At 43.3% G+C, this 61,082-nt stretch overlaps 1 protein-coding gene across 2 annotated transcripts; it reads left to right on the plus strand.

Moving 5' to 3' along the window:
- The first annotated feature begins 5,206 nt into the window (after positions 1-5,206).
- Positions 5,207-44,060, plus strand: LOC113404988 (E3 ubiquitin-protein ligase RNF170-like). 2 transcript variants are annotated; one of them, XM_024210925.3, is made up of 7 exons: positions 5,207-5,260; positions 17,417-17,560; positions 25,892-25,967; positions 27,318-27,426; positions 36,317-36,390; positions 41,491-41,595; positions 43,534-44,060. In XM_024210925.3, the coding sequence occupies exons 2-7, from the start codon at positions 17,424-17,426 to the stop codon at positions 43,801-43,803; spliced, it is 771 nt and encodes a 256-aa protein (XP_024066693.1). In that variant the 5' UTR covers positions 5,207-5,260; positions 17,417-17,423; the 3' UTR covers positions 43,804-44,060. The 2 variants fall into 2 exon arrangements, with proteins under 2 accessions (XP_024066693.1, XP_026519150.1); XM_026663365.2 differs by lacking the exon at positions 17,417-17,560.
- Positions 44,061-61,082: the final 17,022 nt, after the last annotated feature.

Genomic DNA, 61,082 nt, shown 5'->3' on the forward strand with positions numbered 1-61,082 from the left:
CCTCCCCCACCAAACACACACACACACACCCTCCCGGGGCGCCTGGCAAGCCCGGCCACCCCTCCCCCACCAAACATACCCCCTCATTGAGCGCCCGGCGAGCCCGGCCACCTCTCCCCCACCAAACACACACACACCCCTGGGTCGCCTGGCGAGCCCGGCCACCCCTCCCCCACCAAAAACACCCCCTCATCGAGCGCCTGGCTCCTCCACTAAACACACTCCCTACAGGCCCCTAGCCCCGGGACGAGCCCAGCCACCCCTCCCCCACCAAACACCCCCCCACTTGTCTGGTCCCCGGGGTGAGCTCCACCCCACATACCCCCCTCGGGCGCCTGGCCCCCGGGATGAGCTCGGCTATCCCTCCCCCACAAGACACACATTCCTTGGGCGCCTGGCCTCCGGTGCAGCCCCGCCACCTTTCCCCCACCAAACACACCCACCTCGGGTGCCTGGCCCTGGGGTGCCCCTGCCCCACACACACACCTCTATGGCCCTCGTGGGCCCCTGCATTCTAGTGCGAACCCAGGCACTCCCCACCCGCTTTGGGCCCCCAGGTCCTGGTATGAGCCTGGCCTTTATCACCAATGCATTTACTTGGCGACCCTGCCACCTATTCTGCTCATTTCTCTCCCCCACATACCCTGTATTGTTCTGCTCCCTTCTTGCCTCTTTTCCCTGTTTATGAATGACATTTGGATCTAAACACACAAGTGGTTGGTTTGTTTTTTTGAAAAAGGAAAATGTGGTCTGTGGGGTTATTGGTTTTGATCTCTCAGTCCAGTCAATAAACATTAATTAGAGAGGTTTCAGAGTAGCAGCCGTGTTAGTCTGTATACGCAAAAAGAAAAGGAGTACTTGTGGCACCTTAGAGACTAACAAATTTATTAGAGCATAAGCTTTCGTGGGCTACAACCCACTTCTTCGGATGCATATAGAGTGAAACATGTATTGAGGAGATATATATACACACATACAGAGAGCATGAACAGGTGGGAGTTGTCTTATCAACTCTGAGAGGCCAATTAAGTAAGAGAAAAAAAACTTTTGAAGTGATAATCAAGATAGCTCAGTACAGACAGTTTGATAAGAAGCAAGTGTGAAAATACTTACAAGGGGAGATAGATTCAATGTTTGTAATGGCTCAGCCATTCCCAGTCTTTATTTAATCCTGAGTTGATTGTGTCTAGTTTGCATATCAATTCCAGCTCAGCAGTCTCTCGTTGGAGTCTGTTTTTGAAGTTTTTCTGTTTTAAGATAGCCACCCGCAGGTCTGTCATAGAATGGCCAGACAGGTTAAAGTGTTCTCCCACTGGTTTTTGAGTATTATGATTCCTGATGTCAGATTTGTGTCCATTAATTCTTTTGCGTAGAGACTGTCCGGTTTGGCCAATGTACATGGCAGAGGGGCATTGCTGGCACATGATAGCATATATCACATTGGTAGATGTGCAGGTGAACGAGCCCCTGATGGTATGGCTGATGTGATTAGGCCCTATGATGATGTCACTTGAATAGATATGTTCTCTAACACCACATTCTACAGGCCATTATCCTCTGATCCCACTGAGGATTACCTAAAGAAACTACACCATCTGCTAAAAAAACTCCCTGACAAAGCACAGGAACAAATCTGTACAGACACATGCCTAGAACCCCGACCAGGGCCATTCTATTTGCTACCCAAGATCCATAAACCTGGAAATCCTGGACGCCCCATCATCTCAGGCATTGGCACCCTAACATCAGGCTTGTCTGGTTATGTGGACTCTCTCCTCAGACCCTACGCTACCAGCACTCCTAGCTATTTTCGAGACACCACTGACTTCCTGAGGAAACTACAATCCATTGGTGACCTTCCAGAAAACACCATCCTGGCCACTATGGACGTAGAAGCCTTCTACACCAGTATTCCACACAAAGATGGACTACAAGCTATCAGGAACAGTATCCCCGATAATGTCACAGCTAACCTGGTGGCTGAACTCTGTGAATTTGTCCTCACCCACAACTATTTCACATTTGGAGACAATATATACCTTCAAGTCAGCGGCACTGCTATGGGTACCCGCATGGCCCTACAGTATGCCAACATTTTTATGGCTGACTTAGAACAACGCTTCCTTAGCTCTCGTTCCCTAATGCCCCTACTCTACTTGCGCTACATTGATGACATTTTCATCATCTGGACCCATGGAAAAGAAGCCCTTGAGGAATTCCACCATGATTTCAATAATTTCCATCCCACCATCAACCTCAGCCTAGATCAATCCACACAAGCGGTCCATTTCCTGGACACTACTGTGCTAATAAGCGATGGTCACATAAATACCACCCTATACCGGAAACCTACTGACCGCTACACTTACCTACATGCCTCCAGCTTCCATCCAGGACACACCACACGATCCATTGTCTACAGCCAAGCTCTAAGATATAACCGCATTTGCTCCAATCCCTCAGATAGAGACAAGCACCTACAAGATCTCTATCAAGCATTCTTAAAACTACAATACCCACCTGCTGAAGTGAAAAAACAGATTGACAGAGCCAGACGTGTACCCAGAAGTCACCTCCTACAAGACAGGCCCAACAAAGAAAATAACAGAACACCACTAGCTGTCACCTTCAGCCCCCAACTAAAACCTCTCCAGCGCATCATCAGAGATCTACAACCTATCCTGAAAGATGATCCTTTACTCTCACAGATCTTGGGAGACAGACCTGTCCTCGCTTACAGACAACCCCCCAACCTAAAGCAAATACTCACCAGCAACCACACATCACTGAACAAAAACACTGACCCAGGAACCTATCCTTGTAACAAAGCCCGATGCCAACTCTGTCCACATATCTATTCAAGTGACATCATCATAGGGCCTAATCACATCAGCCATACCATCAGGGGCTCGTTCACCTGCACATCTACCAATGTGATATATGCCATCATGTGCCAGCAATGCCCCTCTGCCATGTACATTGGCCAAACCGGACAGTCTCTACGCAAAAGAATTAATGGACATAAATCTGACATCAGGAATCATAATACTCAAAAACCAGTGGGAGAACACTTTAACCTGTCTGGCCATTCTATGACAGACCTGCGGGTGGCTATCCTAAAACAGAAAAACTTCAAAAACAGACTCCAACGAGAGACTGCTGAGCTGGAATTGATATGCAAACTAGACACAATCAACTCAGGATTAAATAAGGACTGGGAATGGCTGAGCCATTACAAACATTGAATCTATCTCCCCTTGTAAGTATTTTCACACTTGCTTCTTATCAAACTGTCTGTACTGAGCTATCTTGATTATCACTTCAAAAGTTTTTTTTCTCTTACTTAATTGGCCTCTCAGAGTTGGTAAGACAACTCCCACCTGTTCATGCTCTCTGTATGTGTGTATATATATCTCCTCACTCTATATGCATCCGAAGAAGTGGGTTGTAGCCCACGAAAGCTTATGCTCTAATAAATTTGTTAGTCTCTAAGGTGCCACAAGTACTCCTGTTCTTTTTGCGTATTAATTAGAGAATGCTGATGCCTAAAATGGTACAGCTCAGAACTCCAGCTTGGATGATTTTGTATGTCAGCTGTTCTGAGAAACTAGGTTCCCAGCCAGTGGAGCTCAAACCAGGGTCCTTGCTCACACTCAACTTTTGACTTTGACAGAGCATGCCCCTTATAACCACTACTGGCTCTTGGCCTTATTAGCCTGTGTATTTCTATTGAGTTCCGTAGAACTACCGTTAATAGTAGTGCTGAACCCTATATTGGTAGTGTTTGCAGGGTTTGACCCATAGCTTGTCAAATCAAAGAGATGCTTGACATTTATATAGTCTTTGTATTGCTCATTTCAATAAAGAAATGTTTTCAAAAATGTGGAAGAAATATTTTTACATAAATAGTGGAAATGACCAGTTAAGATAATTTAAGTGCTGAGGGTAGATACTTGTTTCAGGGAGGCTGAGTTATTGTTCTGTGATAAATGAAGGGGGGGGGAGTAGCTCCCTTTTATGGACATCCAGCCAACCACTTAGCTATAAAATCCCTCTTAGTAGTTGTTCTCTACTTGCTTTACCTGTAAAGGGTTAAAAAGTCACCCTGCATAGGTAAAAGGAAGGGAGTGGGCACCTGACCAAAAGAGCCAATGGGAAGGCTAGACTTTTTAAAATTGGGAAAAAACTTCCCCTTTGTCTGTCTATTGTTCTCGGGGAGAAGCAGAGACAGGGCTGGAACTATGCTGTAAGAAGCTTGGGGCCAGGTATGAAAAATCATCTGAATCATACCTAGAAACTACTCACTTGAAACCCCCAGATATGTAAGTAAATCAGGAAATGTCTATGAAGACGCGATTAGGGTTATTTCTTTTTATTTCTTTATGGCTTGTGGACTCCTATGTGCTAATCCCAAATGCTTTTGTTTTGCTTGTAACCTTTAAACTGGACCTCAAGAAGGTTATTCTTGATGCTTCATTTTTGTAAGTGGGTTTTTTTAAATCTAGCAATAGCCTGAGTTTTCAAATATATTTTCTTCCTTTTTGTTTTTAATAAAATTTACCTTTTTTAAGAACAGGATTGGATTTTGTATCCTAAGAGGTTTGTGCACATGCTTTTTAAAGGAGGAATTTGTCAGATATTTTTCTCATTCTTAAAATTGCTTTATATCTTCTTGATAAAGTCTTGTTTATCCACATTGAATTCCTGTTTACCCACAGAATAGGTAATATACAGGCAGTGACTGAGTTCTTCCCCACCCTGTCTACCCAACATACTTCAACTCTGCACTGGGTGGGGCATGGGGGCAGTATGTAGAGGGGTGAGTGGGAAGTTCAGTCTCAGTAACCAGTTGAATCCTTGGCCTGTCTGCTGAGGTAGCCAACAAGGATGTCAGTTACGATGGCTTATGCGATGTGGATGCCCTGTTAGCTAGGAATTGGACTGAAACTGGTTTTGTCTGTCTGCTGCAAGCTATCTGCGGAGTTTCACCCATACAATGAGAGAGGTGTCTTTCTGTTCTAACAAAATGTTTTAGTTCTATAGTATCTTCCCTCAGAGATTCAGTTTGAATCCCTGAGAGGTAAGTGCCTTTGAAACTCTTCTTGGAGAGGAAGGGGTGTTTGTACCCTGCAACATTTTCACCCTCTGAAGTATCTCTCCCCCAGCAGGAGAGTAATACCTACTTTCTTCTTTCTCCTTTAGGAAAAGATGTTTTCCAGAGACTACTGACCTCAGACTTCCCAAAGACCTGCTTCAGCAGGTAAGTATATGGAATTGTCAGTCCTAAGAGTTTTTACATGGAAGCAAAGGACACTTTCCCAGTAAAACTGCTCTTGCAGAGCTGAAGAACCTCAGCTTTTGGGGAAAATTTCCACTTTACTGGAAAAGCTACCGAGACTGTAAAGGTCTCTTTCACAAGTACACTGAGTTCAGGGGTCAGTGGGGATCTGAGACTGGTAGAGGCTCTAAGAACAGTTGCTCATCCCTTGAGTGAGTGTTTCACATGGATCATGGTGACAGCATGGCTGTCAGTGACACCAAAAGTGCTGGGTATAGATTTGATTGCACCAGCTGAGATGACTTATTTAATACTGTAATGTCAGAAGTATTGTAGCTGTACCTCTAAAATAATTACCCAGTAATGTTGAGCCTATTAATACTCACTGCTTGATCACTTAACAACACACCGTCCGAATAAACAGTATTCTTTTGTTTTATTCTTCCCACAGAATTTATCTTGGCAATTAATAAAGTACTTTTATTTTAAAAATTGCTCTCCTTGCTTGTCTGTTTCAGATGTTGTCCTTCCTCCTTTTAGTTTGACTATCTGCAGTTTTTATTAAGTATAATAAAAATTAACAAAATAGTCTTTAATATTTAAGCTTATTTATATTATTTTTACTTAAATATGTAAACACGTGCCTTGTATGCAAACATCTCATCATGTTTACATAATCAAAATCAACAAATCCTACTGCCTATGATATAGACAGCATCGGTTGACAACCCTCCATTCTCTAAAGATGCCATTTGCCAGAATTCTTGCTCATAGCTTTTAGCTCCTAGACTCGATAGCAGCAGCAGTTCCTCAGCTCTTAAAGAATGTTCGCCATGAAGGAAGTGGCAAAGTGTGAGCCAGGGATATTAGGCAGTTTATTGACATATCATGAACTATTGGAAGATAGACCAGTGTCTCTGCAGCCCCTTGGCATCAGATTCATGCAAGGTTTGATACTTTTAAAACTTCCTATTAAAAAGCCCCCTATGTCATGCAGTCTTAATGTAGTTTTGACAAGCTGATGAAAGTTCCTTTTAAATAATTTATTTCTGTAAATTTTAATCTCTAACATGGAAATTCCTTTGGTAGTAGTGATACCAGCTTGTCAAGTAAGTTTCAGGTCCTAATGATTGATCTGTCTAACACCAGATTATACAAGCAATAGGTATGCTAGAGTCTCCTCTGAGATTCCTCTGCAAGGTAGTGCTGGAGTTCTGTCCTGCTAGTGTTTCTCCTATGCCCACGTGCTCATCTATGCATTAATTGTTGAAAGGTCCCTGGAATTCTGCATGAAGCGGACAAAGGGAGCATAGAAATTGTCTGACTGGATCAGACCAATGATCTGTCTAGTATCCTACTTTTGACAGTGACCAGTGCTTCACAGGAAGAAACCTTGCAGTAGGAAGATGTGGGATAATCTGGCACCAAGTAAAGTTTCCACCTGTCCCCCAATATTTAAAGGGTAGTTTATACCCCCAAAGTTTGAGGGCTTGTCTACATAGTAAAAGGAACCAAAATAACTACATCAGTTGTAGGTCACATCTTTAATTATATCAGTGCAAGTCCATATGTGCATATTCTTATTTTGGAAAAAGTGCCCTACTGTCCATAAAAAATGACTTAAATTATGTATAAATAGAAAATAAAAGTATCCATGCACACACTTGCACTGATAAGTAATTATAGTTGTGACTTGAACCTTATTTTCGTTCCATTTACCGTTTAGATAAACCCTGTAGGATTATATTCCTTCCAAAACTCTTGTTTATTTTTTAATCCTATTATGAGGACAACAAGAGTTAATGTCCAGTTCTTTTTTGGATTAGTCAATCTTTCCATTATCCTGGTACATTTTTCTTTGGGATGTATTTTTTAGTCATGATAAATCATTTTGCTTTGGCTTATCCTGGGAGCTTCATCTCCTTTGAAACCAAAGACACTGACTGCACTTTTAGAGGACAGCATTTATACCAGCAGGAGTTGGCATGCAACAGCCAGTAGGGGCCTGGGCTTGTGCTATGCCCTGCTACTGCTGCCCTCACTTACGTAAATTGTTTAAGAGCCAAGGGTATTCCACCAGTCTCACACTAAGAAGCAAAAGCCAAGGAGCAAGAATCCTGTCAGAATATTGTCTTCTGAGAAACAGAATTTCAGGTGAATAATTTCCCCTTATTCACCCTCAACAAATCCTTAAAAGGACACTCTCAATTCAAATCCATCTTTAAGTAAGGGATTTGAGCAAACTGATGAGCCTTGTACTATGCCCTGAAAGTCCACAGATGTATGTGACCTCCTAATTTCTTGGTTACTCGTTTTTCATGCCATCTCAATTTGTCATTTCTAGACCACCTAGAGCCATAATAAGGTCCTTAATTTTTCCTATACCTATGTGACCCTTGTGTCTAAGATCTTTGTAATCTCTCTTGTGAGTATAATAGCAGATAAGACATCCCCAGCAGATAAGTAAGAGGCATTCAAATATATGGAAAATGTAGAAAATCATGAATATTCTGGTCTGGCTAGCCAGCAAGAATTATTTCATATACTATGGCAAGCACTGGTTCATTTTTAGTGTCCTTCTAAATGATGATATGTGGGATTGTTCTAACTGTGCCACATGAAACAGAATCTTGATAGTATTTGTGTTGTTAGCTGGCAGTTCAGAAGCATGATGAGGTAATACATCTGCATTAACATGCCCCTTTGTGCCCTTAAATTTCAATGTCCTCTGTGTGTGCGCTTCCAAGAATAAAAGCCACTGTTGTAATTTAAGATGCTGTTATTTGTGATATTCCTTTATTGGGAAAGAAGCAATAGAGATTAAGTAGATAACTTGTGACCAATGTGAATTTTTAGCCTGACAGTAATTAAATCAGCCTTGAAAAATTCTACTTGCCTACGGCAAATAATTCTTTGTTGACAAGAGAGTAAATTATCATTAGTTTTACTATCATCAATCTGAGTCACCATGATAAAGAGCAGGCAAGAATTTGTGCCTGAGATGGTAACTTGAAATGACAATTTTGCCCAGGTAAATTACATTTCTTTATACCTTCTACCACCCCCAGTCCCTACCAATCTGTCTGTGTATAGTTCCATTCCATAGTCATTGAGACTCCAGATGCAAATGCATCTGGTATCTGCTTCTCTGCTATTTAACCAAGTCCTGATAAAACCAGTTGTGACATAGTTGGGTCACAGTGCAAAAGATAAGGTAATTCTTTCTTTTTTTCACCCTGAAGAGCCCTGATATTTTGTATTAGAAACACCAGGAGATTAAAGAGGACTGGCAATTAAAAATCTGGTTAGTGTCCTTTTTGCTTCTTTTTTGATGTTTAAAGAGGGACTGACATTTTTTGCTATTTTAAAAAAACAATTGCTCGTTTTTTTTTTTTTTTTTTTTTTTTTTTTTTAAAAATTTTTTTTGTTTTTTTTTTTTTGTTTTTTTTTTGTCTTTTGTAAGTTGATTTTGCTGGAGGATTGTGAGTTTTCTCATTTCTTAACTGAAAGGCAGTGTGGGAATGCATCTTTGTTAAAGAGAGAGTTTCCCAACTGATTATTCAGTTGGATGGATGTCAAGAAAAAACAAGTTCTTAAAAGTCTGAGTAAAAGTTACCCCTCCTCTGAATTAATATTTCACTTTCTTATAAATAAATTTTACCAGTCATCCATAGTCTTCCATGAAAACTAGCATAAAGAAGAACTGAATTTACGGTATAAAAGAGAAGGAACAAATTAAAAAACTCTTTCTATCCTCCTTTATACATCATAAAGAAACAATGAGCTCAAATTTTTAACACAGAGAAGAAAGAATGTCTTTTAAATGGATTATTTGTCATCTGAAAAACACATGATCTTGCAGTTAGGTTGATTCAACTAAAAATGTTAAGCTGAAAAGGTTAGGTAAATATAATTAAAAAAAAATAATAATTTGCATAAATAATGGAGCACGGCAAGAATTTCATAAAGTAGTTGAATACAAACCTTATTTACTTATGTCAACTCATTGCTGATTCTCTAGGAGAGTCCTGAGACACTTCAGTAAAAATAAATAAGTAGGGAGACAGAAATCCAAATTTAATTCAGTCTCCTACATACCCCTAATCCTTACCCACATCTATCTCCCATAAGATACATACCTCACCTCCAAACAACATGTCAGTTTTAACTTGGACCATGTGGAGTTTAGGAATGGATGTTTCTCAGTTCCCTTTGTGTCAGCAAGTCTTCACAATGGGCAAACCCCTTCTGTATGGCAACTGGAGGCAACCAAGATCTTTGCTCTGAGCTTGGCTTTAGGGATGCCCCTCCGGAAGATCTCCCCAGTATTTTTTGCCCTCCAAGCAGTACATACAGCAGAATTCAAGTCTCCCTTTGCAGCAGAGCTTTCACAAGATTGTTGAAGTGTTCTTAACTAAACATCACTGTTTCTTCAGTGGCTTCAAGACTTTGAGGCTCAAAACTGTTGAACTTAGAAAACCTTTTGGCTTTCAGAAAAGGGTCTGAAGGACGTAATCTCTCCTCCCCTCTGAGAAATGGCAGATGGACAGCAGGCCACAGAAACCAAGCTCCACAGCAAGACAGTTGAGCACGCCTCAGTGAAGCTTCCTTCCCTGACACCTGCCAGAATCAGTGGCATGGAACTAGGGGTTAAGATTTTCAAAGCCTCCCTGCTGCTTCCCCTGAATCCCACAGCTTGTAGAGCAAGCCGGAAAGTTTCACTGGAGTCTCCTGAATCTTGGGAGAAGGAATGATTTCCCCTGTAGCAACCAGGACGAAGAAAAGCCTGCTCCCGGCCAACATGTAGGCAAGGTCCATGCTGAAGTTGTTGAGAAGGCTGTAAAACAAGCCCATCCCACAAGCTGTTTTACCTGCAAGGCCACAGCTACCGTGAAAGATGCCAGCTACTGCCACCTTTTTGATGCCATGTAGCTACTAGTGGCTGCAGCTAAACCCTCATTCTGTGCAATTGGTCCCTGCTCAGCCCAGACACAGCAGCAGGGAGCATGGAGTGAAATAATTCAGATCCTTTTCCTTGTGAGATGGACTTACCTCCTCTCTTCTTCCAGCTTCTCGGGGTCCCACAGCAGGTCACAGAATGGCTACTGTTTTCTTAAGGACATATGCAGGATACAAGGATACATGTCTGCAGACTGTCCTTTTCGCTTGGGTCCTTTCACACACACCCTAATTTTTCTCTCTGGGTTTTCGCCCAGGGACTGGTGTTAGAGATAGCAGAAAGTTTTAAAGCTTCTCATGAGTGACTCTCCTCTCTAGATTCTTAAAAGAGAAGGAGAAATATCTAAAGCTGGGCCTTTGAGCCAGATACCTCATGTTCTCAACTAAGGTTCCAAGAATTATGCACAAATAGGGGCTCTAATTTCTCAGGTGCTTATGTTTCCAGAAAATTAACAACCAAAACCTTGCAAAATTGAACAGCTGTGTAATTCTTCTCACCTGGTTTATGAAGGTGTGATTAAGATAGAGTGGGGATTCCCCATTAAGAGTCACTTGTATATAAAGACTAAAAGATCTTCATTACTCTGCCTAAGGTTAAGCTTGCTGTAGCCTCCTTAGTAAAGGGCATAGTCATACCATCTGAGAGAGTGTTCCTGACAAACCCATAGACAAAAGAATAAGTTAATTGCTCAGACTAAACTTGGATACAGCCACCTTAGCCCTGTGAGTACTGGCTGCAGTCTTATTGGGAGCAGATCTGTGCTCGACTGAAAGGCCATTGCGAGCATACAGACATACACAAAAAAGGCAAAGTAAATCCTACATAAAACTACTTTAAACTTGATTTCCTTAGCAACATTTTCAGGGCTGCTGTTCCACCTGACTCTGATTTCCTGTATGTTCAAAACTTCCAAAGACATGGCCCAAAGCACCTATGACACCACTTGAAGAAATTGGAATGGCAGGTTAACATCTGATATCCTTCCAAATATCTTGCTGATAAGCTCTTTGGGAAGCATAGAGACAAAGCAGTCATTGAGGCTTTACACAAGGGGAATAAGTTTCTCCCTTCTTCCAATGAAGCGTCTCTATTCAAACCATCTTATTTTAGCAGGTGTTCCCTTTGTAGTCACTGCTCTTCCAGCTTCCAGCATAGATATTACACATTAGGCAGAGGCCGTTGCTGCCTTTCCTCAGAGTTGGAAGATCAAGGCTGGGATTCTCTGGGAAATCATCCAACCCACAAAATTTCCCTTGATTTTTGGTTTCCCAAGTCTGGACATATCCCAGCCCTTCTACCGGAGTGGAGGGGGCCTCATCCAGGAGTGAGTCATCTCAAAAAATGGGTGCTTGAGAAAATCAGGGGTGGACATATAATAGAACTCACTCATTATCACAGGGATAAGTTTATCCTTTCCCCAAAGTAAATTAAAATAAACCAGTGCTATCCACAAGACCCTCCGTCACATCAGAAGATGAAATATGAATTAGCCCATCTCTTACGTATTAGAACAATAGAACCAGTTCCATGGAGGGGAAGAGAGAGAGATTTGAAAAGGTCACAAGAATCTTTGTGGTACAAAGAAACAATAGCATACACCCTATTTCAGATCTTGTGTCTCTTATTAACTCCATAAGGAAATCAATATTACAGGGAGAAATACTGAAATCCTTCATTACAGAGTTATCTTCCCAAAGCTTAGAATACGAAAATAAAATTCCTGAAGGTCTACTGAAGATGTGTTTGGGGAGAATTATCCAGATATACTTCAGCTTCTGCTCTAAGAAGCAGCATTTTATATAGAGTACTCCTTTTTGGACTCATAACTTGTTCATGAGTGTTCACAACTGACTCCTTTCAAGTATCATCCCTTCTTTCAAGTGAAAGGGATACATGTCTGCCCTGTCAGGTTTACTTCATCATGTTACACTGGGCCCACAAGCCATTTCTAAAAGCCTTCAGAAACATGGCTTGAGCAAACAAGTGAACAGACCAATTACAACCGACACAAAACTTCAGCATCTTAAGTTATCATCAAAGAGAATCTTTATTTCAGAAGAGAGATGGAAAAAGGTAGTGTCAGACATTCCAAACATTAGCACACCCCGTCCAAAGATAAAATCTCTGACTTGGCTTCTTGGGTAGTTGGTCTCATTTGAGGAATTTAAGGAGCGTCTAGCAAAAGACTCAAAAACTAACAGCAACAAATTTAAGTACGTCAGAAGCAGGAAGCCTGCCAAACAACTAGTGGAGCCACTGGACTAAAGGAGCACTCAAGGAAGACAAGGGCATTGTGGAGAATCTAAATTCGTTCTTTGCATTGGTCTTCATTGCAGAGGATGTGAGGGACATTCCCACACTTGAACCATTTTTAGGTGACAAATCTGAGGATCTGTCCCAGCCTAGAATGTCAGTAGAGGAGGTTCTGGAACAAACTGATAAACTAAACAGTAGTAAGTCAGCAGGACCAGATGGTATTCCCCCAAGAGTTCTCAAGAAACTTAAACATGAAGTTGCAGAACTACTAAGTGCGGTGTGTAACCTATCACTTAAATCAACATCTGTACCAGATGACTGGAGGATGGCTAATGTGACACCAGTTTTAAGAGGCTCCAGAGGTGATTCTGGTAGTTACAGTCTGGTAAGACTAACTTATAGTAAAGAACAGAATTATCAGACACATAGATTATCATGATTTGTTGGAAAAGAGTCAACACAGCTTTTATAAAGGGAAATTATGCCTCCCTAATCTATTAGAATTCTTTGAGGGGGTCAACAAACGTGTGGACAAGGGTGATCCGATAAAAAGACAGGAAACAAAGGGTAGGAATAAATAGTTAATTTTCAGAAGGGAGAGGTAAATAGCAGGGTCCCCCAGAGATCTATACTGGGACCAGTGCTGTTCAACATATTCATAAATGATCTGGAAAAGGGGGTAAACAGTGAGGTCGAAAAGTTTGCAGAGGATACAAAATTATTCAAGATAGTTAAGTCCAAAGCAGATTGCCAAGAGTTACAAAGGGATCTCACAAAACTGGGTGACTGGGCAGCAAAATGGCAGATGAAATTCAAAGTTGATAAATGCAAAGTAATGCACATTGGAAAACATAATTCCAACTATACTATGCTTCAAATGATTCATTCCCTTTGAAGCATCTAGCATTGACCAGTGTAGGAAGACAGGATATTGGGCTAAATGGATCATTGGTCTGGCCCATTATGGCCATTTTTATGATACCAAGTATAATTCTTGCTTCACTTCCAGTCAGCAATTGCAACAAATCAGTATAGAAAGATCTTGGTCCAGATCCAGTACTAGAATCTCCTGGTGAATTTGTTCTTAATATTATTTAACTGCTACATGGTATCCCATCCAGAGAAGCTGATCATCAGTACAAGTACCATATTCTGTGTAGGGAGAACACATCTGAACTCCTTTATGATTTGGGGAGAGGAAGGGAAATGTGACCCAAGGAGGAGACATTGAGTATAACCTGTCCCATGCTATGGACCATCAAGTTCACCCCTCCATTTCCAGCAGATGATTTTTCAGAAACACAGTGTGTGTATAACTGCTAAGAAGACAGACAGCAGAGAGGGGAGCCCAGTCCCTCAGCCCCAAGGCATTGGTGCTTGAAAGACTTTCTTAGCACTGCAGCCTCAGGGTTTGTCTACACAGGAAGTTATACAGATAAAATTACACCAGTATTGTTATATCACTGTACTTTATTCTGGTATAACTCCCCATGTGGACATTCTTATTTTGGTGTAAGAGTGCCTTTTTCTGATTTAGCTTATGTTGCTTTAAAAGAGTTAAGTTAAACTGAAAAAAGGCACTCATACTGGAATAAGAGTGTCCACACAGGGCATTATACTGCTATAACTATAGAGTTTTAAATTCACACCCTACCTTATACTAGTATAACTTCCCACATATTCCCTTGACCAGTACTGTCCCTCTTTATCATTCCTGTCCTAAAATCATTATCAAATGGTGGTTGGGTCTGCAAGAGAATTAAGCCTAAGGCACCATAGTCTGCTGAAAGTATTAAAGTGGGGTAGGACACAGGACCTGGACCTGTCCATAAAGAAAGACCTGAGGTTTTTTTATATATTAATATATGTGAAGTCTATTGTGTGAATTCTAACTTTACTTTAGTTGTGATTCTCAGGAGTCCTGGTTTGGTACCATTGGAAAAGATGTTCTGTAAAAATTTAAACAGACTGTGGCACAGTTGTTTGGGAAAAACTATGATGAGTGCAAATTATAGAATCATAGAAATATAGGGGTAGAAGGACTTCAAAGGGTCATCTTATCCATTCCCCCTGCACTGAGGCAGGATCAAGTATATTTAGACCATCCCTGACAGGTGTTTGTCTAACCTGTTCTTAAAAACCTCCAATGATAGCGATTCCACAACCTGCTTTGGAAGCCTAGTCCAGTGCTTACCTGTACTACTTATTAGAAAGTTTTTCCTAATATTTCACCTAAATTTCTGTCAGTGCAGAGACTGCAACTCTTGTCCTATCTTCTTGCAACTTCTTGTCCGATCTTCAGTGAACATGGAGAACAATTGATCACCATTCTCTTTACAGCAGCCCATAACATATTTGAAGACTCTTATCAGGTCCCCTTAGTCTTCTTTTCTCAAGACTAAGCATGCCCAGTTTTTTTAACCTTTCCTCATAGGTCTGATTTTCTAAATCTTTTATCATGTTTGTTGCTCTCCTCTGGAGTCTTTCCAGTTTGTCCACAACTTTCTTGAAGTGTGCTGTTCAGAACTGGTTACGCTCCTCCAGCTGAGGCCTCACCAGTGCCAAGCAGAGCTGGGGGACTGTTACAACCATAGTTACAGAAGTAATGGTCTCTGTTCAGGTTGAGGCATATTTTTGGACTACTGAGAGCTTGTTTTCACTAAGGGGAGATCGGCATTGCTGAAGACCCACTAAATCAATGGCAGAGCGCTCTCCAGTTGACTCTGGTACTCCAGCTCTCCGAGAAGAGTAAGGGAAGTCGACTGGAGAGTGTCTTCCATCAACGCAGCACGGTGAAGACACTGTAGTAAGTTGACCTAAGCTACGTTGACTCCAGCTACGTTATTCACGTAGCTGGAGTAGCATAACTTAGGTCGACTTACCCCGGTCATTTCACTTACTTCATGTATGCTTTGTTCCATTTGGTTTTTCACTGTGGAAGGCCAGTATATAGGAACATTGAAAGGAATCGACCCTTTGTTCTGGGTAAGTTTTTCCCCATTCTTACAGTCCTTAAAAATATCATCACTCATCCACTTACTGGGATGGCAGAATGCATTGGCTTCTCTTTCTTCACTGCTGCGCAGAAACTGAAGTAGGTAGCTCCCACAAATATAATGGAGACTAACGTGTAAATTCCCCACACTGATGGAAGACCAGACCTTCATGGTCCACGTTGAGTTTTGGTGAAAAGATGTTTTTTGAGACTATCAATAGTAGACTGGTGGAAATTTTGCCAGAATAATGGGTATGCTTTCCTCTAAGTGAAATCATATCATTACTGGTGTACGCTAATCTCCATGACTTTGGTGTTCTTTCTTTCCATTTAATGTGTAGTTAGGGCTAATTAATAACTTCCTCGCTGGCATTTTTCAAACATTAAGGGCCAAATTCTGAAATGATTTATTGTATAAGAAGATATCAGGGAGTCCTAAAATGGTGGTGTGTGTACTGAGAGGGGGTGGAGAGAGAGGTAGAAGATTATATAAATTATACAAATTTAGATTAGTCTCAGATTTTGTCTCCAAGAGTCCATATTTATCATTAAGGAAAAAATATTTTTAAAACTTTAATTGTGATGGAACACAGCTCCAGCATGATATTTTGAAAACATGTCACTCCTTTCCCAAAGCCAGCTTCATTTTCTCTGGTTGGTTTCATAATGTTCACAGCTGTGGTTCAGAGCCCTTCTTGATTGCCACAGGAGCGGTTTAACAGCTGGTTGCAGCCAATTTTATTTCGTTTACCTCTCCCGCTGTAGTTTAGCCAACATTATCTCTAGAAGACAAGTCACTCTGATCTTTGCCAATATGAAGTTAACAAAAAAACAAATGTTAAGGGTTAGAACAGGGGTAGGCAGCCTATGGCATGCGTGCTGATTTTCAGTGGCACTCACACTGCCCGGGGCCTGGCCATTGGTCCGGGGGGCTCTGCATTTTAATTTAATTTTAAATGAAGCTTCTTAAACATTTTAAAAACCTTATTTACTTTACATACAACAATAGTTTAGTTGTTAGAAAGAGACCTTCTAAAAACATTTAAATGTATGACTGGCACGCAAAACCTTAAATCAGAGTGAATAAATGAGGACTCCGCACAGCACTTCTGAAAAGTTGCCGACCCCTGGGTTAGAACAAGAAGTAATCTGAAAATGACCTCTTCCTTCAAGGCTTAGCCCAGAGACTTCCAAACTGCTCTGAGGAGCACTTGCTGTTTGTCTGAGGAAAGGGGCTGGGTATGCTATGCTAAATCTCCACGTTTCTAGCAGATGGAAATAGAACATGTAGGAAGGGCAGATACAGTGAAGAGCAAGAGTAGGAGGCATGATTATCTCCTCCCCCATCCCCCGTTAATACTTCTTAAATATTCTTTTGTGTAAGGAAATGCTATAGGGTGGCTTTCTCCAAAACTCCCATTGACTTCAATAGTAGCAACATTAGGCTAACATTTATCGCTTAGGAAAATCCCACCTGTAGTTGCCATAGATAGGGGATGGTCCAAAAGACTGTTACAATGTGGTCTACACTATGAAAAAGTTTGAGAACCCCTGGCACTCCAGACCGTGGATGCATACTCGATGTAGATAGGCTGTATTTGGAACGTGTGTCAAATCAAGCAGTCTTTCCTATCGAGGATCCCCAGGTAGTATATCTGGCAGATTCAAAAAAAAATCTTGTTTCATTTTAACACTTCAGGCAGCAGCCAATCATTTAAAACTTTTGCTGGTATTATAATGGTATTAGTTCAAACCCCTACAACAAGCTGTGTATATATGGTCAAATTCAACTTCTTTTTCCCACTTCGCTTTTTTTGGTATATATTCCAAGCAATAAATTATATATAGCTTCAAGAATTGTGTGTGTGTGTGTGTGTGTATATATGTGCATACATATATTTATATATATGTTCTTTTTACGTTTTAGACCTGGAATGGCCAGTCAACAAGCAGAAGTTCAGAGTTTGAAACTAGATAATGATTCGGTTATAGAAGGAATAAGTGACCAGGTATTGGTGGCTGTTGTGCTCAGTTTCACTTTCATTGCTGCTCTGGTGTATATGCTTTTAAGGTGAGACAATGTTGATAGGAATTGATCAATACATGCATTCCAACATTACTGTGAAGTTTTAACTTTTTCTATTAAATTGAGTAGTTGCATTAAGGTGCAAAGTAATTATGGTTCCATGCTGTTGAAATAAATTGTTGACATCCCAGTCTAGATATCTTGTTGTTTAATTGAAGATTGCTTGACACACTTTGATGTTTAGTCCATAACCATAATGAAATGACAAGTTTTCCAGGGATGATGCCAAACTCTTTTCCGGATCTTCAGCTGGTCAAACTGAATATGGTCCAACATTCCCTGAGAATAGAAATTACTAAATTCATGGCCTGCATAGCTAATATCACAATCACTTGCTATTATGGAGATGTTAATAGTGACTCTGTAGTTAAGGTTGCAGTTACACTTCTGTTATAAATCCTAGTTTTAATTCCCTTAAACTTTTGAATGGATTGACTGATTTGTTTGTAAGTAGTTGGTTTATAAATATGTTTCAAATACTATAGGATAGGAGGAGATTTTTTTGAAAAAAAGTATCTATAGGTTTAGGATTAAAGAATTTTATGTGCCGGGTAATCAAAATGTATCTGGATTTTCAAAATTGCTCTATTCAAAGTAATGAAGTTGTTATTGATTCTTCAGCAAATTAATTGTCTACGCTTCAGATTGCATGCCATTATGCAGGTTTGTAGACATTTGAACATAGCAGATATTTCACAGCCAGGGAAATGTAGGAGAAGAATTTTAAATAAACTTCATCGTGCACTGGATTTCCATCATTGAATTCTGCATGAAAATATGTGCATGCTGGCAAGGGAAGCTGTCCGAGGGGCCGAGCTAGAGGTAGGAACACCTATGGAGCATGCCTTAGAGGAACCTGGAAGAACTAAGGGAGTAGACTAGAGGGTGGGGCTTAGAAGCAGTTCTGCAGTTCAGAAGTAGCACATGGGGCAGAACAGGCACTCTACAGTCTCCTGTATCAAAGGAATTCTAGAAGATGGGTGCATTTTAGCTCTGTGTCCCTCCTGCAAAGATTAGCTCTTGCTCCTCAGACCCCTGAAAGACACTCTCTTGTCTTCATCCTATGTCTCCTCAGTTTCCTTTTTCCCAGTCCCTCTGGCCTCTTCTGTGACTTGCCCTATTTAAGTTTTTAGTTTTATAAATTAAATGTATAAACCTATAAATACGGCTTCTGTTTGGGGAATTTTTTTAATTTCATTTTTCAGGGTTTATTTTTAGCAATTTTTGAGTTTTATGTAGATGTCCCAAATTGGGGGGGAGGCGGGTTTTCTGGGATTTGTCTTTATGTATACTGTAATGAGTAATGTATATTGCAGTATATACATTACTCATTGCAGTAGTATATACTGTAATTAGTATTATTTTTGTAATATTCCTTAGTGCGCTTTCACATAGTACTGTTTCAAACAGCACTAGATTAAAGCGCACTAGGGAATATTTAGTGTGCACCAGCAGGGTCTACATGGACCAATTCATGTGCGGCTCATTAGTGTGATTTAAAAGTCTCACCCCCGTGGTCCTCATTACTGCTTCATTGGGGATAAGCCCTTAGAGACAAGTATCTATTTCCTGTATTTACTGGATAAACACCATTTTTATTTATTTTTTGTGTGCTTACTGGGTGTTTTTTCAGTGTTTATTGGTTAAAACCTAAAATCAGAAGTCCTACATATAAACAAATATTTAAATGTTTAACACCTAAAAGGTTTATATTTAATAAATTAAACATTTTGATAAGTTTAATTTGGAAATGTTTTTAACTTTAAAAAGGAAGGTAATAGAAGTATGGAGGAGGAAAGAAGAACGAAAGCATAAGGAGGCATGCATAGAATAAGGGGTTTTGATGAGCAATATTGGAGCAGGCAGAGTTTGCTTGGAGTTGGAGCTTCAGGGATACATGGCTACGATGAGGGTTGCTGATGGCCTGGGTAAGGGAGCTAGTCAGCTTGATACCTTGTACAGAGCAAAGGGCTACGTACAGAACGCACACACTGGATCTGCCTTCATGTCCTAAATGGTTATTTGCTGGAGAAGCAAACTGGATTGAAACATAGAGCTTCTGTGCTTAAGGTTGTCTTTAAGACAGCATAACTCTTTAAAGGGTGAATCATAGAACTGGAAGGGACTCCTGGCAAGACTAAGTATTATCTGGACCATCCCAGACAGGTGTTTATCCAACCTGCTCTTCAAAATCTCCAATGATCGAGATTCCACAACCTCCCTAGGCAATTTATTCCAGTGCTTAACCACCCCGACAGTTAGGAAGCTTTTCCTAATGTCCAGCCTAAACCTTCCTTCCTGCAATTTAAGCCCATTGTTTCTTGTCCTATCCTCAGAGGTTACATAAGAAAAACAATTTTTCTCCCTCCTCCTTGTAACAACCTTTTATGTATTTGAAAACTGTTATGTCCCCTCTCAGTCTTCTCTTTTCCAGACTAAACAAACCCAATTTTTTCAATCTTCCCTCATAGGTCATGTTTTCTAGACCTTTAATAATTTTTGTTGCTCTTCTCTGGACTTTCTCCAATTTGTCTACATCTTTTCTGAAATGTGGCACCCAGAACTGGACACAATACTCCAGTTGAGGCCTAATCAGCGTGGAGTAGAGTGGAAGAATTACTTCTCATGTCTTGCTTACAACACTCCTGCTAATACATCCCAGAATGATGGTGGTTTTTTTTTTTGCAACAGCATTACACTGTTGACTCATATTTAGCTTGTAGTCCACTCTGACCCCCAGATCCCTTTCTGCAGTACTCCTTCCTAGGCAGTCTTTTCCCATTTTGTATATGTGCAACTGGTTGTTCCTTCCTAAGTGGAGTACTTTGCATTTGTCCTTATTGAATTTCCTCCTATTTACTTCAAACCATTTCTCCAGTTTGTCCAGATCATTTTGAATTTTAATCCTATCCTCCAAAGCACTTGCAACCCCTCCCAGCTTGGTATTGTCCGCAAACTTTGTAAGTGTACTCTCTATACCATTATCTAAATCATTGATGAAGATATTGAACAGAACTGGACCCAGAACTGATCCCTGCGGGATCCCACTCATTGTGCCATTCCAGTATGACTGTGAACCTCTGGGAACGGTTTTCCAACCAGTTATGCACCCACCTCATAGTAGCTCCATCTAGGTTGCATTGCCTTAGTTTGTTTATGAGAAGGTCATGTGAGACAGTATCAAAAGCCTTACTAAAGTTAAGTTATACCATGTCTGCCGCTTCCCCCCATCCACAAGGCTTGTTACCCTGTCAAAGAAAGCTACAAGGTTGATTTGACACGATTTGTTCTTCACAAATCCATGCTGATTATTACTTATCTTATTATTTTCTAGATGTTTGCTTCATTATTTGCTCCATTATCTTTCCGGGTACAGAAGTTAAGCTTATTTCCTTATTGTCCTTATTTCCTTTTTTATAGATAGGCACTAAATTTCCCCTTTTCTGGTTTTCTGGAATCTCTCCTGTCTTCCATGACTTTTCAAAGATAATTGCTAATGGCTCAAATATCTCCTCAGTCAGCTCCTTGAGTATTCTAGGATGCATTTCATTAAGCAGCATCCTTGGCTGATTCAGGTCCTGAGCTTGAAGGAAAGTAGGCACCCTGACTCCCTTACCCAGACTCCAGCATTGTCTCCACCTAAATCTGTAAACCTCTTGGGTACCACTCTCCTTATCCACCAAACACTGGAGGGGAGAGGGAGCATGAGCCTCATATTCTTTCACGTGTGTCTCAACACCATACCCCTCCATGTTGCCATACCCTGCATCTATTCCCCTCCCCACAGTCTCCTTCTCATCCATACCTCTGTCTCATGCACCTGTCCAGTTTTAGAGATTTTATTTTAAAATATTTAAAACTGGGTACGGGCATGTGGCAAGTATAGAATGGGAAAGAGGAGACTTGGAAGCGTGGAGTGGGGTTCATGACTGTTAAAAAGGGGTGCCAGGGAAGAACAGCAGACACTAGGAAGCGGTACAGGATGGGGAGCAACAGTGTGTTTGAGTGGGGCCTTGAGAGCAGAAATGGAATGTGAAGTGGAATGTGAAGGGGAGGGTCTATTGAACTTGAGGGACGTGGTGATTTTCCCCTTTTTATTAAAGAAAAACAAATCACAGTTCAGAATCAATGCATGAATTCAAAGTCTGAGCTGTTGAAGAAGAAGCTATTAACAGTAAAAGATAAAAAAATTAAAATCTTCCAAGAGTTGCAGCTATTTAATTCCATCATTATAATGACACTTTTGTTAAGTCAGTTTGCCTTTATAAGTAACTAAATCTTGACAAATTATTCAGCTTGCAGCCATCCTCTCTAAAAGCTGAGAGTTAGTTGTCACAATAGACAGAGCTGAGATGGTGAAATCTTAGCTCATTTAACAAGTTAAAAGGAGCCGAACAATCTAGAATATTATATCAGAAACTACCTAATTGTCCCTCATGGCTTATCTAACCTGCTTTCCAGTATCTTCGTTATCTAGTCATTGCGTACATCAGTGTTTCCAAAAGAGGTGAAACCTACAAGGAGACTTACTTTTTAACAGGGGAGATTACAGTGTTACCATATAGGTAAATTAGATTCCGTATGAGCATTGTCTCATTTTCATTGGAGGAAGTGCATGTTGAATGAAGCAGGAGCTCTTACCTCATTTAGACCACACTTCATTTTGTGAGTCATGACATTTGGTGGTGGCTACTGAATCATTCCAGGTTATGGGGATTTTTTTTAAACAAATAAAATAAGGTTAAAGCTGTTGTGTGGTGAAGCACTCAAAATTCAAGAAATTTCAAAGTAAAGATTGCACATCTAATCTTCACTCTGCTTCCTTGTATGCATACATTATAACAGGCTTTAATTACATAGTCACATATAATTTCTTGTCTATTCCAATATAATAGACATGATTTTTCCTGTCCTCTTATAAGGCATGCTGTGAACAAAGCAGGCTCCTCAGGAGCTCTTGATGTATTTTCTGTGGACATTGCACAGTGAATGTCCTTTTTCTCATTCACTGAGAACCTTGTGTAAAAGGGACAATAGGCTATATATGTATATCTAATGTTGTAAAACAGTACATTATTGTGTATCGCCAAGCATGCAAGTACTCTGCAAGCCATTTTCATTTATTTCTGAAAGAATACATAAGCTGTTAAATGCTAAAAACTACACTAATAAGATGCTAAAATTGCAAAGTCAGGTATGCAAAACTGCAAAAGTTCATAGAGCCATTGGGGAAATGTCCACTTTAAAGAAATATAAATAAAAATTAGAGTTCCAGAATGAGTATTTCCTGGAAAAAAAATTTGGGTGTATAATTATGTTGTAAACAATTCATAGATTTCAAGCCCAGAAGACACCATTGTGATCGTCTAGTCTGATCTCCTGTGAACACAGGCCATAGAACTTCCTCAAAATAATTCCTATCGCATATATTTAGGAAAAACAGCCAATCTTGATTTAAAAATGGTCAATGATGGAGAATCCACCACAACCCTTAATAAATTGATTTAATGGTTAATTACCCTCGCTGTTAAAAATGTATGCCTTATTTCCAGTCTGAATTTGTCTAGCTTCAACTTCCAGCTATTGGTTCTCTGCTGGATTGAAGAGTCCATTATTAAATATTTGTTCCCCATGTAGATATTTATAGATTGTAATCATGTCACCCTCAACCTTCTCTTTGTTAACCTAATAAGACCGCGCTCTTTGAGTCTATCACGATAGGCAGGTTCTCTAATCCTTTAATCATTCTCTTGGCTCTTCTGTGAATCTTCTCCAATTTATCAACATCCTTCTTGAATTGTTGGCATCAGAACTGGACACAGTATTACAGCAGCAGTCACACCAGTAACAAATATAGAGGTAAAGTAATCTCTACTCCCACTTAAGGTTGCCCTGTTTATATGTCCCAGAACATGTTAGCACTTTTGTCAAGAGTCACACTGGGAGCTCCTATTTAGCTACATAATCATGCCAGATTCAATTATTTTGATAATTTATTTCAAAATACCTGTCAGCAAGTATGTCTGTAACAATACAGAGACACACACAAATTCCCCCAGGAGTAGAGAGTTAAAGAAACCTCTCTAACAACCCAGTTCCTGTTTCTCTTTCCCTTCCCCCCTGCCCCCTCCAGAGCCCAGCCAGGGAGCCAGATACCCAGAAAACCTCTTTCCCAGAGCCCAACCGCAGGGGCTCCCCGGCCCAGATACCTGCATCCCATCCTCCCCCAGAGCCCAGCCGGGGGGCCAGACACCCACAACCCCTCCTCCCCAGAGCCCAGCTGTGGGACACCCCTTTGCCCAGACACTTGCTCCCTCCCTGCCAGAGCCCAGGGATCCAGAGGGAGAAACAGCCTGATGCTCGGTCCCAGGCTTGCAGGAAGTTTCCTGCGCCGCCCTCTCCTTCCCTCAAGGTACGCTGGGAACTGCAGCTGCCGGGAACCCTCCAGCTCCCCCTCCTGTCACGGACAGTGTCTTCTACGTGCAAGTTAGGTTCTGCTGAGTCCAGTGGCCCCTAGTGGCGGCTAGCAGCTAACCCCATTTCTGTGGGGGAAAGGTAATTCTGCACACACAATATTAATTTCTGCAAGATTCTGCATTGCGCAGTGGTGCAGAATTCCCCAGGAGTATCCTAGGACAACAGTCCTGTCCCTTCCAGCCCATTGTGCGGGGAGAACAGCAGTTCTGCCAGGCACCTCGGCAGGGTGACGGTGCACTAAGGTGTCAGAGATGGAGTAGCTCTTTGTTAGGCTCAGCTAAAAATCTTAGCAGATTTCCATGTAGCATGCTCACTAGCAATATTTCAGTTGCTTAGATTTTAGTTTGCTTTAATTTTTCATCTTTTTCCAAAACCAAGCAAAGGTACTACTAAAATGAGAAATGTGTGTTGTTTTTCAACATGGCCAAACTTTAAAAAAAACAAACACACACACACACAGAATTTTGCTCAAACTTTCAAAAAAAAATTCACCTTTGAGTAAACACCAAACACTGCAGTTTCATCCCAAAAGGTAAATGTTTTAGAAAATACAGAGCAAATGAAAACGGACTCATAATGGAACTTCTTTGCAACTTCAACAATACTCAATATAATTCTGAAAATTCTGTTATCTCTTGTAGAAGATTTTTAGCTGAGCTTAATGACACCACATTGATACAGAAAGATTTCCATGTGGCCTGCTCAAGTCTGGGAAAAAGTGATGAATGTTTATCTCCTCCCATTTCTCATCAGTCCTCAGTGCAGCCCTTTCTTCTGATTCTCCTTTTAAGTACTGTATATACTCAAGCATAAGCTGGTTCGTTTTTAAGCCGACCCCTCCAAGATGGATAAGTAAAAATGGAAAATTTGTATAACCCGTTCATAAGCCGACCCTATAATTCAGAGGTCAGCAAACTTTGGCTCCCGGGCCATCAGTATAAGCCGCCGGTGGGCCGAGATGGTTTGTTTACCTCGAGCGTCCGCAGGCACAGAGGTAAACCTAAGTAAACAAAGTGTCCCGGTGCGCCAGCTGCTTACCCTGACAGGCCGGGACAGCAACTGGTGGGGAAATTTTTTGTGGGGAAGAAGCTGGGAGTCAGGGGAGTAACCCCTGTGACCACCCCCCACATGACCCCACCCCTAGCCCGGGACCCCCACATTCTCCCCATCCCATCCCTTCCCACCTTATCTGGGGAGGGGCAGGAGAGGATGTCTCTGGCCTGGCTGGAGCTGCTCCGGCAGGATGGGCAGCGCCGCCTCAGCCTGCTCCGACAGGCTGACCGAGTGGCGTGGCCACAGCATGTTCCAGCAGGCCAGGCGGCACGGCCGCAGCGTGCTCCGGCGGGCCGGGCAGTGCAGCCACAGCCTGCTCTGGGGGACGGGGCCAAGCGAAGGAAAAAACAATTGTCATAATTGTTTCCAGCAACAAAGGACTTACCAATGGAAAGAAAAAAATATTATAACTCTTATTTCTGAGTTAACTAACATATATTTACAAGTAACTTGATTTTTTACACAATAATGATTTTGTTTTCATTTATTAAAACTGATAATTTTCAGCCAAAGCTGTTCTTGATGATTGGTCATAAGAAGGGTGTTTTCCTTTGATGAAACGTCACAGTGCCACATGGCTTAGAATATCAGTGAAACCTTTTGAAACATATCGATCATGCAGTTTCCTTAATTACGCTGGAATTTTCTTAAAAATCCATTACACTGAGAGTGAATGGTTTTTTCCCCCTCAGTTTCAAGTTTTATTTTTTAAATCACTTTGTTTTTAAAACTTTGTTTTTCTGTGTTCTGACAGTCATTGTTCTTTCACTTTTTTCCCCCTCACAGAAATGAGCACCAGAACATTCATCCAGACAACCAAGAGCTAGTGAGGGCACTTCGGCAGCAGCTTCAAACAGACCAGGTACCATACTAGATGTTGGAAATGTCCATCTGTGTAATAATGTGTGGTGTAGATCTGTTGCTCCTTTACTGCTAAAGTTTAAAAAAATTCTGAAACAGGTCATTCTAGAAAAAGAAAATGTGTTCATGTCCATTGCATAAACTCCATTCGCTGCAGATAGACTTATCAAAACTAACTTTAGCTATTGATGAAGTGACAAATTTCTTGTATGGATATCATGATAACCCCTTACAATTTTAGGTCATAGATAAATTTGAAAGGGCCTGTCAGATCTATCCCCCTGTTTCTCAAACTGGAATCCATAATCTCTTTCAGAAGAGCCTTAAAGAAGCACAGGCGGGACCGGCTCTAGGCACCAGCAAAGCAAGCACGTGCTTAGGGCGGCACAATTCCAGGGGCAGTTTTCTGGCCATTCTTTTTTTGCTTGCTTGCTTGGGCAGTTACGCTCTCGGAGCTTGGGGCGACAAAAAACCTAGAGCTGGCCCTGAGAACAGGACAGTTCCAAGTTTCCCCACAAGGGAACGTAAGTTAGATTACAGTGCATGCTCCCTGCACAGTAACATAGAGCCTGGCAGTAGGGGGTCAGGAAGTCAAATGTGGAGTCCAATTTGCAGCTATGGAGCAGGGACCAGAAGCATTTAGACTAACAAGCTAAGCTTCCTAGAAAATAGCACAGCAGCCAAGGCCCAGTGAGCTGGGGTGATGAGCCACTCAAGCCAGCTAAAGGCATTGGCCCCTTCCCTGGCACATATGGGAACAGGAGAGTCTAGACTGGGATGCCTGTGACAGAACCATGGAAGGAATCCAAGGATTAGCCAATTCCAACATGCTGGAATTGTTAAACTTCAAAGTTAACTATCCACCGTCTGAGCTTGTCATGAAGAGGTACATAGGCTGCTTCTACAATAGGGCCCGGGCCAAAATTTCTTCTTATAGCTAACGCTGATGCATTGCCTCTTGCCTAGTATAGACAGGCTTTTGTGAGTAGTGAATTGGAAGCTAGTTTTTTTGAGCATCACTCACACTTCAGTGCACCTAAACTAAAGGGTTCTGTTTGTTAAATATAGGATCACAAGGTTTTATTTTCATTGTCCTTAATTAGATTGAAGTGTATGCTATATAGAACAGATGGAAGAAAATAATGTGCTTGTTACACAAGCACCTGCTTACTGAATTAATTTTTCTATTTAAATATTATTCTATTCCTGCTCTTATTTAGTTTTAAGTTTGAGTCATCTGTGTCTGACTTCTAGCAAGTAGAGAATATACTCTGGGTTTTTTAAAACTCAAGTGGTCTTCTAAATTGAAGTTAATTCCTGAACAATTTGTCTCTCTTTTTTGTCCCAACAGGATGCATCTGCTGGTGATAGACATCGTTTCTATACTGACATGTCCTGTCCAGTCTGTTTACAGCAGGCTACGTTTCCCATTGAAACAAACTGTGGACATCTTTTCTGTGGTAAGTAGAAATGATCAGCAGAGAAAATTAAAAATTCTGACATTTAAACTATCATCACCACTAGTTTGTTGAGTTAACATCCCATTGAGATGATCAGGGCAGATCACACCTCTCTGAGGACAGAACCTCCCCTTCCTTCCTCATTTCAAAGCTCCTGACCCAGAGGTGCTGCCCCTGCAGTTCCTGTTGGCCACGGTTCCCAGCCAGTGGGAGCTGCGGAGCCGGTGCGCAGGGAGGGGGAGAGTGCGGCGCCCCCGTGGCTGCCCCTGCACCTAGGAGCTGGAGGAACATGTTGCAGCTTCCCTGGAGCTGGGTAGGGAGCCTGCCAACTGGACTTTTAACGGGACTGACCGGAGCCACCAGGGGCCCTTTTCAATTGGGTGTTCAGGTCAAAAACTGGACATCTGGCAACCCTATGTGAACTTTTTCACAGCCCTGAGCAACGTATCAAGGTCAACCTAAGTTTTAAGTGTAGACCAGCCCTTAGTCCACAGCAAGCTGGTGAGTTAATTTACCCCTCATTAGTGTGTCACATACTGTCCGTCTGGTCACTACTGCCATGCCCTAACAGTTCCCTAGTCTAATGCACACTGATCGACCCCTGTTTCAAAGCAGGGTAGATCAGAAACGCTAGGCAATTGTTAGTGCGCAGCTGCAGCGGCCAGACAGGTACTTAGTGTGCAGCACACTAGTACAGGGTAGATTTACACTTCAGCTTGCTGCAGACTTAGTGTCCATGTAGACAAGCCCTAAGGCTTGGTTTTGAGTAGAAGTAGTCGAGTTTAAGTACATTATTCCAGCTGTGCTCTTATCAGAGCCACGTAGGGCTTGGCTACACCTAAAACGTAGGTCGATCTAGCTACCTTGTTCATGGCTGTGAAAAATGTCATGCTCTGTGCAATGTAGTGAGGTCGCAACCTGGCTGTCAACCTAGCTACCGCCTCTCGAAGAGATGGATTCATTACAGTGACAGCCCCTTCCGTTGCTGTAGTGTCTATGCTACTGCAGCACAGCTTGTAGACATACCCATAGAGAGGGGCTACTGCCATCCTCCTGTGTACCTTGAGGCCTTTGCATACATATACGTATATAGCACAGACATATTACACTTTTCCTCCTTAGCACGTTGCAAACTCGTGCCTGATTTGTCAGGGATCTTGTTTAGTTATGGAGAGGCAGAAGGAAAGAGGCAGTGGGGAAGGGTAACCCAAATGAATATACTCATACGTGGTGCTCCAAAAGTTAATGAAAATTACTCTCCCGATGACTCATTTCTGAAGAATATTTGTAAACTGAGGTTCTTGGGTAACAGTGTAGTGCATGAAGTTGTCTTGTTTACCTTAGTTTATTAAAAACCTTCTAGAAAGAGATTGTGATTGAGATTTTATTTGACATGCTTTAGAAGTAAAAGTTTATTGTCACTCACCATCTCTTCTAAATAGCCTCAGAACCTATGGATTCTTCTTCAAGTAGCGTCCCTATGGGTGCTCTGCCGTAGGTGTGCTAGCGCCCCCCTGAGCCTTTGATCAGAGATTTCTCATAGCTGTGTCTATTCGGCCTGTGCATGCGTGCTAGTCACCTTGTGCCTTGTTATATAGCACTGCACAGGTGAACTGCCCTCAGTTCCTTCTCAACCGCCTCAGCCTGAGACGGAGCTCTGGCAGTTGTCCCCGTTGAGGTTCCTCAACTTTGTCTTCATTTCTTATTCTAGTAGCTATTTGTAGTAGTTCTTAGCGATAGTGTAATTAGTTAGTAAGTACTAGTAGCTTTAGCTTCCTAGTCAAAAAAATATATTCTTATATATATTTAGATAGATATTGGTTAGTAGATAAGGTAGTTCTTGTGCACTGGGAGCTTATGCCTGGTTCTCCCGGTTTCACACATGGTCTGTTGTGCCGGGAGGCAATCCCAGTAAGCGACGGGCACTACTGCTGCATCTGTTTCCTAGTGGTATTACTCATCACCCAGAAGTGGAAGTTCTGTCTGGCACTGAAATTCAGAGCCAGAAAAAACAAAGAGAGAAAACTTCGTCTCCTCATAACGGAGAGCTCTCTATGCCCAACTTCTGACCCAGGCCCAGGGGACCCCCAGTCCGCCAGTCTCCCAGCAATTCTATTGCCTCCTCTCTGTCTGAGCCACACTCCTCCAGGGCATCTAAGAGGAAGACGTAAGACCCATCTCCTAAGTCCTCCAAGGACCATGCCTGAGGCTCACCAGGTAAAAAGCTGAGGTCGTTGGTGTCTTCAGCCACTTCACCACCATCTGCTCTCCAGTCATGTACCCACGAGGCTTCTGGTTCCTCAGGGCACCACTAGACCAAAAGACAGAAAAGCCTTGGGCCCGGAGAAATCATTGGTACAATTAGCATACCGAGGTGGCAAGAAGAGCTCTTCCTCTGCTTCATTGGAACCGAAGAAGCCCATTCGGGCTCCAACCACACTTCTCTCGGAGTGCCTGAGACCCAAGGTACTGTCAGCAGCCTCAGCCACCATCACCTCAGTGCAGATTACAGGCTTGGTACCGACAGCATGCTTGGTGCTGCAGGACTTCCATTTTCCCCAAAACCTGGCTGCATCTGAGATGCCCGATTCTCCGTTGCTCGGCTCCTATGTTCTTTTGGTACCGAGGACATCGAGATTGCCTGAAGTTTGCCCGATACTGACCGTTTCACCTCAAATTTCTTCAGGCACTCCACCATTCCAGAGTGGGCTTGAGGATGAGGATTCTGATAAAGACCTTGCCTTGGTGTCCCAAATATCAGTTCAGGGCTCTCTCCAGAGGTCTCTGATGAGCCTATAACCACTTGTGGCACAAGATTGCAAGCACCATCTTTCTGGTATGAGCACCCATGGGTGCCTTCTGTGCCTTATGCACCACCTCCTTGGCCACATTGGGACCCTTGGGCAGCCTATCGTCAACAATATTCCAAGACATCAAGCACCACCCGTTGCAGAGAGGCAGCCTGCATTGCCTGCTCCCGCTAGGAGACCTGATCCTCAAGAAGAAGCCTTCGAGGAGCAGGAAGCTAGAGCCGATGATGAAGTCTCTCCTATGGCCAACATCTCCTCTTCATGTCCAGATGAAGCGCTCATTCGTCGTCCTCCTTCCTTGGCGGATAATTTTAAGCAGTTCCAGGATCTGGTCAAGAGAATTGCTGACTCCTTGCAATTAACTCGAGGAAGTTAAAGAACCTCATCATACGCTGCTTGTTATCCTTCGTTCGCCCTCATCTGCCCACATAGCTTTGCCTGTCAGCGAAGCCCTTCTGTATCAGGTGCTCCTTTTCGGCCTGTCATCTGCCCTGACTTCTGAGGTTATAGATCTCTTCAAGTTGGGCCTGCAATTGAACGTTCAAAAATCCATTTTGACCACTGTGCAAAACTTAGAATTCATAGGAGCTTATCTTGATTCAGTAGCAGCAAGAGCCTACATTCCTCTGGATAGGTTTGTGGCCCTTTCCAAAAAAGCCAGTACAATTCAACTAAGCACCCATACTGATCAAGCCCCCTGATCAGGAACTGTTTTCAGTTGTTAGGGCACATGGCAGCCAGTACAGTAACTCCCCATTTAATGTCCTCTCGCTTAACGTTGTTTCAATCTTGCGTCCCTGCTCAGTTACAGAACATGCTCCATTTAAAGTTGTGCAATGCTTCGCTATAACATCGTTTGGCTGCCAGCTTTGTCCACAGCCAGCAGCCCCCCATCAGCTCCCCTATGCGTCCCCGTCCCCCCCAGCGCCTCCCGCCCACCGGCAGACCCCGCGGATCAGCGTCCTCCCCCCGCCTCCTGCCCGCAGCAATCAGCTGGCTTGCGGCGTTCAGGAGGCAGGGGAGAGAGGGGGCACCTGCGCCCCGTGTCCTCGCTCCTCCCCCCTCCCTCCTGAACGCTGCAAGCCAGCTGATTGCCATGGGCAGGAGGCAGGGGAGGATGCGGTGTGCGGAGTAAAGGGTGAAGAGGGGGGAAGAAGAGGCGGTTAAGGGTGGGGGCTTGGGGGAAGGGGTGGCGTGGGCGGGCCGAGGGTTGAGCCCCCCACCCCTGGTGCTTCCAGAGTAGGGGAAGCTGCTGCTGCTGCTGCGCAACGTGCTTCTCCTAGCCTACAGCACCTTCAGCCTCCTTGCCTGCCTCATTGTCTGCAGTGCCAGTGGGCTGTGCCTGTGTGGGGTAAGGCGGGGACACCTCCCAGCTATAGTACTATACTGTATGGCAAAAAAAAAAATTCCCTGGAACCTAACCCCCCCATTTACATTCATTCTTATGGGGAAATTGGATTCACTTAACATCGTTTCACTTAAAGTCGCATTTTTCAGGAACATAACTACAACGTTAAGTCAGGAGTTACTGTACCTTTGTCAGAGACCACGCAAGATTCCGAATGCATTACCATCGGGTGGCTGAGGACTGTTTATTCACCAAACCGACACAGTTTAAACCTGCATCTTTCCATGCCCACCTGCATAAAACAATCCCTCAACTTTGGTGGAAAGACCATCACAACATGTGCGCAGAAGTCCAATTTGCACATTCTCCCCCCAGCGGTTGTCAAAGAAACCTCTTTGCTGTGGTGGGGAGCACATCTAGATCCAGGTCAAGTAGATGTCGCAAGTCAACACGTCAACATCCTGGAACTCAGAGCGGTTAGATACTCCTGTCTCCAGGTTTTGCCACTAATCAGGCAATCACATAATCACCGCAAGGATGCAGGATTTGTTTGCATAAAATCATGCATATTTTATATCAGCAAGGAGGCACAAGATCCCACTGCATCAAGGCAGTCAAGCTTTGGAATTGGTGCATACACAACCAGGTCTTCATCACAGACCAAGGATTCAGCATGTGACCCTGGATGTATTCAGCAGGCACTTCTTCCAAGACAACAAGTGGGAAATAGGCTACAACATATTATACCACATATTCTGTCAGCGGGGCACCTCTCAGATAGACTTTTTTCGCCACAGTTTTGTGCTCAGTTTTGCTCAAGAGGCAAACTGGGTCACAGATCTCTGGAGGTATTTTTCACCTTCATTGATGGTTGAATCTCTTATACGCATTCTCACCAATTCCGCTAGTTCTCCTCAAAGTAAAAAAAAAAGACAAAACCAGAGTACCCTAATAGTTCCAACCTGTCCCAGACGAACATGTTTTCCTTGCCTGACACAGCTGGCCATTGGATCTCCGATCACTCTCCATGCTGTTCCTCATCTCCTCTCCCAGGAAGGCAGGATGATCCTTTACCCCAGTCTTGCAGTCCTTCATCTCAAAGCATGGTTGGCCGATGGTTCATGGGACTAGAGACAACCTGCTCAGAGGAAGTAAAAAGAATTCTATAACACAGCAGGAAACAGTCTACCTGCGACACATACTTCCAAAAATGGACAAGATTTCTTTCTTGGTGTGACCATAGACATATTCCACCAATGACCTCATCGCTGCCAGATTTATTGGACTACATCCTAACACTAAAAAGTTTGGGACTATCGCTGAGCTCCATTAGAGCCCATCTGGTGGCCATCATGGCTTTCCACTCTCCAATACAGGGTTATTCCATTTTTCCCCATCCCATGACAGCGAGGTTCATCCGGGGACTAGGAAATCTCTATCTGCCAGTCAAACACCCTACTCCTGTTTGGGACCTCCACCTGGTCCTTAAATGCCTCGCAAGACCACTGTTTGAACTGATGGCTACCTGCTCACAGCTCCATTTATCAAGGAAAGTGGTATTCCTGAAAGCCATCACATCAGCGCAACGGGTTTGGGAAATAGGGGTCCTTATGGCATTCCCCCCCTTTCACAGTATTTTTTAAGGACACGGTCATGCTGTGACCTCATCCAAAATTTTTACCTAAAGTTTCTTCCAAGTTCCATATTAACCAATCCATTCACCTGCCAGTTTTCCACCCTGAATCTCACCTAGATAATCAAGAAGCATTGTTGCACACCCTTGATGTTAGGCCTTCTGTCTGGTTAGGACTAAACCCTTCAGAAAGACCCTCAAATTGTTTGTCTCACTTGCAGATAGATCAAAACAGTCTGCAGTTTGTAGTCAAAGACTTTCTAAGTAGCTATCTGGCTGCAGTAATTCTTGCTACAAATCTTGTAATCATAGAATCATAATATCAGGGTTGGAAGGGACCTCAGGAGGTCATCTAGTCCAACCCCCTGCTCAAAGCAGGACCAATTCCCAACTAAATCATCCCAGCCAGGGCTTTGTCAAGCCTGACCTTAAAAACCTCTAAGGAACACTTTGAACATAGGTACTCACTCAAGGTCCATTTCCATCTCTGCAGCATTCCTCAAAAACGTGCCCATTATTGAAATATGTAATGCTGCTACTTGGGTGTCTATACATATATTTGCCGAACACTACACAGTAACTTACAACTCTGCTTCTAATACTGTTTGGCTCAGCTGTACTTTCTTCTGTGCTAAATTTGACTCTGAAGCCCCCCGCCCAATGCTGCCTTAGAGGGAACTACTTGGTAGTCACCTAGAGTGGAGCACCCATAGGGACACTATTGGAAGAAGAAAAAATGATTATTCTCAGTGTGCAGTAACTGAGGTTCTTCAAGATTTGTATCCCTACAAGTGCTCCAGTACCAGCCCTCCTTCCCCTCTACTTTGGAGTTCTCTGCTGTGGAGCTTGGTGGTAGAGAAGGAACTGAGGGCAGTTCACCCACCCAGTGCTATATAACAATGGCACAGGGCACGGGGCTGAGTAGCACACATGCGCCGGCCAAACAGACACTGCTATGAGAAATCTCTGATCAAAGGCACAGGGGGCGCTAGCGCACCTCCAGTGGACCACCATAGGGGGACACGCCTCGAAGAACCACAGTTACTATACAGGTTGAGTAACCATTTCTAAAGTATCCTTAACTTGAGCTGAAGAGAAAAACTTTTTTGTTTGTAGAATAACACTATTAAAAACAAATAATTTTATGTATAACTTTTTGAGAAAGTGTCTGGTAATAGTAGCCGTGTTAGTCTGTATCAGCAAAAACAACGACAATCAGTGTCTAAAATTACATTCTAAAGTATTTTTTTCTGTGCTACCAGGTTTGAAATCAAAATTTCCACTCCTCTGCAAATATATTTGACTCTGTATCCTTAAAGTTTCTAAACTTGGGAAAAACAGAATTAACTGAAAACATTTTTTAAAATAAAATTGGAGGAGCTGAGGTGGCAGTTTTGTAAACACTTGTAAAAAAAAAAAAATAACAAAACTCTGGTTGGTGTCCTCATCAAGGACACCATGTTTACACTGAAAAATTGAAATCTTGAAGAACTGTGCTAAAACTTGCAACGTTCACATCCTTGGCTTACTTGAGGCATCTGTAGGGGTAAAAGTATGTAATTTTATTTTGTTACATTATGTTTATCATTTTGATTTCCCCTCCTTCAGATTCCCAACATTTGAGATTCTCAAACAGGGATTCTTTATCTGACTTCATCTAGTATCCATGGGGCTTATAACTTATACATTATCTGTTCATGGAGAAAAGTTAGTTGGAGCAGACTTGGAAAAGATTAAAAGAATTCAAATTTTTTCAGAGACCTGAAAACCTATGCAATTTCAGAGCTTGAAACATTAGGGTTTTTTTACAAACTGAAATTATATTTCTTGTAGTTTTCCCAGCTAAACTTTACCTTGGTAAAGGCTTTTAAAACTAATTATTTTCCAATTACAATGATGCAGAAGCTTTTTGACTTCTCAATTAATATATATGGGATGGATTGATTTAAGTCAATGTAATTTAAATCACCCAGTTTAATCATAATTCGAACCAGTAAGCTGAAAATCTTTATTTAAATAATCTATACTAATTGTGTTCTGCATTTGTACTTTTTAGTTATTTTCCTAAAGAAAAGTTGATTTTTATTAGTTGTTAGCTATTAAAACTTGTGAGGTAACTCCCTTCTCTTCATGTGTCAGTATAACAATGCCTGCATCTGTAATTTTCACTCCATGCATCTGAAGAAGCGGGTTTTTTACCCATGAAAGCTTATGCCCAAATAAATCTGTTAGTCTTTAAGGTGCCACTGGACTCCTTGTTGTTTTTGTGGATACAGACTAACACGGCTACCCCCGATATTAAAACATGTTGATTTTCAGTTAACCATAGCCTTTACACTAAGGCCTTGTCTACACTGCCACTTTACAGCGGTGAAACTTTCTCGCTCAGGGGTGTGAAAAAACACCACCCTGAGCGATGCAAGTTTCAGCGCTGTAAAGTGGCAGTGTAGACAGTGCACTAGCACTGGGAGCTACTCCCCTCGTGGAGGTGGGTTTTTTACAGTGCTGGGAGCAGCGCGACTACAGAGCCACGTTAAAGCACTGCCATGGCTTCCGGGAGCTTCTGGTCCCCGACCCTGCTCCCTGGCTGGAGCACTGGAGCGGAGCTCAAGGACTGGCTTAAAACAGCTGGCGGGCCGGCAGTTCGCCCACCCCGGCTTAGCCGTGACTTCCACTGTTCTGTGGTTTTACTTTCTTCAAAAAGTGGCAGCAAACATGTACTGCTTAATATTATTTTTATGTTTATTTTAAATGATTTTTAAAAGTTTGGAGTTGTCAATTTCAAATTTAATTTTAAACACGTTTATTTTTAAAATATAAACTCAATTTTTTTTATTTGTTTGTCCACCCTGCTATCGAAGTTAATGTTGAAATTGAATTGGATCAGAATTTATTAATTAAATTTGGAATTTGGATAAATTTGGTTTTAGTATCTGAAGTTCATATTATATAAAAACAACCAGTTAGGCCTAAAGTATTTGAGCCTAATATTTTAATATAATATTACTGTTTTTCTTGCTGAAATAATTGTTTTAAATCAAAAACGTCTAAAAATCTAAAATTTAAATCATTACAGCTTTTGATATTTACCTCCATTAGGTGCCTGCATTATTGCATACTGGAGGTATGGCTCGTGGCTGGGTGCCATCCGTTGCCCAATCTGCAGACAAACGGTAACACTTTGTATCATCAAAGATCCAATAGTTCTGATTCCAAATTTAGGCCTGGAAACACGCACTCTCATGCTTACCTCTAAAAATAAGTAAGGGATGGCAGAGAGGGAAAGTATGAAGGGTAAGACTCTATAAAGGGAAGGGGAGGGATATAGGCAGGCAAGTGAGGGACAGAAGAACCGGTGGTGGGGAGTGTGGAGGGAGAATGTGAGTGGGACAAGAGTCTTAGTGGGGAAGTGAGAGGGAGACCAGGAGGAAGAGAAAGAGAGAGACAGAATAGCTATAAGGGGAACGGAGGAGAGACAGACAGGATAGCAGTAAGGTGGGGGGAAGTGAAAGTCTTCTGTCAGCTAGACACACATCCACACCCCCATACCACCCCCCAAGAGATTGGAAAGAGTTAGCAGAGTGTCTTTCTGAGCAACCAGCAGGGAGGTCTGCATTTCTGCATGTGCTTTAAGCTTGAATTTTGAACCTGAAATGATCACTTATATTTTTGGTGGCAAGTGCTTCATTCAAAAGCTCAAAAACAAGAAAGCAAATTTAAAAACAACACAAAAATCTAATCCTTTTTTTTTTTAAATCTCACGATTTTTGGATGGTCTGACTCATGATTTTAAATGGTTAGGGTTATATTGCAGACTTAATGTTAGGCATATAAAGTGTTTAAAAGTTCAGGGCCTTTCATTATTATAGACATGATGCTGTGGTATATTTTAACATCCTGAGTTTGAGATGGCTGCACTACTCACGAGCTACGAGTGAGTTATATGGGTCATCCCAAACCAGTGCCAGTAAAATCTTTACAGCATTTCACTATGTATTCTGTTTAGGGTGCATACTTTTCACAAAAATTGTCAGAAATGTTTTAGAGAAGTTTTAAAGTATTATTTTGAGTATTTGTTGTATTCCTTCACCTGTAAAGCCAAAATGCCTCCATTACCATGAGTCCAATTACTTACCTTATTAGTGTTTCAGTGCTTCCCAAATACTCAGGTATTTATCCTCACCCCGTGTTTGAAAAGTGGTGAGATCTTCACTTCACATGTGGGGAGCTAAAGCACAGACAGGCTTGCTGAAGGTCACGTAGGAGGTCTGTGGCAGGGCGGGAATTGAATCCCCAAGTTTCCTGAGTACGAGGCCAGGACTGGAAGATTTTAACAGATTGGTTTTAAAAAACCTCTAACAGTGCCCTAAAAATGATTTCCCATTTGACTGTTTTAAGATACAGTATCCTGAGCCCTTTCAGGGCTAGTAGCAAGTATTACGTTACATCAGAAAACCTGGGAATCTCCTTATCATAGAGCAGCCCCACCTAGAGTGCCCGCTCCCCATGCAAGCCCTGGCATGTGTGCCCTGCCTCAGTTTCCTCTCTCAGGTAACCAAATAACTTCACTTCTCAGGCTCTTCTCTCTCAATAACACCCCTCCTTGGGATTGATTTATTATTAAACCATGTGCAAAATAAAATCCATTCATTATTCCCAGTGCAAATAATCATTACGATCACCCGACATCTCATCTCATGATGCCCAATGTACAACACCATGGCACCTTCAGCCATATCCGGACACTGTCCTGTTTTGTCTCTGGACAGCCACTCCAGCCCTTCCAGCTGGAGTGCAACCCTGCCCTTCCCAGTGGGAACCCTCACAGCCTGACTGCTGAGAGATGGTCTTTACCAGGAGAGCATCCCTCACTCCTGCTGGCCATCTCACACTTCCTGTGGGTCCAGCTCTCCGCCCCTGGAGATGAAAGTAGATAAGCTCCTCTGGTGCTTCCCTGCCATCAGCCCTCTCTGGCCCTTGGCTATGGCTTTCTGGCTTAGAGGCAACTCCTTCTGCTGTTCCCTGGCCTTCAGGCCCCTCTAGACCTGGCTCTGACTTGGGGTCACCAGCCAGCTAACCCCTCTTGCTGCTCTTCAGCCTTCTCCCAGAACCATAATCAGTCTCCTGGCTGTGGCCCTTCATCTCAGGAAGGTCAGCCGGCCAGTCTTCCCGGGTCTCCACCCTTTTCAGCCTCCGGGCACTGGCTAACCCCTCCACTTGGCTCCCTGATAATTCCTCCCTTGTTCCAGGAGGGCTGCAGAGAACTCTCTCACCAGATCTCTTTCTTCCCCAGGCATCCTCTTTTATAGCTCAAAGGGCCAGTATTATCTTGTACACTCCTCTTTCCAATGGACTAAAGCACCCATATCTAGCCATGGAAAGTGACGAGCTATTTCATCTTAAGCAGGGGTCTGAAACTCACGGCCTGCGGGCCATTTGTGGCCCGCAAACCTCCCCAATGTGGCCCCCGGGGCTACAGCAATTTTGGGGCTGGGTCTCTCCCGTGGCCCCACCTGCCACCTCCGGGCGCTCCCCCCCACCCCAGGTGATTTAAAATGGCCTGGGGCCCCGGCAGTGCAGCAGAGCAGCACACGGAGGCCCCCCCGTCCCGTCCAGCCTTGGAGCCCCAGGTAAGAACTCCCTCCCAGAGCCTGCACCCCCACCCCTTCCCCACATACCCCCTCCAACTCCCAAACTCCCTCCCAGAGCCTGCACCCCAATCCCCTACCCCATAAGAACATAAGAATGGCCATACTGGGTCAGACCAAAGGTCCATTCAGACCAGTATCCTGTCTTACCGACAGTGGCCAATGCCAGGTGCCCCAGAGGGACTCAACCACATCAGCCACACCATCAAGGGCTCATTCACCTGCACGTCTACTAATGTGATATATGCCATCATGTGCAAGCAATGCCCCTCTGCTGTGTACATTGGCCAAACCGGACAGTCCCTACAAAAAAGCATAAATGGACACAGATCGGACATCAGGAATGGTAACGTACAAAAGCCAGTAGGAGAGCACTTCAGTCTTCCTGGACATTCTATAACAGATTTAAAAGTAGCTATACTTGAACAAAAAAACCTTCAGAAACAGACTTCAAAGAGAAACAGCAGAACTAAAATTCATTTGCAAATTTAACACCATTAATTTGGGCTTGAATAGGGACTGGGAGTGGCTGGCTCATTACAAAAGCAGCTTTGCCTCTCCTGGAATTGACACCTCCTCATCTATTATTGGGAGTGGACCACATCCACCCTGATCGAATTGGCCCTGTCAACACTGGTTCTCCACTTGTGAGGTAACTCCCTTCGCTTCATGTGTCATTATATAATGCCTGCATCTGTAATTTTCACTCTATGCATCTGAAGAAGTGGGCTTTTTACCCACGAAAGCTTATGCCCAAATAAAACTGTTAGTCTTTAAGGTGCCACCGGACTCCCTGTTGTTTTCCTATCCTGTTTGCTTTTTTGACTGCCACTGCAAAATGAGTGGATGTCTTCAGAGAACTATCCATGATGACGCCAAGATCTTTTTCCTGATTAGTTGTAGCTAAATTAGCTCCCATTATATTGTATATATTGTTGGGGTTATTTTTTCCAATGTATATTACTTTACATTTATCCACATTAAATTTCATTTGCCATTTTGTTGCCCAATCACTTAGTTTTGTGAGATCTTTTTGAAGTTCTTCAGTCTGCTTTGGTCTTAACTATCTTGAGCAGTTTAGTATCATCTGCAAACTTTGCCACCTCACTGTTTACCCCTTTCTCCAGATCATTTATGAATAAGTTGAATAGGATTGGTCCTAGGACTGACCCTTGGTGAACACCACTAGTTACCCCCTCCATTCTGAAAATTTACCATTTATTCCTACCCTTTGTTCCCTGTCTTTTAACTAGTTCTCAAACCAGACCTCCTCCCCCACCCAAACTCCCTCCCAGAGCCTTAGGCAGGTGGGGGGTGGAGTTTTGGGAGGGTGGAGTTTTGGGGGCTGGGTTCTGGGTGGCATGAGTGATATTATTGGCCCGCTGGGAGGATTTGAGGACTGGCACTAGCGCTAAGGTAAATTGAGTTTGAGACCCCTGATCTTAAGCCTGTCATTGATCTGCGACTGTGTGTTGCTCAGCCTATGCAGTGGAAGGGGGATTTCATATTTGGGGGGAGGGGGAGCAAACTTTGGCAAGTTGCTGTTTAAAAAGGGGGGGGGGTAGGTGTTTGCAACTGCTCGATGGATTAGTGGCAGAGTATAAGGTAAGGTTTCAAAGATGAAAAATTGCAAAGCAATGTGATACACTTTATCATAAGGTTCTGCAGTTTATCACATGAATATCATCACCACATGTGTGTAAAATTACAATAGTTTTCTGTATATAGATAAAATGTACACATGCGTATGTATGTCATATTGTGTAGTTTTAGATATTTGTAGCAGAATTAATTCCCTAAACTATATTTTTCTTTAGGAGGAGAATCCTCCATTCATTACTTTTGCAAAAGCCAAGACTATCCCTTTTTCTTGTCCTGCCCACTTTTTCTCCAATTTAATCACCTTATCCTCAAAACTTCCCATTGTTGCCACCAGCTTTCCAGTCAAGGGGAACCTTAATGGGGTAGGGCCTGGAGACTCACTCTGAGCGTCGCCATGATCATGAAGCAGGTTGCAGTGGACTCCTCCTAGGCTGGTGCACTTTGGAGGAACAGTGTTGGTGAAGGGCCCTCAGCCACTGTGCTATACAATGAGCTCAAACTTCGCTGCTTTTATGCTTCAATGCAAGATCACCAGTAATGATGACAGAAGCATTTGTCTGATTTTGGGATAAAAATTTCAAAACCCCCAAGCATCTAAGTGCCTAAATCACCTCTGAAAATGGGACTTGAGTTTTGAGTCACTTGAGTCACTTATGCAATTTTGAAAACTTTACCCTTGATCTACTTCAAAGACTGGATTCTTGTACTTTGTCCTTAGTAAATATTCTTGAAAATAGCTTTGTATATATCCTTTTTATAGTATCTTAAAATGTTAATTCTTTAAGACTTGGGAGCTGTATCTAAGTAAATACAGTGCAAGTATTAAACACTCGTTGTTTTTAGGTTAATATTTAGAAACAAGGCCACATATATCTAAAGTTGTACCAAGTTTGGTCTACAGTAATGAATTGTACTTAAAGAATGAGGTTTAGCACTGAATTACTATTGTTTCATTTATGAATTTGCAATTTCATATTCGTAAGAACTGTCAGGCATGAAGTGACTTCTTGCTGTTGTGCACAGGTAACATTGTTTTTACCACTCTTTGGTGAAGATCAGCAGGATGCAGCACAAGTGCTTCAAGATGTTAATGATTACAACCGGAGATTCTCAGGACAGCCCAGATCTGTAAGTAAGATTGGGGCGGGGGGAGGGGGGGAATCAATAAACTAGCGAAAGACTAACACTGTTTTATAACGTGTGATTTTTCTTGTAGATGTTTATTTTCTGTTCATAATTGATGAGAACTACACAGGTTTTGTTTAGTAAATACAAGTCCCTGCAGCTTAAGCATAAAAACATTTATTTTTAACTACTCCTTTAACCTTTCATTTCTGTTGTAATGACATGGTACTGATTAAAGCCCTGATTCAGAAGAGCATCCTTTATTCAGGAAGGGTGGTTAAACGTGTACTTAAATGCTTTCCTGATTCAGGGCCTAAATTATTCATAATTAACAAGTAAAGAAATATGTGGCTTGTAAAGAAAAATATTTCCCTTTTTGCTCCCAGAACTGATCAGGAGAATTTAGCTTTGCTTTTGTCGGTGTTGATATAGCTCCCTTTCTTTTGTAAATGTATTTTGAGTTCTATGCTCCCTTGATTTCCTAATGAGTTATGTGTGCCTTCTCTATTTTGTTCTCTAAACTTTTCTCTCTGAGAGTGTTATTTCTATAACTGAATGTCATAATTAGAGTTGTAAGAACTTTAGAATGTACACCTTGCAAGCTACTGTTGTCACATTTGCTAGGCACAGTTCGTAAACGCAGATCCTGATCCTACAAATGAGATGTGTCCAGGCAGATTCCAATTATTTCAGTGGGGTCCTTCCTGCACATATCTCATTTTTTTCTTACTAGGGACCCTACCCCAAAGAGTTTACAATCTAAATAGATGACCCTGACAATATGAGAGAAAGGAAGTATTATCCCCATTTTACAGGTACAGAGATTGAAAGCCTGGTCCAAAGGCCATTGAAATTAAGAGACTCCCATTAACTTCAGTGGGCTTTGGATTAGACCCTCAGCGACTTGCCCAAGGTCACACAGGAAGTCCGTGGCGGACCCAGGAATTGAACCTAGACATCCTGCCTGTGGATGTTGAACGCAGTCCATTGCCTTAATCACAAGACTACCCTTACTCTCTAAAGTATTTTTTTAAGCTCAGTCCATGTCTCCTTTTAGTCTTCTATTCTGTGGCTCTGTCTGTTTTGGGAAAGGAGCCATTATTGAAACAGTGCTAAAATTAAAAAATGGCTCCCACAGAACCATGGCTAATTAGTGTGGATGAAGCCACAGAATAAAAAATAAGGAGGAGCCATGGCTGGGTTTATTTTGTTTTCTAATCTTAAAGCTTGAACAGTCTCTTGAAAAGCCACATTTAGCCACAGCTTGTATTTTGCATTATTCTTTTTCAGAGGAAATGTAATCTGTTGCAACTTGATTATGGTGTCTCATAAGAATTCCCAGTTTTCTTCCATATTCTTAGATTTTCCATACTTTCTTCCATTGCATCCTACTCACTCGATTAACATTTTGCTTTCCTGAAATCTGTTTTTGTTGATTTACCTTTTCTTAAATATATACCGCTGCATTCTGTGAACCTTCTCTTTGTTATAATGAGTTCAAGTCCCTTTCTTTATTGTACTGAACTAATATAACTTGTGACCATTGATTCCAAACTTCTCTACTATAGTTATATCCTCAGTCAGTTACTACATATCTGTAAGAAATGGATCCAGAATAGTTTCTCCACTGCTTGCTACTTGGTGAATCATAAGTTGTCTTCTGTGTCAATTAAGAACCACTTTGATGCTAGTTTTGCTGTGTTTCTTACCCAATAGGTGTCTTGGCAGTTAAAATCTTTCATGAATTCGTTATACTGTGGTTTCAAGTACCAGGTCTATAAACTTTGTCTTGTGACCTAATGGATTCCAAAACTGGTGAATGTGATAGTATCAATGTTGTGCTTTTAAAAAAAAAAAAAAAATCCCATTTAGGAAGTATTTATGTTGGCATTTTGTATGATGTTGCAAAAGATTAATTATTTCTGTTTTGTTTGTTCGTAGATTATGGAAAGAATTATGGATTTACCCACTTTACTGCGGCATGCTTTCAGGGAGATGTTTACTGTAGGGGGCCTTTTCTGGATGTTCCGTATCAGAATATTCCTCTGCCTGCTAGGAGCTCTGCTCTATCTGGCTTCACCTCTGGATTTTCTTCCTGAAGCCCTCTTCGGAATTCTGGGATTTTTAGATGATTTCTTTGTCATCTTTTTGCTGCTGATATACATCTCTATCATGTACCGAGAAGTGATAACGCAGAGACTGAATAGATAATGAGTGGAAACAATCATGACACAGATGTTTGTGTGGAAAGCTGAACAAAGGGACCCATGACACAGTATGACGTAGTAAAGCACCTGTATAAACTTTCAGTTTTTGCAATTAAATAGCTTGTAGTCAATTATTTTATGCAAATGTGAGGGGTTAAAATGTGGTGATGCTTAACTGGAATCTTTAATTTGTGTGTTACATCCGCTTAAATATTGAAGAGGTTAGATTTATGATGTAATAAATTACCTACATCTGCTTACACCCAATAAGCAATTGTATGTAATGCAAGATAATGCTAGTTATAAAACACCTCTTCGTGTGTAGTTAGTGAAAGGGAAGTTCTATTTAAGTGATGTCAGGACTTCAAACAAAAAAGAATTCAGATTAGCTTGACTCATTAAGACACTTCAATATTTAGTTTATCAAATTGCTTAATTCTCACTGTGGTGGGTCAAAGTATTTTTAAATAACAATCGTTTTTCATATCCGTCTATGCAAGAAGAAACCCAAAGACAGCATTACAGTTGACATAGTGAATTTGACTGCTGGACACAATTCATATTGCACAAATAGAGGAAAAAACACTTCAGTATTGCTTTAACTGCACTATGTATAATGATATGTATTTCCAATGATTTTACTTTTCAGTTTTGGGGAAAAAAGGCTTTCTATTAGGGTCAAGATGAAGAAACCAGGAATAGTCAACACTTTGGTGACCAGCACTGAGTAATATTTTTAGATGAAACCAGTAACTATTTTTAACACCAGATATCACAAGCTACAAGGTGAATGATTTGAAAATATTTTCATTTTATGAAATCAGTGCTGCTAGAAAACACAAAATCCTCAAGTCATTCTGTGGGAATTCAGTACTTTCTAGCTGGAGGAAAGAAATATTTTTGAAGCAAAATAGCAAACATTCTAACTTTCTGAATACTTGAAAATAAAATTAATAGAATAAGCGATCCTTCGTATGTTTACATAATGTGGGTTGGGACATATTTTGAAATGGCCTCCATTAATATAGACTCCATTTTCTGATCATGCAAATATATGTGCATACAGTTTTGAGTGCTTATACATGTGTAGGAAGATGATGGGATTTTTTCATTGAATGCTTTTGGTTAATGGGTTTTGCAGAGTCTGTCAGTTTTGTGGTGTTGTATCAGTGCTTAAAGTGCACATCACTGGTTTTGCCTTTATAAATATAAGATGGGGTGGTTGTTGTTGTTTTCTTAAATTTGCCCTTGAATATCCAAAGTCGTTATGATTTAACTGGATTGTTGAACCTTTCTTCGGACGTATCTTTTATTTGAGATGGATGAAAAGAGAAAATGGAGGTGATAAAAACAAAAATTAAAAAAGAAAAAGACATGGTAGTAAGTGTATGCTACTGGCTTTGGCTGCCTTTAGTGTTTTTTAGCACCTCATCTTTTCCCTTCATTTTGTCATCACTAATATACGATGACAACTTGCTGGCTACCTCAGTTAAATGTCAACATGCCGATACTACAGTATGTGAATCTTGCTTGATATTCAAGGAACTTAAATCCTGCCTGTTATATGCACATTTAAGATGACAAAGCAAGGTATTATGGAGAGTCAGGTGCACAGATCTGCACATTGCTGCTGTTGGCAAAGCTCTCCAAGAGGTCCCACCTGCTCCTTTTAGCTGGTGGCAATATTGAAAAGATGATTGTAGGACTGATAGTTATCCTCGTACATTTTTTGGGGCTTGGCCATCATGAGTCCTGTGGTCACAAATAACTTCCTCTTTATTTCCCAAGAGAACTGTACAGATTAGTCATTCTGGTAAGGGGAGTCCTTTCCTAACCTTGATATCCCATTTCTTTGTTTCTCCCACAGATGTCTTCACATTTTTGCCCGTGCCACTCTTAACAGCTGGAATGCCCTCCCTCCTCTGATCCACAAGACACTCCCTGAATCTCCTCATTCAAAGCCCTCCTTAGACCCACTTCTGCCATGATGCCTATGCAAAATTAGCCAACTAAGGAGTCTGTTCATAAACACTCTCTTTAGTATGTGAGCTCGTGCATAAGCTGTCACTGAGTAAGTGCATAATCTTACTGATGTTACTCTGTTTCCTCCCCTGCCCCTTCCTTTCTGTCTTGCCAGGCCGTGGCTAATTTTAAGCTCTCTGGGGCCAAGGATCCTGTCATCTTTCTGAGTGGGAGGCACTCAGCTCACCTTTGGGTGCCAATAGAAATAATATAGGCTTCGGTTCAGCAAAGCACTTAAGGATGTGTGTGTAAGTGCTTGGCTGAATTGGGGCTGCCTATCCTACCTGTAAAAACTAGGCCAGTTGATATGCTAAACCCATCATGTGTTTGTAGTATGGACATTTTAAGTATGTAGTTTGACTGACAGTTTTCAGCGCTCTGTATGGTTAAGGAGGCGAGTGCTGTGCTCAGCTCGGTTATACAGAAGCAGAGGATGCGGCCAGTATGCTGAATTTGCTCATTTACTTTGCATCCATGCATTCCTGCATAGATATCTTCCTTGTCAAGGAGAAAATTCTTCACCAAACCACTGATTATCAGTATTTATGGAAAGAATGATTGGATCACGCTGCCCTTATTTCAGATGATTCTGTTGTTGTGTGGCAATGTGTGTATATAGAAGCATATGTATTTTTCATGCACTCAACGCTGTGGTATCTGAGCACCTGTATGGATGCTTCTGTAATTCTTCACAGTAAATGTAAATTGCACTTACAAAGCAATGCTCAACAATCCTCCTCCTTTGACTAGATGCAGACCTGTGTTCCACTTAGGTGTGTGCATGCCCAGTGCACAGGACCCAGAGACTTTTGCCTAGCAGTCCCGGTAGAGGGGTGTCTCCTCCTCTAGCGATATAAGGTGGTGTCAATCTGAGCCCCCTCAGTTCCTTCTCACTGCCAGTTGCTGGAGTCTTTGCTCCACTCCCTCTGTCTCCCTGTCCCTTTGGGTGTTGGCTGGTCCACTTTTACAATGCTTGGGACTCAATTACCTCTGACAGCTGAGTCCTAGATACTATCAGATCGGGCTACACAATCCAGTTCCTCTCCATGCCCCGTTCCCACCTCTCTTTCCCGTCCCTCCTCAGGGACCCGTCTCACAAGACACTGCTCACCAAGCTGGTCAGCTCTCTGTTGAAGTTGGGAGTGGTGGAGAAAGTTCCACAAGAACACTGAGGCGACAGCTTTGACTCCCGGTACTTCCTGATTCCTAAATCCCAGGGCAGGATTAGACCCTTTCTTGACCTTTGTGGCCTCAACAAATTCATCAAGTACATGAGATTCCGCATTGTCACTCTATCGGCAATCCTCCCCACGCTGTCTCAGAATGACTGGTTTGCTGCTCTGGACCTTCAGGGCGCTTACTTTCAGGTGGTGATTCTGCTGGGCCACAGGAAGTTTCTGCATTTTGTGGTAGGAGAACACCACTTTCAGTATATGGTTCTCCCATTCGGCCTCTCTTGTGTCCACTGATCTTCACCAAATGCATGGCGATGGTCTTGGCATATTTTAGGAAGAAGGGAATCCACATCTTCCTGTACCTCAACTGGTTGCTGAAGGGTGTCTCTGGAGAGGAGGTTCTCTACCACATGGACACAGTGTTGCGTTTGCTCGACCATCTGGGACTCATTTTAAATACTGCAAAGTCAACCTTGTCTCCCACTCTGAAAATCAAATCCATTGGGGCCCTGTTAGATTCCATGAGGTCGAGGGCGTTCCCGACAACCGATGGCTTCGAGGCAGCTCAACAGATGTTCCTCAGTCTGCAATCTCAGCCCTCCATGACAGTCTGCGTGTGTCTGAGCCTGTTGAGCCACATGTCCGCTTGCATGCAGGTGGTCCACTTCGCCAGGTTGCGCTTCCTCCCTCTTCTAATGTGGTTCAGAACAGCGTACCACCTTGAATTCTCTGGACAGGTTGGTTCACCTTTCTTCACCAGTCCTAGATGCCTTGTGCTAATGGGAGTCCCCACACAGTGTGTGCCAAGGAATCCCCTTCGCTCAGCCCTCTCGGACCAAGTCAGTGGTTACTGACACTTCCCTTCTGGGTTGGAGGGCACATCTGGACTTGTTGAGGGTGCAGAGCCTGTGGTTGGAACAGGAAGCCTCACTCTATATCAATGAGTTGGAACTTCAGGCCATCCACAGTGCATGTCATGCCTTCCAAGACTGCATCCAGACACTCAGTGTTTCACGTACTCACCGGCAATACCACCACAGTGTACTCTGTGAACAAGCAAGGAGCAGCACATTCTAGGTTACTCTTCCTGGAGGTGATCAACCTATGGCAATTTTGCATCAAAGACGACATCACCCCCATAGCAGTCCATTTACTGGGTATGCAAAATCGTCTCACGGACCATCTCAGCAGAGTTTTCTCCCAGAGCCACAAGTGGTCCCTGAAGGGGAGTGTTCTCTGGGTCATCTTTGCAACATGGGGCATCCCTGCAATTAACCTATTTGCAATGAGGGAGAACAGGAAATGTCAACTATTCTGCTCTTGAGGGGGCCTCAGCCTGAGATCCCTCTCCAGCACCTTCCACTGCACCTGGCAGTTGACTCTTCTGTATTCCTGTCCACCTATTCCGGTCATTCCACGAGTCATCCTCAAGCTCAAAGTGGATCGAGCCACGTTCATCCTCGTTGTTCCTGCGAGACATTGCTGGTTCTCAGATCTCCTTGCTCTGTCAATTCAACCTCCCATTTCACTTTCTCTCCATCCCGACCTGCTCATGCAGAGCCACAGCCCAACCTTCCATCCTGCAATCAGTTCCTTGCACCTCACAGCATGGCTGCTGCATGGCTAAATGAAGAGGAAGAGTGGTGCTCAGAGGCTGTCCAACAAGTCGTGCTCAGCAGTCAGAAGTTCTCCATTAGGACGATCTACTTAGCAAAATGGAAGAGGTTCGATCTGGTCCATGGCCCGCGGGACCCAACCAACAGAGGTTTCCATCCAGGACATCTTGGAGTTACCTGCAACATCTTCAGAAATCGGGCCTTGTGCTCAGCTCACTGAGAGCGCATTTGGCAGCGATATCCGGTTCCATCCCCTGATTCAAGGGAAGGTAATTTTTCCCACTGCCACGGTGATGAGATTTCTGAAGGGGCATCTCCCCTTACATCCTCCAGTCTGAGAACCAGTTCCCTGGTGGGACCTGAACTCAGTTGTGACAGCTCTGATGGGCCCTCCGTTTGAGCCCCTTGTGTCCTGTCTGCTGCCTCTCCTGTCTCGGAAAACAGCGTGCTTGATAGCCATCACTTCAGCAAGAAGGATGTGAGAGTTGCAGGCCCTAATGGCTGAGCTGTCTTACGCTCAGTTCTCCAAAGACGAGGGAACGCTGTGACCACACACACAGTTTTTATTCAAGGGGGTCTCTCTGGTTTATCTAAATCAGGCAGTGTATTTACCTGTGTTTTTTCCCTAAACTGCTCTCTTCCCTGGAAGAACAGTGCATCCACACTCTGGATGTCTGGCGATGTCTAGCCTTTTTCTAGACAGGACTAAACCATTGCATGCTTCACCTCGCCTGTTCAGGTCATATGGGCTGCATGAAGGGGCAATCGTCTCTGCAAAGACCATCTCTAGATGGGCAATACCCCGTGTCAAGACTGCGTATGAGATAGCTTCGGTTACACACACACACCCCCAGCGGATACGGGCTCACTCCATGAGAGCGCAAGTGACTTCAGAAGTGTTCCTCAGGGACATTTCCATACTGGATATTTGCAGGGATGCCACGTGGTCATCCATACCTACGTTTAGGGACGACTATGCTATTATCGCCTCTTCCAGAGCGGATGCAGGCCTTGGAAAGATGGTCCTGCAGTCCCTATTGCAGTGGACTCTGAGCCCCACCTCCGGATTGGGGTACTGCTTGCGAGTCACCTAAGTGGAATATACATGGCTGCATCTACTCGAAGAAGAAATGGTTACTGACTGTAACTGTGGTTCCTCGACATGTGATGCAGACATGTATTCCACAGCCCACCCTCCCTCAGCATCACAGTCTCCTCTCAGGGGCTTCCAGAGCAAAGGAACTGAGGGGGTCAAGGTGCTACCACCTCATATAGCCAGGGGAGGGGCCACAGCCATGAAGCACAAGTACTGCCCCTCTACAGGCAATGCTAGACAAGTCTCTGATTCCGGTGCACCGGGCGCACACCCCTAGTGGAATATATGTCTGCATCTCAATTTGAAGAGCCACCATTACAGGTTTTTTTTTTTTTTTTCCAGAACAACCACCAGTAGCCCATCAGTAGAGGGGAGTCTTTCTGTGAAGGACCCAGCATGAACAGAGCCCTCACCCCCAAAGAAAGGGATGCACTGTTAACATTATTCATAGGGATTTGTCTCCTCAAAAGTCCTGGGCCCACGTAGCCTAGATAAAAATCTGAAAGACTGACAGCAGCAAAGCGCCAATGGAAAAAATGACAAGCCCTGAAAGATTTTCATAGCTTTCCAATCAGCCATGAACATTAACAAGGGAACAGCCAAAACAGTATGTCCTAGCTCCCATAAAATATCCTGCAGCATCCCCAGGCCTCACAATGACCCTTATCACAAGGACTGTATAGAATTGCCTGTTGCCGAGTTGGTTGTGACTTGCAGGATTGATGTCATTGGTAACAAGGGACGGGGCTAGAAGTTGGGATAAGATTATTGCCAAAGGTCTCCCAACAGCTGTTGGTGGCTAGGGTCTGCATGCTGCACTAGATAAAGCCTCTAAAGCAAAAACAATTCTAAGCTGTCTGTTTTTTACTGATAATAAATCACTGTTAAAACAAGAGTCTCCTTGCTGATTTTTTTTACTGGTTTTGTGGGTTGGACTCTGTTCTGTTCTCTCTCCTCAAACTTGGTTACAGACACTTTTCTTTAAAAATACAGTTTTCCAGAGTTGTTCTTACTGAGTGTTAGCTCCTTAGGGCAAGACAGCTGGAGCTCGCTCTTAGGGGTGGTTTTGTTGTTGTTTTTTAACCTTGGAGGGCAGTAGCAATAGGGTGAAATGTGGACCAGGTCACCCTCACTGAGCATAAACACTGCCCTCTGCGTGTTCCAGCCAGTTCCTTCAGTCACACAGGAAGCAAAGCTCCCAGAATAAGCCAATACAGATGGTCAATTCCCCCCCCCCCCCCCCCCCCCCCCAAAAATGCCCAAAGTAAAATAGGAAAAAGATGTTAGCACTACACACCTTAAAAGAAGAAAATCCCCAAACTTAGCAGGCAGGTGAGTGAGAATCCTGTTGAGTGACTCAGACAAGTTGAAGAAGGTACCGTCATAGTTTTTGTAGGGAGTCAAGCAGAGGAGAGCCCATGGGTGTGATTGTACCACACTGCAGCCCATTTCCACTTGGACTTGTAAGTCATGCTGAGATTCGAGGAGGACATAAACCACCTGCTGAGAGATACCAGGCCTATGACTGCACCCTGTCAGGAGCTCCTGGGCTGGGACAGAGTCAGGTGCCCTGGTTACAGCACCTATCCAGGATGCGGGAGACAGGTTCAAATCCACTGGGCTATGTGATGTTCTGAGGTGGGGCTCTCAGTCTTTCCTGTTGAAGCTGTGTGGATGCCCACCGGCAAACGTTTAGCCACCTAAGGAACTTTAAGAGTAGAAACATAGGCACCGAGGAACTTTAAGCACCTCCAGTGTTAGGTGGCAGTTGGGGTTTTGAGGATCTATATTTTGGATGCAGGCATCCTGATTCCTGTGTGAATCTAACCCATAGTTTACAAGAGCAGACATAGAGGGAATGAAAAAGAGGCAGCTCTTCCCAGAGCTTTGTAGATCAGCATAAAGAGCATGAACTTGACAGAAGGAGACAGGAGGCCGCTGGAGGGATTTGAGCAGTGGTCTGATGTACAGATCCATCGTCCCCTTTTATCAAGGCTAATAAGTTATAAATTTGGTCCTGCCAAAATGCACTTGACTAATACTGACTAATGCAACCATTGTTTCATTCTGTCACTTGGCATATGAACCAATTAGCCAGTGAAGCTCATTGCCACAAGATATTACTGAGGCCAAGAGCTCAGCAGGATTCAGAAAAGGACTGAATATTTACATGGAGAACAAAAAATAATCGGAGTATAATAGTAGGTGGTAAAATGTAATGAGGTTGTGTAGAGGTATAAATCCTCAAGCTTCAGGTATAAGCCAACCTCTGGCTATTGGGGGAGTGGAAAGAAACTTTCCCTGAAGCCGATTCTCTCTTAGCTGCTACTCCAGGGTTTTTTACACCTTCCTCCAAAGCATCCAGTGCTGGCTACTGTCGGAGACATAATACTGGGCGAATGGGCCTGGTCTGATCCAATCTCATGTCCTATATTTCTAATCCATGTTAATGTTATGCACCAGTCAATATTGCTGACTTGCTTCCCTCTCCCCAGCATTTTTAATAGATAGCTAAACTTAAAAAAAACCACCACTAACTTTTTCAGGGCATCTTCCTGATTATTTACAATGTTCCATTTTATTACAAAATCTCAATGTTTGTCCCTTGTTTTCCAAGAAGATGATTTGTTTCTCATGATTAACAGATGCTTAATTGGTGGGAGGAAAGAGAGTAGCAAGTGCTAATATGAAGCCAATTGCTCATTGCTGGCAGGTGACTAATGAGGAGCAGTGGGTATATCAGGTGTTACTAATCGTTTGGCTAGAATATGTGGTGCAGAAAGCTGTTCAGCTTCACACTGACATATGTTGTGCTTCATATTCAAAATCTTATCTCCTCCCCTCCCCCCTCTGGAAATTTACTTGCTCCATTTGCAATAGACGGCGCTAGGAGGGGCTTCCATTTCAACTTGTACAAAAAGTAACAACCACTTATTGCAAGCCCTCTTGAGTAAACCGCTTTTGGCTGCGGAAGTGGCTCCTGCGTACCCCGAGGATATGTTCCTAGATGTGGCCTCCAGCTTGGGCCCTCGAAATTAGGACACTTGGTCAAAATCTGTTGCATTTGTTCCCCGAGTCATATAGAAAATTTGTGAGATTTTAATGTAGATTTACTCCAAATACATATGAAAAACACCCAATAAACTCTTTAGCAAAGTATCAGAGGGGTAGCCGTGTTAGTCTGTATCAGCAAAAAGAACAGGAGTACTTGTGGCACCTTAGAGACTAACAAATTTATGTAGGCATAAGCTTTCGTGGGCTAAAACCCAAATAAATTTGTTAGTCTCTAAGGTGCCACAAGTACTCCTCGTTCTTTTAGCAAAGTATGTGTCACCAATGCGCTGCTTTAAATCAAGTGGATGGTTATTTTTTTATATAGCCACTTTTTTTTTTTTAAACGTTCTCAACCAACCTGAAATCTTTCAGTTCCCTGCTTTGATGTTTTCTCCAGGGATCTTCCTATTCTGCTTTTTCCCTCACCCCTGCCCTGCCTGAGTACAATGCTGAGGACCAAAAGAAAAATGAATAAAAATCACAACTTTGATAGGATAGTTGAAGATTTACATCTTTCTGAAATTTGCACCCTGATTTCAAGGGAATGTCTTTTCCAGTCAGTCCAATTGCCCTGGATAAATACATGAAGCAGAAGTGCCTGTAAAGAGAATCTGCAGTTGCCAACTAAATTATCAAGTCCCTGAGTTGTTAACCCACTGATGGTAGTTCCTATGCACAGCAAACTGGAAAAACCCTTCAGTGGCTTTGTTCCTCTCCTTCCCCTGGTCCTGTATCCCACGTGGATGGGGGCAAACAGTGCTTTGGTGTGGGGTATTGGCTTCCTTGAAGCTAGTGTCTTTTGGTTTGATAATTGTTTATATAGATCAGTGAGAATACCGGGCATGGAATTCAAGTGGCACAGCCTGATGCACTGGGCTACAAACGCCATGGTTATATTCACACCAGGTTATATTCACACCATAGTCTATTTACATGAAGCTGGAGCCACACCTGGAGAAGCTGGGCTGATCAGGGTCACCAGGAGTGCCAGCCACAAGCATCATCTCAAAAACCCTGGGACTTTTAAAATCATCGCTGTTGGGTTCTTTTTCATTTGGCTCCTGGCTTTTTGAGCCTTTCAGGTTCATGTTCTCAAGCTTTCCTTCACAACCCCGAGGGCTAGGAACATCCTTTTAAAAAAATGAAATCTGAGATCCTTACATGAGTCCAGGAGCCAGGGATTCAAAACCACCACCAAGTATCATGAGACCTGCAATAAAACCACCAGAGTTGGCAATACTCAGACGTGGACAATCCCAGTCAGATTCTGGCAACCCTGCTCTGGCCTGAAATCTCTCCTGATGACTCACTTCATCCTCAGTACTCACAAGAAGCAAGTGAGTCAATAATAATGACGCTTTCCGTGTCAGCAGCTAGAAGTGCACACACACAAAGGGAGTAACCTCCTGGGTTTATTTCTGTAACCCATGTCCTGCCTGACCTCATGCTCCCCTGCTGTTTAACTCCTGCTCCTTTAGCGAGTGAGCAATGGGGGGTGTGGACGGTGTCTTTCTTTTTGTCCTGCAAGAACCTGGTTTTCAAAAGAGCTCAGTCTTTGTCCTCAATAGGAGCTGCTGGATGCTGAATTATTTTAAAAATCTGGCACTTCTACTTCTGAGTGCTGTACAAGCCATTTCGAATAGTAACAGGTGATGAGTTCCTGGAGGATCAGTCCCCCAATGGCTATTAGCCAACATGGTCAGGGATGCAACCCCATGCTCTGGGTGTCCTTAAACCTCCGACAGCCAGAAGCTGGGACTGGACAACAGGGGATGGATAACTTGATGATTTCCCTGTTCTGTTCATTCCCTCTGAAGCACCTGGCATTGGCCACTGTTGGAAGACAGGATACTGGGCTGGATGGACCATTGGTCTGACCCCATATGGCTGTTCTTATGAATACGAGGCAGAGGTGAGTAAGAGGGGAGCTGTGTTGGAACAAAGGAGCCAAAACTCAAGTTAACACTTGTGACAGACCCAGACCAGTGGGGCACAGGAGTCTGGTAGAGGGCAAATATACTGGTCACTGGATGAGTAGTTTTCTGTTCCCTGAGTGACCAGAGCAGGGGCTGCACTAGAGGAATCAGGAACCTGCTAGAACCAGTTAAGGCAGGCAGGCTAATTAGGACACCTGGAGCCAATTAAGAAGAAGCTGCTAGAATCAATTAAGGCAGGCTAATAAGGGCACCTGGGTTTTAAAAAGGAGCTCACTTCAGTTTGTGGTGCGAGTGTGAGGAGCTGGGAGCAAGAGGCGCAAGGAGCTGAGAGTGAGAGGGTGTGCTGCTGGAGGACTGAGGAGCACAAGCGTTATCAGACACCAGGAGGAAGGTCCTGTGGTGAGAATAAGGAAGGTGTTTGGAGGAGGCCATGGGGAAGTAGCCCAGGGAGTTGTAGCTGTCATGCAGCTGTTACAGGAGGCACTATAGACAGCTGCAGTCCACAGGGCCCTGGGCTGGAACCTGGAGTAGAGGGCGGGCCTGGGTTCCCCCCAAACCTCCCAATTGACCTGGACTGTGGGTTCTCCCAGAGGGGAAGGTCTCTGGGCTGTTCCCCAACCCACATGGTGAATCTCTGAGGCAAGAAAATCCGCCAATAAGCGCAGGACCCACCAAGATAGAGGAGGAACTTTGTCACACACTACAGATCCTTAAATGTCTTGCCTTACTCCAGGTCAGACTCTGCGCTGAGACCCACCAGTGTAAATCTGGAATAAATCTATTGATCTCAGAGCTGTTACTCCTGAGTGACACTGGTGTACTTCAGAACAGAATTTGTACAGAATAAGTACTGGAGTAATAAGAAATTAACTGAAATTTCCTTGATAATGTCTGTTGCATTCCTGGTAGTTTATCAACAAGGATAATTCTGAGTAATCTATGAACAACGGCCTCTCTGTAATGAATAATAACTTACAGCGAGAGCTGGTCAAACATTGTGTGATGAAGGTTTTTAGTTGGAAAATAGGATTGAGTTGAAAATGAATATTTTTGTGGAAAAATAGTTTTTGACTAACTGCCATTTCCCAGAGCTTTTTGAAAACAAATTTTGGGAGGAATAACCATTTTTTTTCTAAATGTAAACATTTGTGGGGGAGTCTGAAAATGTTCGGAATCTTTGAAAATTTTAATTTCAGATCTGTGTGCTTCCCTCCCACTATCTGACCGTTTCTCAACTGGCAAAAGGTGGATAATTGGGAGAAAGTGTGGCCAAATCGACTTTTTCCAATTTCCTGACTCTTTTTTTTCCAGTTGGGAAACAGCAACAAAGTATTGATAGTATAACTTTCAGGGAGAAAATAACATTAATACTTTAAAGTTACATTTAACAGTGACACATGGGGGGGAACCCACTTTCCCACAGCTTTGAAATTTCCCATGGGAAAATTGGCATTTTCCAACAGTAAAAATTCAAAGGGGGATTTTTCCCATGAAAATTAAAATGGGGAAAAACCACAGTTTTTCAGCCAGTTCTATGTATCATTAGAAAAAGAAAACTGCTATACTGAACCCAAACAGGGCAGTGCGACCTCTCCAGTGCTGCTGCAGCTTTGAAACTGGATGAGAATGCCACAGTGCTCAGCTGAACCTCTTCCTCTTAGGCAATTGGATTGCTCTGAGGGTGAAACTGTTGGAAGTGGGAAATGGCCATCTCCTATGGGCCGGAGAGAAGTTCTCTAGCGGTGGGAGGAGAAAGGGAGGCCATGGGAATCCAGCCCAGCTCAGGAGAGGCCTGAATAACTAGTCCTGAGTTAAGGAGTCCCGGGACTGGGACAGGCAGTAAGGGAGGGCCCGGGAGAAGGAGCCTGAAAGGGAGCGCACCAAGGAAGTCTCTGGGGAATCCTGCTAAGGGCCAGAGGTGGCTAATGAGCTGGGACAAGGCTTGGGCTCAGGATCGCTTGGGGAGTCCAAGCCGTGAAGCTGCAGCCTGGGGAATGGGTTCCGACCTAGAGAGAGATCCAATTGCCGACAGCCTGAGAGCAGGGAGTTGGAATGACAAGGACCACAGTGGAGAGATGGCTGCCTGCCCGCCCAGACGAGACCTGGGGGCTTTGGACTCCCACGTGGCATCACCACAGGATGGGAAAGCAGGCAGGTCCCGGAATCACTGCTCGTTGAGAGCAGTGGTGAGGAGGTGCAGGATTAGCACTGCTAGTTGCAGGAGAGGTACTTAAGTGAATTATCCCACATTCTCACCTGCCAGCGAGGTTGTCCAGAATTTGAGGGAAGGACCTTCTCAGGCTGTGAGCCTTGCCTCTGAGCACCATTCTCCAGGGGACCCACTGAGAGCTGGACACCCGCCACGTTTGCCTACAGGATTTTGGTGCAGGTGCCCCATCTACCCCCTTTCCCACATTTCTGTGCTGTCTGAGCCCAAGCCTATCTTGGCCAAGAGGGAGCTGGTAGCTCCTCGTACTGCTCGTGATGTTGGGAATCAGGTTGATGAAGTTCCTCTCAGACTGCCAGGCTTTCTGGATCATTCTATACTGGGTTCTCCTTGGCAGAATCATTCCTGGGTGTGAAGATTTTTGACATCACGACCTGCTTGTGGACATTTACTTTGCCCTACACGATCCACTGCCACTGCTGGAAGCTTCACAAAATGAACCCAGTGTACGATCCAACAAGGAAGGTTACCTCACCAGTCTGCAGCACATAACGTACCTACTGTAGGTTATTTTCCTTCTTATTCAGACATTACCTATCATTTCTTTTGCATTTTCTACTTTCTTTTATGCATTATGTTTGTGTGAGTTTTGTCTGTCTATGGTCATAACAAAACCATTTGTCTTTGAGAGCAATGATAATACAAATCTGACTATCAAGATAAAAATAATTCCTTCATTTGTGTTATATTGCCCTGTGCCTTGGGCAATAGACCAGAACCTCAGGAATTGTTTTCACATTTGGGCAATATTTTTGGCACCACCTTAGAGCCAGCCAATGTATATACAATATATTATATGCCCAGCACATAGTCTGCAAATGGTTAACCTGAATTAAATACTAAAATCTGGTGAAAATAAAGTGCTCCGAATGGGAAAGGTGAATCAATTCGGGATTAGTCACCGCTGAGTAGGCTTTACAGAGGAGTAAAACCAATGTGAAAATGTAAACTAGCTTTCCATCCACCCACCATGCCATCAGTAAAGAGAGATGTTTGCTTGCTAGAAACATAAAGCAATAACCAATAGGCAAATCACCAGATTTACTGCAGAGAAGGTCAACAGGTTAGATTTATCTAATTAACGTGAATATGGATTCTCAGCCTTCACATCATACCCGTTTGAGCTGGGAAAGACTTATTAAATACCCAGTCTTTCACTGGTCCACCAACCACTATGTTATATAATGTTTGGTCCAGTGTAATGTTAAATATCACAAGGGATAGGGTATATGCACATTCCCTTGGGTGATTATTCCACAGTCTAACAGCTCACGGTCAAAAATACTTTCCTGATATTCAGCCTAAAAATATACCCTTCATTTCATCCCCGTATTCCTGTGCAGACATTCTTGCACCTCTGTAACTATTCCATCTATTATTATTAATATTTGTATTACAGTAACACCCGAATTCTCCAGTCAGGAGCACGACCCCCCCGGTGCTAGGCACTGTACATACACATAAGGTATGTCTGCACTGCAGAGTTCACTCAGGAGCCTACTCAGGTGTTATCCCTAATCCCTCCTCACATCCACACACAAAAAGCTCATACCCAAGTTTGGCAGAGTTTTCAGCCCAGACTAGCTGACCCAGCTGGGGGGCTTGGGTTAGAGCCCAGTTGCTGCTCTAACTTTCCCCCTGCAGTTAGGATGCAGCTAAATCACTCAAGTGCGGAGCGTCCTTCAATACCTTCCCACATGTCCTCATGTGCCCAGAAGAACGGACAGATCCTCTGGGAGGGAATGACAGGATGCTCAGGTTATTGCAGCACAAAGGATGTTGGGATGTGCCCCCAGAAGTCCTAGCGACACACATGAGGGAGCGCAGTGCCAGGGAGGAGACAGCGACGCGGGCAGGGCTTTGCAGCGTGGCTGCTCCCCAATTACCTGGGTTAGCTCCGCAGTGAAGATGTACCTGTAGTGAGAGAGAGTCCCTGACCAGAAGAGCTTTCCATTTAAATGAACAAGATGAAGGGGAATCCTAGGCACGGAGGTGAAAAGTCCTGCCCTGGGTCTCTCAGGTGGTCAGTGGCAGAGATGGGAGACTCAGGTCTCCTGAATTCCAGCCCAGTGCCTCGTACATTGGGGCCTCACTGCCTCTCTGCCCTGTTCATACCTTCAGCAAGCCTGGCTGTTTAGAAGAAGGAGCTTTTGGTGCTGCAGCCCAAGTGGGAAGGGGAAAGCCATGTCAGAAACGGACTGGTTTGGAGGGCTTTTTTAATTCATCTGTAAATATGCACCCTTAGGAGCTGGCCCATCCCAGAGAAACACAAATCAACCTTCTCCAAGGTGAGACACTTTCTGGGGCTTTATTTTCCTCCTCAGTTTGTTTAATTTCCCACTTTAATTCCCCCCATTTGCTGTCTAGTGTCATATTCTCTTCCTCTGTCTCGCCCTGGCGGCGTGTTAGCCTCCCTTCTCCAGGTTCCCCCTGCATTCCTTTGAATCCCAGCCTTGTCTCTTCCCCTCCCTGGCTCTTCATTCCCCTACCCACTCTCTCTCTCTCTCTCTCTCCCCCCTGACTGGGGCTTTCCTGACCCTGCAAACTCTATGTCCTTTCAACCCCAGCTTCTTTCTCCTCCTTCCAATATCTTCTCCTGTCTCTCTCTGCTTGGGGCTTCCCATCCTTTCTAACCCAGATGTGGCCTTGTCTCCATTACAGGGACGATGCCCATAGTTTCCCTCACTCAGTTGAAAAGCATCTTGCATCTCTGCCCAAAGGTGCTTCTGTTGACGGTTGAGAGTGGCAGCAATTGTCCCAATACCCCCCACCACTGAATAGAGTAAGGACAGGGCTAACCTGAACCAGTTCAGGTTCAGTAGATGGTGTACTAGAGTGGATGCAGCGCAGTGACACAGCTGGTGCACTGTCCCCCTGGACAGTGGTCAGACCTGAGAGCTTCCTTGGCTCAGAACATTCTTAGTTCACTAACTGGAAGTCCCTTCTCACTTACTCCCCCACCATGCCACCCTTACACCCCAGCTCTGGTCCCCACCCTCAACATCTTCATCCAGGAGTGCACAGGCCTTGCATTTCTCCTCTGCACAAGGGCAACTTTTGCCTTTAGCTGTTTGTGCCTCTGTGACGGGTTGGACCCCCTCCACCCAGGATGCCACCAGATGTGTTGGGGTCCCACTGGATCTTCCCGTTCCACCAGCCTGGGTTTCCTCACCCTGTTATGCTGTGCCAGGCCCTCAAGCTTTCTCCAGCACACACATATACACACACAAGTAGAGAGACACCCGACTGCAAATGGACACAGAGACACGGAGATCAGCTCTGTGTGGGAGGAATCAGCTCAGGGATTCACCCAGCACTCACATGCACACCCCCTTTGGAGAGTAAACCCAAAATAATATTGTGCTTTATAGAAAGATCTGCACAGCGCAAGCTCATAGAAATTCGCCCTGTCCCTCAATGTGGAGAGAAATATGCACAGCTTTTTGCCCCTCCCTCCCCCGATATGAATTGCATAAACTGGGTTTGAAATAAACAAGAAATAAGTTTATTAACCACAAAAGGTGCATTTTCAGTTATTATAAGGGATAACAAACAGAACAAAGCAGATTACTGAGCAAATAAAACAAAACACGCAAACTAAGCTCAATGCACTCAAGAAACAGATTACAAAATGTAATTTCTCACCCTCAATGTTGTTTTATGCAAATTGCAGAGTTTCTGTAGCTTACAGTTCCAGTTATTTCTCTTTCCAGACTGGACCCCTGTCTCAGCCTGGACTCAACCCTGCCTTTCCCTTCAGGTGTTTTTAGCAGTCTTTTTTCCTTGGCAGGCAATGGAGGAAAGTCCAGACTGTCTTCCTTCCCAGCCTTAAATAGAATGTACATAAGGCGGGAAGCCTTTGTTTCCAGTGGAAAAGTACCAGCAGTGTCCAAGGTGGCATTTTGTATCAGGTGACATTATCACATGACCTTGCAGTGTCAGGGCAGCCAGGAGACAAGATTTATTTGCAAGATCCACAGGAAGGAACTCTTGGGAAGATGGGGGATCCACATCTCCAAAGACTCGTTGTCTTTTCCTATTGGCCCATTAAGGCTGATTGCTTACTGTCTGGTGGGCATTTCCCAAGTACGTACCCACACAGTTGTAATTGTTACATAAACAATATTCCTAACTTCAGATACAGAAATGATACCTA

This window comes from Terrapene carolina, unplaced genomic scaffold (assembly GCF_002925995.2).
Source record: "Terrapene carolina triunguis isolate 2854851 unplaced genomic scaffold, T_m_triunguis-2.0 Scaffold33392, whole genome shotgun sequence".
NCBI classification, from domain to species: Eukaryota; Metazoa; Chordata; order Testudines; family Emydidae; genus Terrapene; species Terrapene triunguis.

Bases quoted from the DNA above. Each gene is read 5' to 3' on its own strand.
- LOC113404988 (XM_024210925.3), top strand. From the start codon at position 17,424: ATGGCCAGTCAACAAGCAGAAGTTCAGAGTTTGAAACTAGATAATGAT. The intron at 27,427-36,316 runs GTAAGTAGAAAT...TACCTCCATTAG, and splicing joins CTGTGGACATCTTTTCTGTG to GTGCCTGCATTATTGCATAC. The intron at 36,391-41,490 runs GTAACACTTTGT...TGTTGTGCACAG, and splicing joins GCCCAATCTGCAGACAAACG to GTAACATTGTTTTTACCACT.